Here is a 71,040-nt window from a genome sequence, read left to right on the forward strand (position 1 = left end):
TTTTGCATTGACACGATCCCAGTCCTCTTTCAGGTTCAACACACTCTTGAAGTGCAATCTTATCGATGCCAAAGTAGTTACCTCCCATAACTGATGCAAATAACCATTCCAAGAATATCCTGGATGCCTCCTTTGTTGGTGATGTAAGTATTAGCTAAATGATATGTACCGGTTTCTAAATATAGCTTGGGTTAAGGCCGATCGAGTCAGACACGACACATGTATATATTTTTTAAATCTTTATTTATGACAGACTTCAAGTACCAGCAAAGCAGCAATATGACGATAGGATTAAGAGGTCACCACACAACAGGGCACAGCGATTAACTCTGACCTGGAAACTACACCAACTGTGGCTTGCTTCCTTCTGTGGAGGGTTCACCGCTGCTCTCCATCGCAGTGCAGACCCTCTTTCCCTTATACCCTTTTTATCATCGCCATGTGACAGCTCGACTGAAACTCTCTTTTGTTTCTCAGCTTTCATGTGAACTTCATTGCACTTGTGTGAGAAGGTGGTGCCTCTTTGCTGCTGCTGTTTTTGCAAATCAGCCCTGGGAAACACCACCGACGTTCCACCCAGCATATTCTCTCCCTTTCTGACAGACATTCAGCTTTAGGAGTCGTCGAATGTCCAGATCCACAGGCCCCTTTGCGACCTCATCATTTCCCAAAAGTTCCAGACGTTGAGTGACTATTTTAAAGTATTATAGTTTAAAACTACATTATGTTTTTTAAATGAAAAGTTAAATTTTCACACAGCGACACTACGCTAAGAGGTCTTCGAAGAATCCGTCAGACCGGTTACAGTATTCCTGATGAACCCTTTTCATCCTGGTGCCTGACATTCATCTAACATTCTTATCCAACACATGGCAGTTCAAATTCTGCTTCAACTTTAGTACAATTTAGTTTGATTCATCATCAGAGAGTCTATGCCGAGATTATCCGGGGGATCAGTGGGCGTGATCAGTGGCGGGTCGGGTGGGAAAGTGGTCTTTTTCCCCTGCTGGTCGGTACCCCGCTGTGAACCCGTCACCACGAGCCTTTCCCCGATGTCGGGTCTGTAAACGCTGAGCACACCCGACACACAGCGGTGGGTTCACAGTGGGGTCCCAATTCAGGTCATTAGTGGCTTGTTTAGAGCCACTTAAGAATGAATTTGAGCTCACCTTTTGCATTTGATGACAGGCCCAAGGGGTCCACACTGATCATGGACCATGTCTGTCAAGCTGAGGTTGGAGTTCAGTGGCCACTGAATCAGCTGTTGAGTTGACAGCTTTAGATAAGAACATAAGAAATAGGAACAGGAGTAGGTCATACGGCCCCTCGAGCCTGCTCCGCCATTCAATAAGATTATGGCTGATCTGATCATGGACTCAGCTCCACCTCCCTGTCTGCTCCCCATAACCCCTTATCCCTTTATCGTTTAAGAAACTGTCTATTTCTCTCTTAAATTTATTCAATGTTCCAGCTTCCACAGTTCTCTGAGGCAGCGAATTCCACAGATTTCCAACCCTCTGAGAGAAGAAATTTCTCCTCATCTCAGTTTTAAATGGGCGGCCCCTTATTCTAAGACCATGCCCACTAGTTCTAGTCTTACCTATCAGTGGAAACATCCTCTCTGCATCCACCGTATCAAGCCCCCCCCATAATCTTATATGTTTCGATAAGATCACCTCTCATTCTTCTGAATTCCAATGAGTAGAGGCCCAACCTACTTAACCTATCCTCATAAGTCAACCCCCTCATCCCCAGAATCAACCCAGTGAGCCTTCTCTGAACTGCCTCCAAAGCAAGTATATCCTTGTAAATATGGAAACCAAAGCTGCACGCAGTATTCCAGGTGTGGCCTCACCAATACCCTGTATAGCTGTAGCAAGACTTCCCTGCTTTTATACTCCATCCCTTTTGCAATAAAAGCCAAGATTCCATTGGCCTTCCTGATCACCTGCTGTACCTGCATACTATCTTTTTGTGTTTCATGCACAAGTACCCCAGGTCCTGCTGTACTGCAGCACTTTGCAATCTTTCTCCATTTAACTAATAACTTGCTCTTTGATTTTTTGTGCCAAAGTACATGACCTTACACTTTCCATCTGCCAAATTTTTGCCCACTCACTTAACCTGTCTATGTCCTTTTGCAGATTTTTTGTGTCCTCATCACACATTGTTTTTCCTCCCATCTTTGTATCGTCAGCAAACTTGGCTACGTTACATGTGCAGTAAAAGTTTACAAAGATATCTTCCCTCAACCACAAGCTCTTCATCACTGCATTTCCACCACAGATTCACCATGCTGCAAGTCTTTACACAAGTCTCCATCCAGTCTGACCTCATTACCTCTCTCACCATTGACAGATCGCTTCTGTCATCTCTACTTCACCTGCCATCCATTCCATCAGCATGGGTGCCCTTTATACTCTCCCACCTTGGCCATCAGAATCTCACCACGACCAGCACCACCAGGCACACCAGCAGCACCGACAACAACACCATCAACCTTCTCTGCGATCATCTGATGCTGCACAGGACATAGGGCATCAGCACCCGACCACATTGCTGCCCAGGAGGCCAGGGTTGGCCTCACCATGGACAGATTTACTTCTCTTGATGGTGTACACCCTGGATGCCACATGATGTGCCAGGTTGGCACCACCCCACACCAACACCATAAAGCATCCCTACAATACCCAAACCATTCCTTTCACACTCACTACCATTGTGGGTGTACCATTATGTCTCAATAAGCCACATCCAAAAACGAAAAATGTTGAAAATAAAGGTTTCAATATTTGACACTACATTAACAGAAACTTTACATGAACTTTGCATAAAACACCCAAGTGCCTACCCTTGTTTGTTGTTAGTTGGTGTGATTGCTCAAGGGATGAGGTTGAGTGTGAGGGTGGCTAGTGAGATGGGGATGTGATAATATAGTAGAGAGGGATGGGTGGAGGTGCAAGGTAAGTTGGTGCGAAGGATGTGTAGGAGTAGGGTGGGGAAGGCAGAGTGATGAGGCTGTAATGAAAGGCACAGCAGGATGAGGTTGAGTGCGGCTTAGCACTAGGGTTTTGTGATCTACTGAGATCATTGAAACGTTTGCGATACTGCACCCAGTTCCTCCTGACGATATCCCTATTTGTGCCCTCCTGTGCATTGTGCAACCAGGCTGTGTTGATCACCTGGGGAGGTCTCTTCCTCCCTTCATGCTGTCATGGGAGAGCCTGGGTGCAGCCATGCACCTCTGTGCACTCATTGTCAGTGTTTACAGCACCTCAATGCTGTAGAATACTGACAGCAGAAATGTCAAATTAAAGTTGGCCCTTTAAGGAAACCGGCTGATGATGCGTCATCAAATGATGTCACCAGACCCACTTCCTCTAATTGGCCGGGAAATGCGTTGACAGGCTTTATAAGCCCAATCAAAGGAAATTCATTCTACACAACGGGATGGAGACGCCAGCGAGGCCGAGACCCGCCCCGACATCGCCCGCCATGGGCCCACCGAGGTCAGCAAAATCCAGGCCTGTGTCACAAAATTCCACTTCCTGCTCTTTGAACTTCAATTTATCTTTGTTCAGTTTGATAACTTTCTGTCAGTATTGCTGCAACTGGACGTCTAGTTTCTGATCATGGTCCTGGTCATTTGTATCAGAGACTAAACTATCAGTTGCCATGACAGTGTCCCCTTCCGTAGCCTCGTGTGGGCAGAGTTTCCGCTTTGGTCGCAATTGGTGATCCGGCAGTAAATTGCGCTCAGAATTGCGTCGTTTTCAGAAGTGATTTTATTTTTTGCTCAAGTTTCTGCTCAAATTCAGGTGCATATCACCGATGGTAAAATCTGCCCTGAACCAGCGCAATCGGGCAGCGGTTTACAATGCTATCTTGTCCTTTATTTTACTGCCTTAAAAACAATCCTCGACATATTTAACCTGGTGCAGTTTGATTAACACAGCTGCAAATGGGTTTATCTCAAAAAATAATCATTTTCAATCAGAGAGCACCACCTGTAAGTGCCCTGATTAAAATAACTGAAAATGTCTTTAAAAAACCCAGTGAGACCATTTGCTGGTTACATTGTAGTCAGTTCCTGAGTAATTTGAAAAGAAATGTAAACTTAAAAAAAAAGCCTATTAGTGCCAAAATAAAAGCGTAATTTGAGGAGCCTCCACGAAGGGCTGCAGGCGGGCACAATTAGCGAAAGCTCGCCATGGTGATTAATTGGATCTGGGGGTGTGGTCAGGTTTGTGGGAGGGGCCAGCATCCAGCGCAAAAGATTGCGCAAACTCTATTCACACTGCATGTAATTTGCGCTTGAAACTCCTCGATCTTCTGCGCTGGTTTGGCTGATTTCGGGCGGATTGCACTGAACAAACCAGTGTAACCCAGCGGAAATGCCAGGCCCGTGAAATCTTCTCCGAAATTCAGCTTCCAAATGATGCTGGAAAGGTAGTCACCAGCTCCAATTCTTCATTTAGTGTAACATGCCAAAACCCATTCTTTACATCCACGACTGTGAATAGATTTGTTTTTGTTGGTTCAGGCAGAAAACCATCCATCGTTCAAAGTGAGGAGTGATTATATTTAAGGGCTTCGTTCAGTGGCTTGGGATTGATGCCCGGGTGAATTTAATCACTCCCTTTAATTAGCAGCAGCATTGGAGACTCAGTCAGTCAGGACACTGAGCAGTGCAAGAACTCTCCGGCCAACAGGTTTATCAATCTGCTCCTTGCTGAGTTAGTTTGTAGCTGGAGGTGGCTTCCTGCCCGGCAACAGTATTGGTGGAACGTTGCCGGGCGACAGTGTCGGTGGGACATGCCGGGCGACAGTAGCGGTGGGACGTTGCCTGGCGACAGTATCGGTGGGACGTTGCCTGGCGACAGTATCGGTGGGACGTTGCCTGGCGACAGTATCGGTGGGACGTTGCCTGGCGACAGTATCGGTGGGACGTTGATTGGCGACAGTATCGGTGGGACGATGCCGGGCGACAGTATCGGTTGGACGTTGCCTGGCGACAGTATTGGTGGGATGTTGCCGGGCGACAGTGTCGTTGGGACATTGCCGGGTGACAGTATCGGTGGGACATTGCCTGCCGACAGTATCGGTGAGATGTTGCCGGAACACAGTGTCGGTGGGACGTTGCCTGGCGACAGTATCGGTGGGACATTGCCTGGCGACAGTGTCGGTGGGACGTTGCCGGGCGATAGTATTGGTGGGATGTTGCCGGGCGACAGTGTCGGTGGGACGTTGCCGGGTTACAGTGTCGATGGGACGTTGCTAAGCGACAGTATTGGTGAGACGTTGCCTGGCGACAGTATAGGTGGGCAGTTGCCAGGTAACAGTATCGGTGGGACGTTGCCTGGCGACAGTATCGGTGGGATGTTGCCTGGCGACAGTATCGGTGGGACGTTGCCTGGCGACAGTGTCGGTAGGACGTTGCCGGGCGATAGTATTGGTGGGATGTTGCCGGGCGACAGTGTCGGTGGGACGTTGCCGGGTTACAGTGTCGATGGGACGTTGCTAAGCGACAGTATTGGTGAGACGTTGCCTGGCGACAGTATAGGTGGGCAGTTGCCAGGTAACAGTATCGATGGGACGTTGCCTGGCGACAGTATCGGTGGGATGTTGCCTGGCGACAGTATCGGTGGGACGTTGCCTGGCGACAGTGTCGGTAGGACGTTGCCGGGCGATAGTATTGGTGGGATGTTGCCGGGCGACAGTGTCGGTGGGACGTTGCCGGGTTACAGTGTCGATGGGACGTTGCTAAGCGACAGTATTGGTGAGACGTTGCCTGGCGACAGTATAGGTGGGCAGTTGCCAGGTAACAGTATCGGTGGGACGTTGCCTGGCGACAGTATCGGTGGGATGTTGCCTGGCGACAGTATCGGTGGGACGTTGCCTGGCGACAGTGTCGGTAGGACGTTGCCGGGCGATAGTATTGGTGGGATGTTGCCGGGCGACAGTGTCGGTGGGACGTTGCCGGGTTACAGTGTCGATGGGACGTTGCTAAGCGACAGTATTGGTGAGACGTTGCCTGGCGACAGTATAGGTGGGCAGTTGCCAGGTAACAGTATCGGTGGGACGTTGCCTGGCGACAGTATCGGTGGGATGTTGCCTGGCGACAGTATCGGTGGGACGTTGCCTGGCGACAGTGTCGGTAGGACGTTGCCGGGCGATAGTATCGATGAGACTTTGCCGGGCGACTATCGGTGGGACGTTGCCGGGCAACATTATCGGTGGGACATTGCCGGGCGACAGTATCGATGGGACGTTGCCAGGCGACAATATCGGTGGGACGTTGCCGGGTGACAGTATCCGTGAGACGTTGCCTTGTGACAGTGTCGGAGGGACGTTGCTGGGCGACAGTATCAGTGGGACGTTGCCTGGCGACAGTGTCGGTGGGACGTTGCCGGGCGACAGTATCGGTGGGACATTGCCTGGCGACAGTATCGGTGCGACGTTGCCTGGCGACAGTATCGGTGGGACGCTGCCTGGCGACATTGTCGGTGGGACGTTGCCTGACGACAGTGTCAGTGGGACATTGCCGGGCGACAGTGTTAGCGGGACGTTGCCGGGCGACAGTATCGGTGGGACGTTGCCGGGCGACAGTATCCGTGAGACGTTGCCTGGCGACAGTATCGGTGGGACGTTGCCTGGCGACAGTGTCGGTAGGACGTTGCCGGGCGATAGTATTGGTGGGATGTTGCCGGGCGACAGTGTCGGTGGGACGTTGCCGGGTTACAGTGTCGATGGGACGTTGCTAAGCGACAGTATTGGTGAGACGTTGCCTGGCGACAGTATAGGTGGGCAGTTGCCAGGTAACAGTATCGATGGGACGTTGCCTGGCGACAGTATCGGTGGGACGTTGCCTGGCGACAGTGTCGGTGGGACGTTGCCGGGCGACAGTATCCGTGAGACGTTGCCTGGTGACAGTGTCGGAGGGACGTTGCTGGGCGACAGTATCGGTGGGACGTTGCCTGGCGACAGTGTCGGTGGGACGTTGCCGGGCGACAGTGTCGGTGGGACATTGCCTGGCGACAGTATCGGTGCGACGTTGCCTGGCGACAGTATCGGTGAGATGTTGCCTGGCGACATTGTCGGTGGGACGTTGCCTGGCGACAGTGTCAGTGGGACGTTGCCAGGCGACAGTATCGGTGGGACGTTGCCGGGTTACAGTATCGGTGTGACTTTGCCGGGCGACAATATCGGTGGGACGTTGCCGAGCGACAGTATTGTTGGGATTTTGACCCGTGACAGTATTGGTGAGTCGTTGCCTGGCGACAGTATCGCTGCGACGTTGCCTGGCGACAGTATCGGTGAGATGTTGCCTGGCGACAGTGTCAGTGGGACGTTGCCTGGCGACAGTGTCAGTGGGACATTGCCGGGCGACAGTATCGGTGGGACGTTGCCTGGCGACAGTATCGGTGAGATGTTGCCGGGCGACAGTGTCGGTGCGACGTTGCCTGGCGACAGTGTCGGTAGGACGTTGCCTGGCGACAGTATCGGTGGGACGTTGCCTGGCGACAGTATCGGCGGGACGATTCCGGGCGACAGTGTCGGTGGGACATGCCGGACGACCGTATTGGTGGGATGTTGCCTGGCGACAGTATCGGTGGGACGTTGCCTGGTGACAGTATCGGTGAGATGTTGCCGGGCGACAGTGTTGGTGGGACGTTGCCTAGCGACAGTATCGGTGAGATGTTGCCTGGCGACAGTATAGTTGGGCCGTTGCCTGGCGACAGTATCGGTGGATGTTGCCTGGCGACAGTATCGGTGGGACGTTGCATGGCGACAGTATCGGTGGGACGTTGCCTGGCGACAGTATCGGTGGGACCTTGTCTGGCGAAAGTATCGATGAGACTTTGCCGGGCGACAGTATCGGTGGGACGTTGCCTGGTGACAGTGTCGGAGGGACGTTGCTGGGCGACAGTATCGGTGGGACGTTGCCGGGTTACAGTATCGGTGTGACTTTGCCGGGCGACAATATCGGTGGGACGTTGCCGAGCGACAGTATTGTTGGGATTTTGACCCGTGACAGTATTGGTGAGTCGTTGCCTGGCGACAGTATCGCTGCGACGTTGCCTGGCGACAGTATCGGTGAGATGTTGCCTGGCGACAGTGTCAGTGGGACGTTGCCTGGCGACAGTGTCAGTGGGATGTTGCCGGGCGACAGTATCGGTGGGACGTTGCCTGGCGACAGTATCGGTGGGACGCTGCTGGGCGACAGTATCGGTGGGACGTTGCCTGGCGACAGTATCGGTGAGATTTTGCCGGGCGACAGTGTCGGTGCGACGTTGTCTGGCGACATTGTCGGTGGGACGTTGCCTGGCGACAGTATCGGTGGGACATTGCCTGGCGACAGTATCGGCGGGACGATGCCGGGTGACAGTGTCGGTGGGACATGCCGGACGACCATATTGGTGGGACGTTGCCTGGCGACAGTATCGGTGGGACGTTGCCTGGTGACAGTATCGGTGAGATGTTGCCGGGCGACAGTGTCTGTGGGACGTTGCCTGGCGACAGTATCGGTGAGATGTTGCCGAGCGATAGTATCGGTGGGATGTTGCCAGGCGACAGTGTCGGTGGGACGTTGCCTAGCGACAGTATCGGTGAGACGTTGCCGGGCGATATTATTGGTGGGAAGTTGCCGGGCGACAGTGTCGGTGGGACGTTGCCTGTCGACGGTATCGGTGGGATGTTGCCTGGCGACAGTATAGTTGGGCCGTTGCCTGGCGACAGTATCGGTGGATGTTGCCTGGCGACAGTATCGGTGGGACGTTGCATGGCGACAGTATCGGTGGGACGTTGCCTGGCGACAGTATCGGTGGGACCTTGTCTGTCGAAAGTATCGATGAGACTTTGCCGGGCGACAGTATCGGTGGGACGTTGCCTGGTGACAGTGTCGGAGGGACGTTGCTGGGCGACAGTATCGGTGGGACGTTGCCTGGCGACAGTGTCGGTGGGACGTTGCCTGACGACAGTGTCAGTGGGACATTGCCGGGCGACAGTATCGGTGGGATGTTGCCGGGTTACAGTATCGGTGTGACTTTGCCGGGCGACAGTATCGGTGGGACGTTGCCGAGCGACAGTATTGGTGTGATGTTGCCCCGTGACAGTATTGGTGAGACGTTGCCGGGCGACAGTATCGCTGCGATGTTGCCTGGCGACAGTATCGGTGAGATGTTGCCTGGCGAAAGTGTCAGTGGGACATTGCCTGGCGACAGTGTCAGTGGGACGTTGCCTGGCGACAGTGTCAGTGGGACGTTGCCGGGCGACAGTATCGGTGGGACGTTGCCTGGCGACAGTATCGGTGGGACGCTGCCGGGCGACACTATTGGTGGGACGTTGCCTGGCGACAGTATCGGTGAGATGTTGCCGGGCGACAGTGTCGGTGCGACGTTGCCTGGCGACAGTGTCGGTGGGACGTTGCCGGGTGACAGTATCGGTGGGACGTTGCCTGGCGACAGTATCGGTGTGACGTTGCCGGGCGACTAGTATCCGTGAGAAGTTGCCAGGCGACAGTGTCGATGGGACGTTGCCTGGCGACAGTGTCGGTGGGACGTTGCCTGGCGACAGTATCGGTGGGACGTTGCCTGGCGACAGTATCGGCGGGACGATGCCGGGCGACAGTGTCGGTGGGACATGCCGGACGACCGTATTGGTGGGACGTTGCCTGGCGACAGTATCGGTGGGACGTTGCCTGGTGACAGTATCGGTGAGATGTTGCCGGGCGACAGTGTCTGTGGGACGTTGCCTGGCGACAGTATCGGTGAGATGTTGCCGGGCGATAGTATTGGTGGGATGTTGCCAGGCGACAGTGTCGGTGGGACGTTGCCTAGCGACAGTATCGGTGAGACGTTGCCGGGCGATATTATTGGTGGGAAGTTGCCGGGCGACAGTGTCGGTGGGACGTTGCCTGTCGAAGGTATCGGTGGGATGTTGCCTGGCGACAGTATAGTTGGGCCGTTGCCTGACGACAGTATCGGTGGGACGTTGCCTGGTGACAGTGTCGGAGGGACGTTGCTGGGCGACAGTATCGGTGGGACGTTGCCTGGCGACAGTGTCGGTGGGATGTTGCCGGGCGACAGTATCCGTGAGACGTTGCCATGTGACAGTGTCGGAGGGACGTTGCTGGTCGACAGTATCGGTGGGACGTTGCCTGGCGACAGTGTCGGTGGGACGTTGCCGGGCGACAGTGTCGGTGGGACATTGCCTGGCGACAGTATCGGTGCGACGTTGCCTGGCGACAGTATCGGTGAGATGTTGCCTGGCGACATTGTCGGTGGTACGTTGCCTGGCGACAGTGTCAGTGGGACGTTGCCGGGCGACAGTATCGGTGGGACGTTGCCGGGTTACAGTATCGGTGTGACTTTGCCGGGCGACAATATCGGTGGGACGTTGCCGAGCGACAGTATTGTTGGGATTTTGACCCGTGACAGTATTGGTGAGTTGTTGCCTGGCGACAGTATCGCTGCGACGTTGCCTGGCGACAGTATCGGTGAGATGTTGCCTGGCGACAGTGTCAGTGGGACGTTGCCTGGCGACAGTGTCAGTGGGACGTTGCCGGGCGACAGTATCGGTGGGACGCTGCCGGGCGACAGTATCGGTGGGACGTTGCCTGGCGACAGTATCGGTGAGATGTTGCCGGGCGACCGTGTCGGTGCGACGTTGCCTGGCGACAGTGTCGGTGGGACGTTGCCTGGCGACAGTATCGGTGGGACGTTGCTTGGCGACAGTATCGGCGGGACGATGCCGGGCGACAATGTCGGTGGGACATGCCGGACGACCGTATTGGTGGGACGTTGCCTGGCGACAGTATCGGTGGGACGTTGCTTGGTGACAGTATCGGTGAGATGTTGCCGGGCGACAGTGTCTGTGGGACGTTGCCTGGCGACAGTATCGGTGAGATGTTGCCGGGCGATAGTATTGGTGGGATGTTGCCAGGCGACAGTGTCGGTGGGACGTTGCCTAGCGACAGTATCGGTGAGACGTTGCCGGGCGATATTATTGGTGGGAAGTTGCCGGGCGACAGTGTCGGTGGGACGTTGCCTGTCGAAGGTATCGGTGGGATGTTGCCTGCCGACAGTATAGTTGGGCCGTTGCCTGACGACAGTATCGGTGGGACGTTGCCTGGCGACAGTATCGGTGGGACGTTGCATGGCGACAGTATCGGTGGGACGTTGCCTGGCGACAGTATCGGTGGGACCTTGTCTGGCGAAAGTATCGATGAGACTTTGCCGGGCGACAGTATCGGTGGGACGTTGCCTGGTGACAGTGTCGGAGGGACGTTGCTGGGCGACAGTATCGGTGGGACGTTGCCTGGCGACAGTGTCGGTGGGATGTTGCCGTGCGACAGTATCCGTGAGACGTTGCCTGGTGACAGTGTCGGAGGGACGTTGCTGGTCGACAGTATCGGTGGGACGTTGCCTGGCGACAGTGTCGGTGGGACGTTGCCTGGCGACAGTGTCGGTGGGACATTGCCTGGCGACAGTATCGGTGCGACGTTGCCTGGCGACAGTATCGGTGAGATGTTGCCTGGCGACATTGTCGGTGGTACGTTGCCTGGCGACAGTGTCAGTGGGACGTTGCCGGGCGACAGTATCGGTGGGACGTTGCCGGGTTACAGTATCGGTGTGACTTTGCCGGGCGACAATATCGGTGGGACGTTGCCGAGCGACAGTATTGTTGGGATTCTGACCCGTGACAGTATTGCTGAGTTGTTGCCTGGCGACAGTATCGCTGCGACGTTGCCTGGCGACAGTATCGGTGAGATGTTGCCTGGCGACAGTGTCAGTGGGACGTTGCCTGGCGACAGTGTCAGTGGGACGTTGCCGGGCGACAGTATCGGTGGGACGTTGCCTGGCGACAGTATCGGTGGAACGCTGCCGGGCGACAGTATCGGTGGGACGTTGCCTGGCGACAGTATCGGTGAGATGTTGCCGGGCGACAGTGTCGGTGCGACGTTGCCTGGCGACAGTGTCGGTGGGACGTTGCCTGGCGACAGTATCGGTGCGACGTTGCCTGGCGACAGTATCGGTGAGATGTTGCCTGGCGACATTGTCGGTGGTACGTTGCCTGGCGACAGTGTCAGTGGGACGTTGCCGGGCGACAGTATCGGTGGGACGTTGCCGGGTTACAGTATCGGTGTGACTTTGCCGGGCGACAATATCGGTGGGACGTTGCCGAGCGACAGTATTGTTGGGATTTTGACCCGTGACAGTATTGGTGAGTTGTTGCCTGGCGACAGTATCGCTGCGACGTTGCCTGGCGACAGTATCGGTGAGATGTTGCCTGGCGACAGTGTCAGTGGGACGTTGCCTCGCGACAGTGTCAGTGGGACGTTGCCGGGCGACAGTATCGGTGGGACGCTGCCGGGCGACAGTATCGGTGGGACGTTGCCTGGCGACAGTATCGGTGAGATGTTGCCGGGCGACAGTGTCGGTGCGACGTTGCCTGGTGACAGTGTCGGTGGGACGTTGCCTGGCGACAGTATCGGTGGGACGTTGCTTGGCGACAGTATCGGCGGGACGATGCCGGGCGACAATGTCGGTGGGACATGCCGGACGACCGTATTGGTGGGACGTTGCCTGGCGACAGTATCGGTGGGACCTTGTCTGGCGAAAGTATCGATGAGACTTTGCCGGGCGACAGTATCGGTGGGACGTTGCCTGGTGACAGTGTCGGAGGGACGTTGCTGGGCGACAGTATCGGTGGGACGTTGCCTGGCGACAGTGTCGGTGGGATGTTGCCGTGCGACAGTATCCGTGAGACGTTGCCTGGTGACAGTGTCGGAGGGACGTTGCTGGTCAACAGTATCGGTGGGACGTTGCCTGGCGACAGTGTCGGTGGGACGTTGCCGGGCGACAGTGTCGGTGGGACATTGCCTGGCGACAGTATCGGTGCGACGTTGCCTGGCGACAGTATCGGTGAGATGTTGCCTGGCGACATTGTCGGTGGTACGTTGCCTGGCGACAGTGTCAGTGGGACGTTGCCGGGCGACAGTATCGGTGGGACGTTGCCGGGTTACAGTATCGGTGTGACTTTGCCGGGCGACAATATCGGTGGGACGTTGCCGAGCGACAGTATTGTTGGGATTCTGACCCGTGACAGTATTGCTGAGTTGTTGCCTGGCGACAGTATCGCTGCGACGTTGCCTGGCGACAGTATCGGTGAGATGTTGCCTGGCGACAGTGTCAGTGGGACGTTGCCTGGCGACAGTGTCAGTGGGACGTTGCCGGGCGACAGTATCGGTGGGACGTTGCCTGGCGACAGTATCGGTGGAACGCTGCCGGGCGACAGTATCGGTGGGACGTTGCCTGGCGACAGTATCGGTGAGATGTTGCCGGGCGACAGTGTCGGTGCGACGTTGCCTGGCGACAGTGTCGGTGGGACGTTGCCTGGTGACAGTATCGGTGGGACGTTGCTTGGCGACAGTATCGGCGGGACGATGCCGGGCGACAATGTCGGTGGGACATGCCGGACGACCGTATTGGTGGGACGTTGCCTGGCGACAGTATCGGTGGGACGTTGCCTGGTGACCGTATCGGTGAGATGTTGCCGGGCGACAGTGTCTGTGGGACGTTGCCTGGCGACAGTATCGGTGAGATGTTGCCGGGCGATAGTATTGGTGGGATGTTGCCAGGCGACAGTGTCGGTGGGACGTTGCCTAGCGACAGTATCGGTGAGACGTTGCCGGGCGATATTATTGGTGGGAAGTTGCCAGGCGACAGTGTCGGTGGGACGTTGCCTGTCGACGGTATCGGTGGGATGTTGCCTGGCGACAGTATAGTTGGGCTGTTGCCTGACGACAGTATCGGTGGGACGTTGCCTGGCGACAGTATCGGTGGGACGTTGCATGGCGACAGTATCGGTGGGACGTTGCCTGGCGACAGTATCGGTGGGACCTTGTCTGGCGAAAGTATCGATGAGACTTTGCCGGGCGACAGTATCGGTGGGACGTTGCCTGGTGACAGTGTCGGAGGGACGTTGCTGGGCGACAGTATCGGTGGGACGTTGCCTGGCGACAGTGTCGGTGGGACGTTGCCTGACGACAGTGTCAGTGGGACATTGCCGGGCGACAGTATCGGTGGGATGTTGCCGGGTTACAGTATCGGTGTGACTTTGCCGGGCGACATTATCGGTGGGACTTTGCCGGACGACAGTATCGGTGAGATGTTGCCTGGCGACAGTGTCAGTGGGACGTTGCCGGGTGACAGTATCGGTGGGACGTTGCCTGGCGACAGTATCGGTGTGACGTTGCCGGGCGTCAGTATCAGTGATACGTTGCCTGGTGACAGTGTCGATGGGACGTTGCCGGGCGACAATATCGGTGGGACGTTGCAGGGCGACAGTATTGGTGGGATGTTGCCTGGTGACAGTGTCGGAGGGACGTTGACGGGCGACAGTATCGGTGGGACGTTGCCGGGCGACAGTATTGGTGGGATGTTGCCGGGCGACAGTATCGGTGGGACGTTGTCTGGCGACAGTGTCGGTGGGACGTTGCCGGGCGACACTATCGGTGGGCATTGCCTGGCGACAGTGTCGGTGGGACGTTGCCGGATTACTGTGTCGGTGGGACTTTGCCGGGCGACAGTATTGGTGAGACGTTGCCTGGTGACAGTATCGGTGGGACGTTGCCGGGCGACAGTATCGGTGGGACATTGCCTGGCGACAGTATCGGTGGAACGTTGCCTGGCGACAGTATCGGTGAGATGTTGACGTGCGACAGTGTCGGTGGGACGTTGCCTGGTGACAGTATCGGTGGGACGTTGCCGGGCGACAGTATCGGTGGGACGTTGCTTGGCGACAGTATCGGTGGGACGTTGCCGGGCGACAGTATCGGTGGGACCTTGTCTGGCGAAAGTATCGATGAGACTTTGCCGGGCGACAGTATCGGTGGGACTTTGCCTGGTGACAGTGTCGGAGGGACGTTGCTGGGCGACAGTATCGGTGGGACGTTGCCTGGCGACAGTGTCGGTGGGACGTTGCCGGGCGACAGTATCCGTGAGACGTTGCCTGGTGACAGTGTCGGAGGGACGTTGCTGGGCGACAGTATCGGTGGGACGTTGCCTGGCGACAGTGTCGGTGGGACGTTGCCGGGCGACAGTGTCGGTGGGACATTGCCTGGCGACAGTATCGGTGCGACGTTGCCTGGCGACAGTATCGGTGAGATGTTGCCTGGCGACATTGTCGGTGGGACGTTGCCTGGCGACAGTGTCAGTGGGACGTTGCCAGGCGACAGTATCGGTGGGACCTTGCCGGGTTACAGTATCGGTGTGACTTTGCCGGGCGACAATATCGGTGGGACGTTACCGAGCGACAGTATTGTTGGGATTTTGACCCGTGACAGTATTGGTGAGTCGTTGCCTGGCGACAGTATCGCTGCGACGTTGCCTGGCGACAGTATCGGTGAGATGTTGCCTGGCGACAGTGTCAGTGGGACGTTGCCTGGCGACAGTGTCAGTGGGACATTGCCGGGCGACAGTATCGGTGGGACGTTGCCTGGCGACAGTATCGGTGAGATGTTGCCGGGCGACAGTGTCGGTGCGACGTTGCCTGGCGACAGTGTCGGTGGGACGTTGCCTGGCGACAGTATCGGTGGGACGTTGCCTGGCGACAGTATCGGCGGGACGATTCCGGGCGACAGTGTCGGTGGGACATGCCGGACGACCGTATTGGTGGGATGTTGCCTGGCGACAGTATCGGTGGGACGTTGCCTGGTGACAGTATCGGTGAGATGTTGCCGGGCGACAGTGTTGGTGGGACGTTGCCTAGCGACAGTATCGGTGAGATGTTGCCTGGCGACAGTATAGTTGGGCCGTTGCCTGGCGACAGTATCGGTGGATGTTGCCTGGCGACAGTATCGGTGGGACGTTGCATGGCGACAGTATCGGTGGGACGTTGCCTGGCGACAGTATCGGTGGGACCTTGTCTGGCGAAAGTATCGATGAGACTTTGCCGGGCGACAGTATCGGTGGGACGTTGCCTGGTGACAGTGTCGGAGGGACGTTGCTGGGCGACAGTATCGGTGGGACGTTGCCGGGTTACAGTATCGGTGTGACTTTGCCGGGCGACAATATCGGTGGGACGTTGCCGAGCGACAGTATTGTTGGGATTTTGACCCGTGACAGTATTGGTGAGTCGTTGCCTGGCGACAGTATCGCTGCGACGTTGCCTGGCGACAGTATCGGTGAGATGTTGCCTGGCGACAGTGTCAGTGGGACGTTGCCTGGCGACAGTGTCAGTGGGATGTTGCCGGGCGACAGTATCGGTGGGACGTTGCCTGGCGACAGTATCGGTGGGACGCTGCTGGGCGACAGTATCGGTGGGACGTTGCCTGGCGACAGTATCGGTGAGATTTTGCCGGGCGACAGTGTCGGTGCGACGTTGTCTGGCGACATTGTCGGTGGGACGTTGCCTGGCGACAGTATCGGTGGGACGTTGCCTGGCGACAGTATCGGCGGGACGATGCCGGGTGACAGTGTCGGTGGGACATGCCGGACGACCGTATTGGTGGGACGTTGCCTGGCGACAGTATCGGTGGGACGTTGCCTAGCGACAGTATCGGTGAGACGTTGCCGGGCGATATTATTGGTGGGAAGTTGCCAGGCGACAGTGTCGGTGGGACGTTGCCTGTCGACGGTATCGGTGGGATGTTGCCTGGCGACAGTATAGTTGGGCTGTTGCCTGACGACAGTATCGGTGGGACGTTGCCTGGCGACAGTATCGGTGGGACGTTGCATGGCGACAGTATCGGTGGGACGTTGCCTGGCGACAGTATCGGTGGGATGTTGCCTGGCGACAGTATAGTTGGGCCGTTGCCTGGCGACAGTATCGGTGGATGTTGCCTGGCGACAGTATCGGTGGGACGTTGCATGGCGACAGTATCGGTGGGACGTTGCCTGGCGACAGTATCGGTGGGACCTTGTCTGGCGAAAGTATCGATGAGACTTTGCCGGGCGACAGTATCGGTGGGACGTTGCCTGGTGACAGTGTCGGAGGGACGTTGCTGGGCGACAGTATCGGTGGGACGTTGCCTGGCGACAGTGTCGGTGGGACGTTGCCTGACGACAGTGTCAGTGGGACATTGCCGGGCGACAGTATCGGTGGGATGTTGCCGGGTTACAGTATCGGTGTGACTTTGCCGGGCGACAGTATCGGTGGGACGTTGCCGAGCGACAGTATTGGTGTGATGTTGCCCCGTGACAGTATTGGTGAGACGTTGCCGGGCGACAGTATCGCTGCGATGTTGCCTGGCGACAGTATCGGTGAGATGTTGCCTGGCGAAAGTGTCAGTGGGACATTGCCTGGCGACAGTGTCAGTGGGACGTTGCCTGGCGACAGTGTCAGTGGGACGTTGCCGGGCGACAGTATCGGTGGGACGTTGCCTGGCGACAGTATCGGTGGGACGCTGCCGGGCGACACTATTGGTGGGACGTTGCCTGGCGACAGTATCGGTGAGATGTTGCCGGGCGACAGTGTCGGTGCGACGTTGCCTGGCGACAGTGTCGGTGGGACGTTGCCGGGTGACAGTATCGGTGGGACGTTGCCTGGCGACAGTATCGGCGGGACGATGCCGGGCGACAGTGTCGGTGGGACATGCCGGACGACCGTATTGGTGGGACGTTGCCTGGCGACAGTATCGGTGGGACGTTGCCTGGTGACAGTATCGGTGAGATGTTGCCGGGCGACAGTGTCTGTGGGACGTTGCCTGGCGACAGTATCGGTGAGATGTTGCCGGGCGATAGTATTGGTGGGATGTTGCCAGGCGACAGTGTCGGTGGGACGTTGCCTAGCGACAGTATCGGTGAGACGTTGCCGGGCGATATTATTGGTGGGAAGTTGCCGGGCGACAGTGTCGGTGGGACGTTGCCTGTCGAAGGTATCGGTGGGATGTTGCCTGGCGACAGTATAGTTGGGCCGTTGCCTGACGACAGTATCGGTGGGACGTTGCCTGGCGACAGTGTCGGAGGGACGTTGCTGGGCGACAGTATCGGTGGGACGTTGCCTGGCGACAGTGTCAGTGGGACATTGCCGGGCGACAGTATCGGTGGGATGTTGCCGGGTTACAGTATCGGTGTGACTTTGCCGGGCGACAGTATCGGTGGGACGTTGCCGATCGACAGTATTGGTGGGATGTTGCCCCGTGACAGTATTGGTGAGACGTTGCCGGGCGACAGTATCGCTGCGACGTTGCCTGGCGACAGTATCGGTGAGATGTTGCCTGGCGACAGTGTCAGTGGGACGTTGCCTGGCGACAGTGTCAGTGGGACGTTGCCGGGCGACAGTATCGGTGGGACGTTGCCTGGCGACAGTATCGGTGGAACGCTGCCGGGCGACAGTATCGGTGGGACGTTGCCTGGCGACAGTATCGGTGAGATGTTGCCGGGCGACAGTGTCGGTGCGACGTTGCCTGGCGACAGTGTCGGTGGGACGTTGCCTGGTGACAGTATCGGTGGGACGTTGCTTGGCGACAGTATCGGCGGGACGATGCCGGGCGACAATGTCGGTGGGACATGCCGGACGACCGTATTGGTGGGACGTTGCCTGGCGACAGTATCGGTGGGACGTTGCCTGGTGACCGTATCGGTGAGATGTTGCCGGGCGACAGTGTCTGTGGGACGTTGCCTGGCGACAGTATCGGTGAGATGTTGCCGGGCGATAGTATTGGTGGGATGTTGCCAGGCGACAGTGTCGGTGGGACGTTGCCTAGCGACAGTATCGGTGAGACGTTGCCGGGCGATATTATTGGTGGGAAGTTGCCAGGCGACAGTGTCGGTGGGACGTTGCCTGTCGACGGTATCGGTGGGATGTTGCCTGGCGACAGTATAGTTGGGCTGTTGCCTGACGACAGTATCGGTGGGACGTTGCCTGGCGACAGTATCGGTGGGACGTTGCATGGCGACAGTATCGGTGGGACGTTGCCTGGCGACAGTATCGGTGGGACCTTGTCTGGCGAAAGTATCGATGAGACTTTGCCGGGCGACAGTATCGGTGGGACGTTGCCTGGTGACAGTGTCGGAGGGACGTTGCTGGGCGACAGTATCGGTGGGACGTTGCCTGGCGACAGTGTCGGTGGGACGTTGCCTGACGACAGTGTCAGTGGGACATTGCCGGGCGACAGTATCGGTGGGATGTTGCCGGGTTACAGTATCGGTGTGACTTTGCCGGGCGACATTATCGGTGGGACTTTGCCGGACGACAGTATCGGTGAGATGTTGCCTGGCGACAGTGTCAGTGGGACGTTGCCGGGTGACAGTATCGGTGGGACGTTGCCTGGCGACAGTATCGGTGTGACGTTGCCGGGCGTCAGTATCAGTGATACGTTGCCTGGTGACAGTGTCGATGGGACGTTGCCGGGCGACAATATCGGTGGGACGTTGCAGGGCGACAGTATTGGTGGGATGTTGCCTGGTGACAGTGTCGGAGGGACGTTGACGGGCGACAGTATCGGTGGGACGTTGCCGGGCGACAGTATTGGTGGGATGTTGCCGGGCGACAGTATCGGTGGGACGTTGTCTGGCGACAGTGTCGGTGGGACGTTGCCGGGCGACAGTATCGGTGGGCATTGCCTGGCGACAGTGTCGGTGGGACGTTGCCGGATTACTGTGTCGGTGGGACTTTGCCGGGCGACAGTATTGGTGAGACGTTGCCTGGTGACAGTATCGGTGGGACGTTGCCGGGCGACAGTATCGGTGGGACATTGCCTGGCGACAGTATCGGTGGAACGTTGCCTGGCGACAGTATCGGTGAGATGTTGACGTGCGACAGTGTCGGTGGGACGTTGCCTGGTGACAGTATCGGTGGGACGTTGCCGGGCGACAGTATCGGTGGGACGTTGCTTGGCGACAGTATCGGTGGGACGTTGCCGGGCGACAGTATCGGTGGGACCTTGTCTGGCGAAAGTATCGATGAGACTTTGCCGGGCGACAGTATCGGTGGGACTTTGCCTGGTGACAGTGTCGGAGGGACGTTGCTGGGCGACAGTATCGGTGGGACGTTGCCTGGCGACAGTGTCGGTGGGACGTTGCCGGGCGACAGTATCCGTGAGACGTTGCCTGGTGACAGTGTCGGAGGGACGTTGCTGGGCGACAGTATCGGTGGGACGTTGCCTGGCGACAGTGTCGGTGGGACGTTGCCGGGCGACAGTGTCGGTGGGACATTGCCTGGCGACAGTATCGGTGCGACGTTGCCTGGCGACAGTATCGGTGAGATGTTGCCTGGCGACATTGTCGGTGGGACGTTGCCTGGCGACAGTGTCAGTGGGACGTTGCCAGGCGACAGTATCGGTGGGACCTTGCCGGGTTACAGTATCGGTGTGACTTTGCCGGGCGACAATATCGGTGGGACGTTACCGAGCGACAGTATTGTTGGGTTTTTGACCCGTGACAGTATTGGTGAGTCGTTGCCTGGCGACAGTATCGCTGCGACGTTGCCTGGCGACAGTATCGGTGAGATGTTGCCTGGCGACAGTGTCAGTGGGACGTTGCCTGGCGACAGTGTCAGTGGGACATTGCCGGGCGACAGTATCGGTGGGACGTTGCCTGGCGACAGTATCGGTGAGATGTTGCCGGGCGACAGTGTCGGTGCGACGTTGCCTGGCGACAGTGTCGGTGGGACGTTGCCTGGCGACAGTATCGGTGGGACGTTGCCTGGCGACAGTATCGGCGGGACGATTCCGGGCGACAGTGTCGGTGGGACATGCCGGACGACCGTATTGGTGGGATGTTGCCTGGCGACAGTATCGGTGGGACGTTGCCTGGTGACAGTATCGGTGAGATGTTGCCGGGCGACAGTGTTGGTGGGACGTTGCCTAGCGACAGTATCGGTGAGATGTTGCCTGGCGACAGTATAGTTGGGCCGTTGCCTGGCGACAGTATCGGTGGATGTTGCCTGGCGACAGTATCGGTGGGACGTTGCATGGCGACAGTATCGGTGGGACGTTGCCTGGCGACAGTATCGGTGGGACCTTGTCTGGCGAAAGTATCGATGAGACTTTGCCGGGCGACAGTATCGGTGGGACGTTGCCTGGTGACAGTGTCGGAGGGACGTTGCTGGGCGACAGTATCGGTGGGACGTTGCCGGGTTACAGTATCGGTGTGACTTTGCCGGGCGACAATATCGGTGGGACGTTGCCGAGCGACAGTATTGTTGGGATTTTGACCCGTGACAGTATTGGTGAGTCGTTGCCTGGCGACAGTATCGCTGCGACGTTGCCTGGCGACAGTATCGGTGAGATGTTGCCTGGCGACAGTGTCAGTGGGACGTTGCCTGGCGACAGTGTCAGTGGGATGTTGCCGGGCGACAGTATCGGTGGGACGTTGCCTGGCGACAGTATCGGTGGGACGCTGCTGGGCGACAGTATCGGTGGGACGTTGCCTGGCGACAGTATCGGTGAGATTTTGCCGGGCGACAGTGTCGGTGCGACGTTGTCTGGCGACATTGTCGGTGGGACGTTGCCTGGCGACAGTATCGGTGGGACGTTGCCTGGCGACAGTATCGGCGGGACGATGCCGGGTGACAGTGTCGGTGGGACATGCCGGACGACCGTATTGGTGGGACGTTGCCTGGCGACAGTATCGGTGGGACGTTGCCTAGCGACAGTATCGGTGAGACGTTGCCGGGCGATATTATTGGTGGGAAGTTGCCAGGCGACAGTGTCGGTGGGACGTTGCCTGTCGACGGTATCGGTGGGATGTTGCCTGGCGACAGTATAGTTGGGCTGTTGCCTGACGACAGTATCGGTGGGACGTTGCCTGGCGACAGTATCGGTGGGACGTTGCATGGCGACAGTATCGGTGGGACGTTGCCTGGCGACAGTATCGGTGGGATGTTGCCTGGCGACAGTATAGTTGGGCCGTTGCCTGGCGACAGTATCGGTGGATGTTGCCTGGCGACAGTATCGGTGGGACGTTGCATGGCGACAGTATCGGTGGGACGTTGCCTGGCGACAGTATCGGTGGGACCTTGTCTGGCGAAAGTATCGATGAGACTTTGCCGGGCGACAGTATCGGTGGGACGTTGCCTGGTGACAGTGTCGGAGGGACGTTGCTGGGCGACAGTATCGGTGGGACGTTGCCTGGCGACAGTGTCGGTGGGACGTTGCCTGACGACAGTGTCAGTGGGACATTGCCGGGCGACAGTATCGGTGGGATGTTGCCGGGTTACAGTATCGGTGTGACTTTGCCGGGCGACAGTATCGGTGGGACGTTGCCGAGCGACAGTATTGGTGTGATGTTGCCCCGTGACAGTATTGGTGAGACGTTGCCGGGCGACAGTATCGCTGCGATGTTGCCTGGCGACAGTATCGGTGAGATGTTGCCTGGCGAAAGTGTCAGTGGGACATTGCCTGGCGACAGTGTCAGTGGGACGTTGCCTGGCGACAGTGTCAGTGGGACGTTGCCGGGCGACAGTATCGGTGGGACGTTGCCTGGCGACAGTATCGGTGGGACGCTGCCGGGCGACACTATTGGTGGGACGTTGCCTGGCGACAGTATCGGTGAGATGTTGCCGGGCGACAGTGTCGGTGCGACGTTGCCTGGCGACAGTGTCGGTGGGACGTTGCCGGGTGACAGTATCGGTGGGACGTTGCCTGGCGACAGTATCGGTGTGACGTTGCCGGGCGACTAGTATCCGTGAGAAGTTGCCAGGCGACAGTGTCGATGGGACGTTGCCTGGCGACAGTGTCGGTGGGACGTTGCCTGGCGACAGTATCGGTGGGACGTTGCCTGGCGACAGTATCGGCGGGACGATGCCGGGCGACAGTGTCGGTGGGACATGCCGGACGACCGTATTGGTGGGACGTTGCCTGGCGACAGTATCGGTGGGACGTTGCCTGGTGACAGTATCGGTGAGATGTTGCCGGGCGACAGTGTCTGTGGGACGTTGCCTGGCGACAGTATCGGTGAGATGTTGCCGGGCGATAGTATTGGTGGGATGTTGCCAGGCGACAGTGTCGGTGGGACGTTGCCTAGCGACAGTATCGGTGAGACGTTGCCGGGCGATATTATTGGTGGGAAGTTGCCGGGCGACAGTGTCGGTGGGACGTTGCCTGTCGAAGGTATCGGTGGGATGTTGCCTGGCGACAGTATAGTTGGGCCGTTGCCTGACGACAGTATCGGTGGGACGTTGCCTGGCGACAGTGTCGGAGGGACGTTGCATGGCGACAGTATCGGTGGGACGTTGCCTGGCGACAGTGTCGGTGGGATGTTGCCGGGCGACAGTATCCGTGAGACGTTGCCATGTGACAGTGTCGGAGGGACGTTGCTGGTCGACAGTATCGGTGGGACGTTGCCTGGCGACAGTGTCGGTGGGACGTTGCCGGGCGACAGTGTCGGTGGGACATTGCCTGGCGACAGTATCGGTGCGACGTTGCCTGGCGACAGTATCGGTGAGATGTTGCCTGGCGACATTGTCGGTGGTACGTTGCCTGGCGACAGTGTCAGTGGGACGTTGCCGGGCGACAGTATCGGTGGGACGTTGCCGGGTTACAGTATCGGTGTGACTTTGCCGGGCGACAATATCGGTGGGACGTTGCCGAGCGACAGTATTGTTGGGATTTTGACCCGTGACAGTATTGGTGAGTTGTTGCCTGGCGACAGTATCGCTGCGACGTTGCCTGGCGACAGTATCGGTGAGATGTTGCCTGGCGACAGTGTCAGTGGGACGTTGCCTGGTGACAGTGTCAGTGGGACGTTGCCGGGCGACAGTATCGGTGGGACGCTGCCGGGCGACAGTATCGGTGGGACGTTGCCTGGCGACAGTATCGGTGGGACGTTGCTTGGCGACAGTATCGGCGGGACGATGCCGGGCGACAATGTCGGTGGGACATGCCGGACGACCGTATTGGTGGGACGTTGCCTGGCGACAGTATCGGTGGGACGTTGCCTGGTGACAGTATCGGTGAGATGTTGCCGGGCGACAGTGTCTGTGGGACGTTGCCTGGCGACAGTATCGGTGAGATGTTGCCGGGCGATAGTATTGGTGGGATGTTGCAAGGCGACAGTGTCGGTGGGACGTTGCCTAGCGACAGTATCGGTGAGACGTTGCCGGGCGATATTATTGGTGGGAAGTTGCCGGGCGACAGTGTCGGTGGGACGTTGCCTGTCGAAGGTATCGGTGGGATGTTGCCTGGCGACAGTATAGTTGGGCCGTTGCCTGACGACAGTATCGGTGGGACGTTGCCTGGCGACAGTATCGGTGGGACGTTGCATGGCGACAGTATCGGTGGGACGTTGCCTGGCGACAGTATCGGTGGGACCTTGTCTGGCGAAAGTATCGATGAGACTTTGCCGGGCGACAGTATCGGTGGGACGTTGCCTGGTGACAGTGTCGGAGGGACGTTGCTGGGCGACAGTATCGGTGGGACGTTGCCTGGCGACAGTGTCGGTGGGATGTTGCCGTGCGACAGTATCCGTGAGACGTTGCCTGGTGACAGTGTCGGAGGGACGTTGCTGGTCGACAGTATCGGTGGGACGTTGCCTGGCGACAGTGTCGGTGGGACGTTGCCGGGCGACAGTGTCGGTGGGACATTGCCTGGCGACAGTATCGGTGCGACGTTGCATGGCGACAGTATCGGTGAGATGTTGCCTGGCGACATTGTCGGTGGTACGTTGCCTGGCGACAGTGTCAGTGGGACGTTGCCGGGCGACAGTATCGGTGGGACGTTGCCGGGTTACAGTATCGGTGTGACTTTGCCGGGCGACAATATCGGTGGGACGTTGCCGAGCGACAGTATTGTTGGGATTCTGACCCGTGACAGTATTGCTGAGTTGTTGCCTGGCGACAGTATCGCTGCGACGTTGCCTGGCGACAGTATCGGTGAGATGTTGCCTGGCGACAGTGTCAGTGGGACGTTGCCTGGCGACAGTGTCAGTGGGACGTTGCCGGGCGACAGTATCGGTGGGACGTTGCCTGGCGACAGTATCGGTGGAACGCTGCCGGGCGACAGTATCGGTGGGACGTTGCCTGGCGACAGTATCGGTGAGATGTTGCCGGGCGACAGTGTCGGTGCGACGTTGCCTGGCGACAGTGTCGGTGGGACGTTGCCTGGCGACAGTATCGGTGCGACGTTGCCTGGCGACAGTATCGGTGAGATGTTGCCTGGCGACATTGTCGGTGGTACGTTGCCTGGCGACAGTGTCAGTGGGACGTTGCCGGGCGACAGTATCGGTGGGACGTTGCCGGGTTACAGTATCGGTGTGACTTTGCCGGGCGACAATATCGGTGGGACGTTGCCGAGCGACAGTATTGTTGGGATTTTGACCCATGACAGTATTGGTGAGTTGTTGCCTGGCGACAGTATCGCTGCGACGTTGCCTGGCGACAGTATCGGTGAGATGTTGCCTGGCGACAGTGTCAGTGGGACGTTGCCTGGCGACAGTGTCAGTGGGACGTTGCCGGGCGACAGTATCGGTGGGACGCTGCCGGGCGACAGTATCGGTGGGACGTTGCCTGGCGACAGTATCGGTGAGATGTTGCCGGGCGACAGTGTCGGTGCGACGTTGCCTGGCGACAGTGTCGGTGGGACGTTGCCTGGCGACAGTATCGGTGGGACGTTGCTTGGCGACAGTATCGGCGGGACGATGCCGGGCGACAATGTCGGTGGGACATGCCGGACGACCGTATTGGTGGGACGTTGCCTGGCGACAGTATCGGTGGGACCTTGTCTGGCGAAAGTATCGATGAGACTTTGCCGGGCGACAGTATCGGTGGGACGTTGCCTGGTGACAGTGTCGGAGGGACGTTGCTGGGCGACAGTATCGGTGGGACGTTGCCTGGCGACAGTGTCGGTGGGATGTTGCCGTGCGACAGTATCCGTGAGACGTTGCCTGGTGACAGTGTCGGAGGGACGTTGCTGGTCGACAGTATCGGTGGGACGTTGCCTGGCGACAGTATCGGTGGGACGTTGCCTGGCGACAGTGTCGGTGGGACGTTGCCTGACGACAGTGTCAGTGGGACATTGCCGGGCGACAGTATCGGTGGGATGTTGCCGGGTTACAGTATCGGTGTGACTTTGCCGGGCGACAGTATCGGTGGGACGTTGCCGATCGACAGTATTGGTGGGATGTTGCCCCGTGACAGTATTGGTGAGACGTTGCCGGGCGACAGTATCGCTGCGACGTTGCCTGGCGACAGTATCGGTGAGATGTTGCCTGGCGACAGTGTCAGTGGGACGTTGCCTGGCGACAGTGTCAGTGGGACGTTGCCGGGCGACAGTATCGGTGGGACTTTGCCTGGCGACAGAATTGGTGGGACGCTGCCGGGCGACAGTATCGGTGGGACGTTGCCTGGCGACAGTATCGGTGAGATGTTGCCTGGCGACAGTGTCAGTGGGACGTTGCCGGGTGACAGTATCGGTGGGACGTTGCCTGGCGACAGTATCGGTGTGACGTTGCCGGGCGACAGTATCAGTGATACGTTGCCTGGCGACAGTGTCGATGGGACATTGCCGGGCGACAATATCGGTGGGACGTTGCAGGGCGACAGTATCAGTGGGACGTTGCCTGGTGACAGTGTCGGAGGGACGTTGACGGGCGACAGTATCGGTGGGACGTTGCCGGGCGACAGTATTGGTGGGATGTTGCCGGGCGACAGTATCGGTGGGACGTTGTCTGGCGACAGTGTCGGTGGGACGTTGCCGGGCGACAGTATTGGTGGGATGTTGCCAGGCGACAGTATCGGTGGGACGTTGTCTGGCGACAGTGTCGGTGGGACGTTGCCGGGCGACAGTATCGGTGGGCATTGCCTGGCGACAGTGTCGGTGGGACGTTGCCGGATTACTGTGTCGGTGGGACTTTGCCGGGCGACAGTATTGGTGAGACGTTGCCTGGTGACAGTATCGGTGGGACATTGCCGGGCGACAGTATCGGTGGGACATTGCCTGGCGACAGTATCGGTGGAACGTTGCCTGGCGACAGTATCGGTGAGATGTTGACGTGCGACAGTGTCGGTGGGACGTTGCCTGGCGACAGTATCGGTGGGACGTTGCCTGGCGACAGTATCGGCGGGACGATGCCGGGCGACAGTGTCGGTGGGACATGCCGGACGACCGTATTTGTGGGACGTTGCCTGGCGACAGTATCGGTGGGACGTTGCTTGGTGACAGTGTCGGAGGGACGTTGCTGGGCGACAGTATCGGTGGGACGTTGCCTGGCGACAGTGTCGGTGGGACGTTGCCTGACGACAGTGTCAGTGGGACATTGCCGGGCGACAGTATCGGTGGGATGTTGCCGGGTTACAGTATCGGTGTGACTTTGCCGGGCGACAGTATTGGTGGGACGTTGCCGAACGACAGTATTGGTGGGATGTTGCCCCGTGACATTATTGGTGAGACGTTGCCGGGCGACAGTATCGCTGCGACGTTGCCTGGTGACAGTATCGGTGAGATGTTGCCTGGCGACAGTGTCAGTGGGACGTTGCCAGGCGACAGTGTCAGTGGGACGTTGCCGGGCGACAGTATCGGTGGGACGTTGCCTGGCGACAGTATTGGTGGGAGGCTGCCTGGCGACAGTATCGGTGTGACGTTGCCGGGCGACAGTATCAGTGATACGTTGCCTGGCGACAGTGTCGATGGGACGTTGCCGGGCGACAATATCGGTGGGACGTTGCAGGGCGACAGTATCAGTGGGACGTTGCCTGGTGACAGTGTCGGAGGGACGTTGACGGGCGACAGTATCGGTGGGACGTTGCCGGGCGACAGTATTGGTGGGATGTTGCCGGGCGACAGTATCGGTGGGACGTTGTCTGGCGACAGTGTCGGTGGGACGTTGCCGGGCGACAGTATCGGTGGGCATTGCCTGGCGACAGTGTCGGTGGGACGTTGCCGGATTACTGTGTCGGTGGGACTTTGCCGGGCGACAGTATTGGTGAGACGTTGCCTGGTGACAGTATCGGTGGGACGTTGCCGGGCGACAGTATCGGTGGGACATTGCCTGGCGACAGTATCGGTGGAACGTTGCCTGGCGACAGTATCGGTGAGATGTTGACGTGCGACAGTGTCGGTGGGACGTTGCCTGGCGACAGAATCGGTGGGACGTTGCCGGGTGACAATATCGGTGGGACGTTGCCTGGCGACAGTATCGGTGGGATGCTGCCGGGCGACAGTATCGGTGGGACGTTGCCTGGCGACAGTATCGGTGAGATGTTGCCTGGCGACAGTGTCAGTGGGACGTTGCCGGGTGACAGTATCGGTGGGACGTTGCCTGGCGACAGTATCGGTGTGACGTTGCCGGGCGACAGTATCAGTGAGACGTTGCCTGGCGACAGTGTCGATGGGACGTTGCCGGGCGACAATATCGGTGGGACGTTGCAGGGCGACAGTATCAGTGGGACGTTGCCTGGTTACAGTGTCGGAGGGACGTTGACGGGCGACAGTATCGGTGGGACGTTGCCGGGCGACAGTATTGGTGGGATGTTGCCGGATTACAGTGTCGGTGGGACTTTGCCGGGCGACAGTATTGGTGAGACGTTGCCTGGTGACAGTATCGGTGGGATGTTGCCGGGCGACAGTATCGGTGGGACATTGCCTGGCGACAGTATCGGTGGAACGTTGCCTGGCGACAGTATCGGTGAGATGTTGACGTGCGACAGTGTCGGTGGGACGTTGCCTGGCGACAGTATCGGTGGGACGTTGCCGGGCGACAATATCGGTGGGACGTTGCCTGGCGACATTATCGATGGGACGTTGCCTGGCGACAGTATCGGTGGGACGTTGCCGGGCGACAGAATCGGTGGGACGTTGCCGGGTGACAGTATCGGTGGGACGTTGCCGGGCGACAGTATCGGTGAGACGTTGCCTGGCGACAGTATCGGTGAGATGTTGCCTGGCGACAGTGTCAGTGGGACGTTGCCTGGTGACAGTGTCAGTGGGACGTTGCCGGGCGACAGTATCGGTGGGACTTTGCCTGGCGACAGTATTGGTGGGACGCTGCCGGGCGACAGTACCGGTGGGACGTTGCCTGGCGACAGTATCGGTGAGATGTTGCTGGCGACAGTGTCAGTGGGACGTTGCCGGGTGACAGTATCGGTGGGACGTTGCCTGGCGACAGTATCGGTGTGACGTTGCCGGGCGACAGTATCAGTGATACGTTGCCTGGCGACAGTGTCGATGGGACGTTGCCGGGCGACAATATCGGTGGGACGTTGCAGGGTGACAGTATCAGTGGGACGTTGCCTGGTGACAGTGTCGGAGGGACGTTGACGGGCGACAGTATCGGTGGGACGTTGCCGGGCGACAGTATTGGTGGGATGTTGCCGGATTACAGTGTCGGTGGGACTTTGCCGGGCGACAGTATTGGTGAGACGTTGCCTGGTGACAGTATCGGTGGGATGTTGCCGGGCGACAGTATCGGTGGGACATTGCCTGGCGACAGTATCGGTGGAACGTTGCCTGGCGACAGTATCGGTGAGATGTTGACGTGCGACAGTGTCGGTGGGACGTTGCCTGGCGACAGTATCGGTGGGACGTTGCCGGGCGACAGAATCGGTGGGACGTTGCCGGGTGACAGTATCGGTGGGACGTTGCCGGGCGACAGTATCGGTGAGACGTTGCCTGGCGACAGTAACGGTGGGACGTTGCCGAGCGACAGTATTGTTGGGATTTTGACCCATGACAGTATTGGTGAGTCGTTGCCTGGCGACAGTATCGCTGCGACGTTGCCTGGCGACAGTATCGGTGAGATGTTGCCTGGCGACAGTGTCAGTGGGACATTGCCTGGCGACAGTGTCAGTGGGACGTTGCCGGGCGACAGTATCGGTGGGACGTTGCTTGGCGACAGTATCGGTGGGACGCTGCCGGGCGACAGTATCGGTGGGACGTTGCCTGGCGACAGTATCGGTGAGATGTTGCCGGGCGACAGTGTCGGTGCGACGTTGCCTGGCGACAGTGTCAGTGGGACGTTGCCGGGTGACAGTGTCGGTGGGACGTTGCCTGGCGACAGTGTCAGTGGGACGTTGCCGGGCGACAGTATCGGTGGGACGTTGCCTGGCGACAGTATCGGTGGGACGCTGCCGGGCGACAGTATCGGTGGGACGTTGCCTGGCGACAGTATCGGTGAGATGTTGCCGGGCGACAGTGTCGGTGCGACGTTGCCTGGCGACAGTGTCGGTGGGACGTTGCCTGGCGACAGTATCGGTGGGACGTTGCCTGGCGACAGTATCGGCGGGACGATGCCGGGCGACAGTGTCGGTGGGACATGCCGGACGACCGTATTTGTGGGACGTTGCCTGGCGACAGTATCGGTGGGACGTTGCTTGGTGACAGTATCGGTGAGATGTTGCCGGGCGACAGTGTCTGTGGGACGTTGCCTGGCGACAGTATCGGTGAGATGTTGCCGGGCGATAGTATTGGTGGGATGTTGCCAGGCGACAGTGTCGGTGGGACGTTGCCTAGCGACAGTATCGGTGAGACGTTGCCGGGCGATATTATTGGTGGGATGTTGCCAGGCGACAGTGTCGGTGGGACGTTGCCTAGCGACAGTATCGGTGAGACGTTGCCGGGCGATATTATTGGTGGGAAGTTGCCGGGCGCCAGTGTCGGTGGGACGTTGCCTGTCGACGGTATCGGTGGGATGTTGCCTGGCGACAGTATAGTTGGGCCGTTGCCTGGCGACAGTATCGGTGGATGTTGCCTGGCGACAGTATCAGTGGGACGTTGCATGGCGACAGTATCGGTGGGACATTGCCGGGCGACAGTATCGGTGGGATGTTGCCGGGTTACAGTATCGGTGTGACTTTGCCGGGCGACAGTATCGGTGGGACGTTGCCGATCGACAGTATTGGTGGGATGTTGCCCCGTGACAGTATCGGTGGGACGTTGCTTGGTGACAGTATCGGTGAGATGTTGCCGGGCGACAGTGTCTGTGGGACGTTGCCTGGCGACAGTATCGGTGAGATGTTGCCGGGCGATAGTATTGGTGGGATGTTGCCAGGCGACAGTGTCGGTGGGACGTTGCCTAGCGACAGTATCGGTGAGACGTTGCCGGGCGATATTATTGGTGGGAAGTTGCCGGGCGACAGTGTCGGTGGGACGTTGCCTGTCGAAGGTATCGGTGGGATGTTGCCTGCCGACAGTATAGTTGGGCCGTTGCCTGACGACAGTATCGGTGGGACGTTGCCTGGCGACAGTATCGGTGGGACGTTGCATGGCGACAGTATCGGTGGGACGTTGCCTGGCGACAGTATCGGTGGGACCTTGTCTGGCGAAAGTATCGATGAGACTTTGCCGGGCGACAGTATCGGTGGGACGTTGCCTGGTGACAGTGTCGGAGGGACGTTGCTGGGCGACAGTATCGGTGGGACGTTGCCTGGCGACAGTGTCGGTGGGATGTTGCCGTGCGACAGTATCCGTGAGACGTTGCCTGGTGACAGTGTCGGAGGGACGTTGCTGGTCGACAGTATCGGTGGGACGTTGCCTGGCGACAGTGTCGGTGGGACGTTGCCTGGCGACAGTGTCGGTGGGACATTGCCTGGCGACAGTATCGGTGCGACGTTGCCTGGCGACAGTATCGGTGAGATGTTGCCTGGCGACATTGTCGGTGGTACGTTGCCTGGCGACAGTGTCAGTGGGACGTTGCCGGGCGACAGTATCGGTGGGACGTTGCCGGGTTACAGTATCGGTGTGACTTTGCCGGGCGACAATATCGGTGGGACGTTGCCGAGCGACAGTATTGTTGGGATTCTGACCCGTGACAGTATTGCTGAGTTGTTGCCTGGCGACAGTATCGCTGCGACGTTGCCTGGCGACAGTATCGGTGAGATGTTGCCTGGCGACAGTGTCAGTGGGACGTTGCCTGGCGACAGTGTCAGTGGGACGTTGCCGGGCGACAGTATCGGTGGGACGTTGCCTGGCGACAGTATCGGTGGAACGCTGCCGGGCGACAGTATCGGTGGGACGTTGCCTGGCGACAGTATCGGTGAGATGTTGCCGGGCGACAGTGTCGGTGCGACGTTGCCTGGCGACAGTGTCGGTGGGACGTTGCCTGGCGACAGTATCGGTGCGACGTTGCCTGGCGACAGTATCGGTGAGATGTTGCCTGGCGACATTGTCGGTGGTACGTTGCCTGGCGACAGTGTCAGTGGGACGTTGCCGGGCGACAGTATCGGTGGGACGTTGCCGGGTTACAGTATCGGTGTGACTTTGCCGGGCGACAATATCGGTGGGACGTTGCCGAGCGACAGTATTGTTGGGATTTTGACCCGTGACAGTATTGGTGAGTTGTTGCCTGGCGACAGTATCGCTGCGACGTTGCCTGGCGACAGTATCGGTGAGATGTTGCCTGGCGACAGTGTCAGTGGGACGTTGCCTCGCGACAGTGTCAGTGGGACGTTGCCGGGCGACAGTATCGGTGGGACGCTGCCGGGCGACAGTATCGGTGGGACGTTGCCTGGCGACAGTATCGGTGAGATGTTGCCGGGCGACAGTGTCGGTGCGACGTTGCCTGGCGACAGTGTCGGTGGGACGTTGCCTGGCGACAGTATCGGTGGGACGTTGCTTGGCGACAGTATCGGCGGGACGATGCCGGGCGACAATGTCGGTGGGACATGCCGGACGACCGTATTGGTGGGACGTTGCCTGGCGACAGTATCGGTGGGACCTTGTCTGGCGAAAGTATCGATGAGACTTTGCCGGGCGACAGTATCGGTGGGACGTTGCCTGGTGACAGTGTCGGAGGGACGTTGCTGGGCGACAGTATCGGTGGGACGTTGCCTGGCGACAGTGTCGGTGGGATGTTGCCGTGCGACAGTATCCGTGAGACGTTGCCTGGTGACAGTGTCGGAGGGACGTTGCTGGTCGACAGTATCGGTGGGACGTTGCCTGGCGACAGTGTCGGTGGGACGTTGCCGGGCGACAGTGTCGGTGGGACATTGCCTGGCGACAGTATCGGTGCGACGTTGCCTGGCGACAGTATCGGTGAGATGTTGCCTGGCGACATTGTCGGTGGTACGTTGCCTGGCGACAGTGTCAGTGGGACGTTGCCGGGCGACAGTATCGGTGGGACGTTGCCGGGTTACAGTATCGGTGTGACTTTGCCGGGCGACAATATCGGTGGGACGTTGCCGAGCGACAGTATTGTTGGGATTCTGACCCGTGACAGTATTGCTGAGTTGTTGCCTGGCGACAGTATCGCTGCGACGTTGCCTGGCGACAGTATCGGTGAGATGTTGCCTGGCGACAGTGTCAGTGGGACGTTGCGTGGCGACAGTGTCAGTGGGACGTTGCCGGGCGACAGTATCGGTGGGACGTTGCCTGGCGACAGTATCGGTGGAACGCTGCCGGGCGACAGTATCGGTGGGACGTTGCCTGGCGACAGTATCGGTGAGATGTTGCCGGGCGACAGTGTCGGTGCGACGTTGCCTGGCGACAGTGTCGGTGGGACGTTGCCTGGTGACAGTATCGGTGGGACGTTGCTTGGCGACAGTATCGGCGGGACGATGCCGGGCGACAATGTCGGTGGGACATGCCGGACGACCGTATTGGTGGGACGTTGCCTGGCGACAGTATCGGTGGGACGTTGCCTGGTGACCGTATCGGTGAGATGTTGCCGGGCGACAGTGTCTGTGGGACGTTGCCTGGCGACAGTATCGGTGAGATGTTGCCGGGCGATAGTATTGGTGGGATGTTGCCAGGCGACAGTGTCGGTGGGACGTTGCCTAGCGACAGTATCGGTGAGACGTTGCCGGGCGATATTATTGGTGGGAAGTTGCCAGGCGACAGTGTCGGTGGGACGTTGCCTGTCGACGGTATCGGTGGGATGTTGCCTGGCGACAGTATAGTTGGGCTGTTGCCTGACGACAGTATCGGTGGGACGTTGCCTGGCGACAGTATCGGTGGGACGTTGCATGGCGACAGTATCGGTGGGACGTTGCCTGGCGACAGTATCGGTGGGACCTTGTCTGGCGAAAGTATCGATGAGACTTTGCCGGGCGACAGTATCGGTGGGACGTTGCCTGGTGACAGTGTCGGAGGGACGTTGCTGGGCGACAGTATCGGTGGGACGTTGCCTGGCGACAGTGTCGGTGGGACGTTGCCTGACGACAGTGTCAGTGGGACATTGCCGGGCGACAGTATCGGTGGGATGTTGCCGGGTTACAGTATCGGTGTGACTTTGCCGGGCGACATTATCGGTGGGACTTTGCCGGACGACAGTATCGGTGAGATGTTGCCTGGCGACAGTGTCAGTGGGACGTTGCCGGGTGACAGTATCGGTGGGACGTTGCCTGGCGACAGTATCGGTGTGACGTTGCCGGGCGTCAGTATCAGTGATACGTTGCCTGGTGACAGTGTCGATGGGACGTTGCCGGGCGACAATATCGGTGGGACGTTGCAGGGCGACAGTATTGGTGGGATGTTGCCTGGTGACAGTGTCGGAGGGACGTTGACGGGCGACAGTATCGGTGGGACGTTGCCGGGCGACAGTATTGGTGGGATGTTGCCGGGCGACAGTATCGGTGGGACGTTGTCTGGCGACAGTGTCGGTGGGACGTTGCCGGGCGACACTATCGGTGGGCATTGCCTGGCGACAGTGTCGGTGGGACGTTGCCGGATTACTGTGTCGGTGGGACTTTGCCGGGCGACAGTATTGGTGAGACGTTGCCTGGTGACAGTATCGGTGGGACGTTGCCGGGCGACAGTATCGGTGGGACATTGCCTGGCGACAGTATCGGTGGAACGTTGCCTGGCGACAGTATCGGTGAGATGTTGACGTGCGACAGTGTCGGTGGGACGTTGCCTGGTGACAGTATCGGTGGGACGTTGCCGGGCGACAGTATCGGTGGGACGTTGCTTGGCGACAGTATCGGTGGGACGTTGCCGGGCGACAGTATCGGTGGGACCTTGTCTGGCGAAAGTATCGATGAGACTTTGCCGGGCGACAGTATCGGTGGGACTTTGCCTGGTGACAGTGTCGGAGGGACGTTGCTGGGCGACAGTATCGGTGGGACGTTGCCTGGCGACAGTGTCGGTGGGACGTTGCCGGGCGACAGTATCCGTGAGACGTTGCCTGGTGACAGTGTCGGAGGGACGTTGCTGGGCGACAGTATCGGTGGGACGTTGCCTGGCGACAGTGTCGGTGGGACGTTGCCGGGCGACAGTGTCGGTGGGACATTGCCTGGCGACAGTATCGGTGCGACGTTGCCTGGCGACAGTATCGGTGAGATGTTGCCTGGCGACATTGTCGGTGGGACGTTGCCTGGCGACAGTGTCAGTGGGACGTTGCCAGGCGACAGTATCGGTGGGACCTTGCCGGGTTACAGTATCGCTGCGACGTTGCTTGGCGACAGTATCGGTGGGACGCTGCCGGGCGACAGTATCGGTGGGACGTTGCCTGGCGACAGTATCGGTGAGATGTTGCCGGGCGACAGTGTCGGTGCGACGTTGCCTGGCGACAGTGTCAGTGGGACGTTGCCGGGTGACAGTGTCGGTGGGACGTTGCCTGGCGACAGTGTCAGTGGGACGTTGCCGGGCGACAGTATCGGTGGGACGTTGCCTGGCGACAGTATCGGTGGGACGCTGCCGGGCGACAGTATCGGTGGGACGTTGCCTGGCGACAGTATCGGTGAGATGTTGCCGGGCGACAGTGTCGGTGCGACGTTGCCTGGCGACAGTGTCGGTGGGACGTTGCCTGGCGACAGTATCGGTGGGACGTTGCCTGGCGACAGTATCGGCGGGACGATGCCGGGCGACAGTGTCGGTGGGACATGCCGGACGACCGTATTTGTGGGACGTTGCCTGGCGACAGTATCGGTGGGACGTTGCTTGGTGACAGTATCGGTGAGATGTTGCCGGGCGACAGTGTCTGTGGGACGTTGCCTGGCGACAGTATCGGTGAGATGTTGCCGGGCGATAGTATTGGTGGGATGTTGCCAGGCGACAGTGTCGGTGGGACGTTGCCTAGCGACAGTATCGGTGAGACGTTGCCGGGCGATATTATTGGTGGGATGTTGCCAGGCGACAGTGTCGGTGGGACGTTGCCTAGCGACAGTATCGGTGAGACGTTGCCGGGCGATATTATTGGTGGGAAGTTGCCGGGCGCCAGTGTCGGTGGGACGTTGCCTGTCGACGGTATCGGTGGGATGTTGCCTGGCGACAGTATAGTTGGGCCGTTGCCTGGCGACAGTATCGGTGGATGTTGCCTGGCGACAGTATCAGTGGGACGTTGCATGGCGACAGTATCGGTGGGACATTGCCGGGCGACAGTATCGGTGGGATGTTGCCGGGTTACAGTATCGGTGTGACTTTGCCGGGCGACAGTATCGGTGGTACGTTGCCGATCGACAGTATTGGTGGGATGTTGCCCCGTGACAGTATCGGTGGGACGTTGCTTGGTGACAGTATCGGTGAGATGTTGCCGGGCGACAGTGTCTGTGGGACGTTGCCTGGCGACAGTATCGGTGAGATGTTGCCGGGCGATAGTATTGGTGGGATGTTGCCAGGCGACAGTGTCGGTGGGACGTTGCCTAGCGACAGTATCGGTGAGACGTTGCCGGGCGATATTATTGGTGGGAAGTTGCCGGGCGACAGTGTCGGTGGGACGTTGCCTGTCGAAGGTATCGGTGGGATGTTGCCTGCCGACAGTATAGTTGGGCCGTTGCCTGACGACAGTATCGGTGGGACGTTGCCTGGCGACAGTATCGGTGGGACGTTGCATGGCGACAGTATCGGTGGGACGTTGCCTGGCGACAGTATCGGTGGGACCTTGTCTGGCGAAAGTATCGATGAGACTTTGCCGGGCGACAGTATCGGTGGGACGTTGCCTGGTGACAGTGTCGGAGGGACGTTGCTGGGCGACAGTATCGGTGGGACGTTGCCTGGCGACAGTGTCGGTGGGATGTTGCCGTGCGACAGTATCCGTGAGACGTTGCCTGGTGACAGTGTCGGAGGGACGTTGCTGGTCGACAGTATCGGTGGGACGTTGCCTGGCGACAGTGTCGGTGGGACGTTGCCTGGCGACAGTGTCGGTGGGACATTGCCTGGCGACAGTATCGGTGCGACGTTGCCTGGCGACAGTATCGGTGAGATGTTGCCTGGCGACATTGTCGGTGGTACGTTGCCTGGCGACAGTGTCAGTGGGACGTTGCCGGGCGACAGTATCGGTGGGACGTTGCCGGGTTACAGTATCGGTGTGACTTTGCCGGGCGACAATATCGGTGGGACGTTGCCGAGCGACAGTATTGTTGGGATTCTGACCCGTGACAGTATTGCTGAGTTGTTGCCTGGCGACAGTATCGCTGCGACGTTGCCTGGCGACAGTATCGGTGAGATGTTGCCTGGCGACAGTGTCAGTGGGACGTTGCCTGGCGACAGTGTCAGTGGGACGTTGCCGGGCGACAGTATCGGTGGGACGTTGCCTGGCGACAGTATCGGTGGAACGCTGCCGGGCGACAGTATCGGTGGGACGTTGCCTGGCGACAGTATCGGTGAGATGTTGCCGGGCGACAGTGTTGGTGCGACGTTGCCTGGCGACAGTGTCGGTGGGACGTTGCCTGGCGACAGTATCGGTGCGACGTTGCCTGGCGACAGTATCGGTGAGATGTTGCCTGGCGACATTGTCGGTGGTACGTTGCCTGGCGACAGTGTCAGTGGGACGTTGCCGGGCGACAGTATCGGTGGGACGTTGCCGGGTTACAGTATCGGTGTGACTTTGCCGGGCGACAATATCGGTGGGACGTTGCCGAGCGACAGTATTGTTGGGATTTTGACCCGTGACAGTATTGGTGAGTTGTTGCCTGGCGACAGTATCGCTGCGACGTTGCCTGGCGACAGTATCGGTGAGATGTTGCCTGGCGACAGTGTCAGTGGGACGTTGCCTCGCGACAGTGTCAGTGGGACGTTGCCGGGCGACAGTATCGGTGGGACGCTGCCGGGCGACAGTATCGGTGGGACGTTGCCTGGCGACAGTATCGGTGAGATGTTGCCGGGCGACAGTGTCGGTGCGACGTTGCCTGGCGACAGTGTCGGTGGGACGTTGCCTGGCGACAGTATCGGTGGGACGTTGCTTGGCGACAGTATCGGCGGGACGATGCCGGGCGACAATGTCGGTGGGACATGCCGGACGACCGTATTGGTGGGACGTTGCCTGGCGACAGTATCGGTGGGACCTTGTCTGGCGAAAGTATCGATGAGACTTTGCCGGGCGACAGTATCGGTGGGACGTTGCCTGGTGACAGTGTCGGAGGGACGTTGCTGGGCGACAGTATCGGTGGGACGTTGCCTGGCGACAGTGTCGGTGGGATGTTGCCGTGCGACAGTATCCGTGAGACGTTGCCTGGTGACAGTGTCGGAGGGACGTTGCTGGTCGACAGTATCGGTGGGACGTTGCCTGGCGACAGTGTCGGTGGGACGTTGCCGGGCGACAGTGTCGGTGGGACATTGCCTGGCGACAGTATCGGTGCGACGTTGCCTGGCGACAGTATCGGTGAGATGTTGCCTGGCGACATTGTCGGTGGTACGTTGCCTGGCGACAGTGTCAGTGGGACGTTGCCGGGCGACAGTATCGGTGGGACGTTGCCGGGTTACAGTATCGGTGTGACTTTGCCGGGCGACAATATCGGTGGGACGTTGCCGAGCGACAGTATTGTTGGGATTCTGACCCGTGACAGTATTGCTGAGTTGTTGCCTGGCGACAGTATCGCTGCGACGTTGCCTGGCGACAGTATCGGTGAGATGTTGCCTGGCGACAGTGTCAGTGGGACGTTGCCTGGCGACAGTGTCAGTGGGACGTTGCCGGGCGACAGTATCGGTGGGACGTTGCCTGGCGACAGTATCGGTGGAACGCTGCCGGGCGACAGTATCGGTGGGACGTTGCCTGGCGACAGTATCGGTGAGATGTTGCCGGGCGACAGTGTCGGTGCGACGTTGCCTGGCGACAGTGTCGGTGGGACGTTGCCTGGTGACAGTATCGGTGGGACGTTGCTTGGCGACAGTATCGGCGGGACGATGCCGGGCGACAATGTCGGTGGGACATGCCGGACGACCGTATTGGTGGGACGTTGCCTGGCGACAGTATCGGTGGGACGTTGCCTGGTGACCGTATCGGTGAGATGTTGCCGGGCGACAGTGTCTGTGGGACGTTGCCTGGCGACAGTATCGGTGAGATGTTGCCGGGCGATAGTATTGGTGGGATGTTGCCAGGCGACAGTGTCGGTGGGACGTTGCCTAGCGACAGTATCGGTGAGACGTTGCCGGGCGATATTATTGGTGGGAAGTTGCCAGGCGACAGTGTCGGTGGGACGTTGCCTGTCGACGGTATCGGTGGGATGTTGCCTGGCGACAGTATAGTTGGGCTGTTGCCTGACGACAGTATCGGTGGGACGTTGCCTGGCGACAGTATCGGTGGGACGTTGCATGGCGACAGTATCGGTGGGACGTTGCCTGGCGACAGTATCGGTGGGACCTTGTCTGGCGAAAGTATCGATGAGACTTTGCCGGGCGACAGTATCGGTGGGACGTTGCCTGGTGACAGTGTCGGAGGGACGTTGCTGGGCGACAGTATCGGTGGGACGTTGCCTGGCGACAGTGTCGGTGGGACGTTGCCTGACGACAGTGTCAGTGGGACATTGCCGGGCGACAGTATCGGTGGGATGTTGCCGGGTTACAGTATCGGTGTGACTTTGCCGGGCGACATTATCGGTGGGACTTTGCCGGACGACAGTATCGGTGAGATGTTGCCTGGCGACAGTGTCAGTGGGACGTTGCCGGGTGACAGTATCGGTGGGACGTTGCCTGGCGACAGTATCGGTGTGACGTTGCCGGGCGTCAGTATCAGTGATACGTTGCCTGGTGACAGTGTCGATGGGACGTTGCCGGGCGACAATATCGGTGGGACGTTGCAGGGCGACAGTATTGGTGGGATGTTGCCTGGTGACAGTGTCGGAGGGACGTTGACGGGCGACAGTATCGGTGGGACGTTGCCGGGCGACAGTATTGGTGGGATGTTGCCGGGCGACAGTATCGGTGGGACGTTGTCTGGCGACAGTGTCGGTGGGACGTTGCCGGGCGACACTATCGGTGGGCATTGCCTGGCGACAGTGTCGGTGGGACGTTGCCGGATTACTGTGTCGGTGGGACTTTGCCGGGCGACAGTATTGGTGAGACGTTGCCTGGTGACAGTATCGGTGGGACGTTGCCGGGCGACAGTATCGGTGGGACATTGCCTGGCGACAGTATCGGTGGAACGTTGCCTGGCGACAGTATCGGTGAGATGTTGACGTGCGACAGTGTCGGTGGGACGTTGCCTGGTGACAGTATCGGTGGGACGTTGCCGGGCGACAGTATCGGTGGGACGTTGCTTGGCGACAGTATCGGTGGGACGTTGCCGGGCGACAGTATCGGTGGGACCTTGTCTGGCGAAAGTATCGATGAGACTTTGCCGGGCGACAGTATCGGTGGGACTTTGCCTGGTGACAGTGTCGGAGGGACGTTGCTGGGCGACAGTATCGGTGGGACGTTGCCTGGCGACAGTGTCGGTGGGACGTTGCCGGGCGACAGTATCCGTGAGACGTTGCCTGGTGACAGTGTCGGAGGGACGTTGCCTGGCGACAGTATCGGTGAGATGTTGCCTGGCGACATTGTCGGTGGGACGTTGCCTGGCGACAGTGTCAGTGGGACGTTGCCAGGCGACAGTATCGGTGGGACCTTGCCGGGTTACAGTATCGGTGTGACTTTGCCGGGCGACAATATCGGTGGGACGTTACCGAGCGACAGTATTGTTGGGATTTTGACCCGTGACAGTATTGGTGAGTCGTTGCCTGGCGACAGTATCGCTGCGACGTTGCCTGGCGACAGTATCGGTGAGATGTTGCCTGGCGACAGTGTCAGTGGGACGTTGCCTGGCGACAGTGTCAGTGGGACATTGCCGGGCGACAGTATCGGTGGGACGTTGCCTGGCGACAGTATCGGTGAGATGTTGCCGGGCGACAGTGTCGGTGCGACGTTGCCTGGCGACAGTGTCGGTGGGACGTTGCCTGGCGACAGTATCGGTGGGACGTTGCCTGGCGACAGTATCGGCGGGACGATTCCGGGCGACAGTGTCGGTGGGACATGCCGGACGACCGTATTGGTGGGATGTTGCCTGGCGACAGTATCGGTGGGACGTTGCCTGGTGACAGTATCGGTGAGATGTTGCCGGGCGACAGTGTTGGTGGGACGTTGCCTAGCGACAGTATCGGTGAGATGTTGCCTGGCGACAGTATAGTTGGGCCGTTGCCTGGCGACAGTATCGGTGGATGTTGCCTGGCGACAGTATCGGTGGGACGTTGCATGGCGACAGTATCGGTGGGACGTTGCCTGGCGACAGTATCGGTGGGACCTTGTCTGGCGAAAGTATCGATGAGACTTTGCCGGGCGACAGTATCGGTGGGACGTTGCCTGGTGACAGTGTCGGAGGGACGTTGCTGGGCGACAGTATCGGTGGGACGTTGCCGGGTTACAGTATCGGTGTGACTTTGCCGGGTGACAATATCGGTGGGACGTTGCCGAGCGACAGTATTGTTGGGATTTTGACCCGTGACAGTATTGGTGAGTCGTTGCCTGGCGACAGTATCGCTGCGACGTTGCCTGGCGACAGTATCGGTGAGATGTTGCCTGGCGACAGTGTCAGTGGGACGTTGCCTGGCGACAGTGTCAGTGGGATGTTGCCGGGCGACAGTATCGGTGGGACGTTGCCTGGCGACAGTATCGGTGGGACGCTGCTGGGCGACAGTATCGGTGGGACGTTGCCTGGCGACAGTATCGGTGAGATTTTGCCGGGCGACAGTGTCGGTGCGACGTTGTCTGGCGACATTGTCGGTGGGACGTTGCCTGGCGACAGTATCGGTGGGACGTTGCCTGGCGACAGTATCGGCGGGACGATGCCGGGTGACAGTGTCGGTGGGACATGCCGGACGACCGTATTGGTGGGACGTTGCCTGGCGACAGTATCGGTGGGACGTTGCCTAGCGACAGTATCGGTGAGACGTTGCCGGGCGATATTATTGGTGGGAAGTTGCCAGGCGACAGTGTCGGTGGGACGTTGCCTGTCGACGGTATCGGTGGGATGTTGCCTGGCGACAGTATAGTTGGGCTGTTGCCTGACGACAGTATCGGTGGGACGTTGCCTGGCGACAGTATCGGTGGGACGTTGCATGGCGACAGTATCGGTGGGACGTTGCCTGGCGACAGTATCGGTGGGATGTTGCCTGGCGACAGTATAGTTGGGCCGTTGCCTGGCGACAGTATCGGTGGATGTTGCCTGGCGACAGTATCGGTGGGACGTTGCATGGCGACAGTATCGGTGGGACGTTGCCTGGCGACAGTATCGGTGGGACCTTGTCTGGCGAAAGTATCGATGAGACTTTGCCGGGCGACAGTATCGGTGGGACGCTGCCTGGTGACAGTGTCGGAGGGACGTTGCTGGGCGACAGTATCGGTGGGACGTTGCCTGGCGACAGTGTCGGTGGGACGTTGCCTGACGACAGTGTCAGTGGGACATTGCCGGGCGACAGTATCTGTGGGATGTTGCCGGGTTACAGTATCGGTGTGACTTTGCCGGGCGACAGTATCGGTGGGACGTTGCCGAGCGACAGTATTGGTGTGATGTTGCCCCGTGACAGTATTGGTGAGACGTTGCCGGGCGACAGTATCGCTGCGATGTTGCCTGGCGACAGTATCGGTGAGATGTTGCCTGGCGAAAGTGTCAGTGGGACATTGCCTGGCGACAGTGTCAGTGGGACGTTGCCTGGCGACAGTGTCAGTGGGACGTTGCCGGGCGACAGTATCGGTGGGACGTTGCCTGGCGACAGTATCGGTGGGACGCTGCCGGGCGACACTATTGGTGGGACGTTGCCTGGCGACAGTATCGGTGAGATGTTGCCGGGCGACAGTGTCGGTGCGACGTTGCCTGGCGACAGTGTCGGTGGGACGTTGCCGGGTGACAGTATCGGTGGGACGTTGCCTGGCGACAGTATCGGTGTGACGTTGCCGGGCGACTAGTATCCGTGAGAAGTTGCCAGGCGACAGTGTCGATGGGACGTTGCCTGGCGACAGTGTCGGTGGGACGTTGCCTGGCGACAGTATCGGTGGGACGTTGCCTGGCGACAGTATCGGCGGGACGATGCCGGGCGACAGTGTCGGTGGGACATGCCGGACGACCGTATTGGTGGGACGTTGCCTGGCGACAGTATCGGTGGGACGTTGCCTGGTGACAGTATCGGTGAGATGTTGCCGGGCGACAGTGTCTGTGGGACGTTGCCTGGCGACAGTATCGGTGAGATGTTGCCGGGCGATAGTATTGGTGGGATGTTGCCAGGCGACAGTGTCGGTGGGACGTTGCCTAGCGACAGTATCGGTGAGACGTTGCCGGGCGATATTATTGGTGGGAAGTTGCCGGGCGACAGTGTCGGTGGGACGTTGCCTGTCGAAGGTATCGGTGGGATGTTGCCTGGCGACAGTATAGTTGGGCCGTTGCCTGACGACAGTATCGGTGGGACGTTGCCTGGCGACAGTGTCGGAGGGACGTTGCTGGGCGACAGTATCGGTGGGACGTTGCCTGGCGACAGTGTCAGTGGGACATTGCCGGGCGACAGTATCGGTGGGATGTTGCCGGGTTACAGTATCGGTGTGACTTTGCCGGGCGACAGTATCGGTGGGACGTTGCCGATCGACAGTATTGGTGGGATGTTGCCCCGTGACAGTATTGGTGAGACGTTGCCGGGCGACAGTATCGCTGCGACGTTGCCTGGCGACAGTATCGGTGAGATGTTGCCTGGCGACAGTGTCAGTGGGACGTTGCCTGGCGACAGTGTCAGTGGGACGTTGCCGGGCGACAGTATCGGTGGGACGTTGCCTGGCGACAGTATCGGTGGAACGCTGCCGGGCGACAGTATCGGTGGGACGTTGCCTGGCGACAGTATCGGTGAGATGTTGCCGGGCGACAGTGTCGGTGCGACGTTGCCTGGCGACAGTGTCGGTGGGACGTTGCCTGGTGACAGTATCGGTGGGACGTTGCTTGGCGACAGTATCGGCGGGACGATGCCGGGCGACAATGTCGGTGGGACATGCCGGACGACCGTATTGGTGGGACGTTGCCTGGCGACAGTATCGGTGGGACGTTGCCTGGTGACCGTATCGGTGAGATGTTGCCGGGCGACAGTGTCTGTGGGACGTTGCCTGGCGACAGTATCGGTGAGATGTTGCCGGGCGATAGTATTGGTGGGATGTTGCCAGGCGACAGTGTCGGTGGGACGTTGCCTAGCGACAGTATCGGTGAGACGTTGCCGGGCGATATTATTGGTGGGAAGTTGCCAGGCGACAGTGTCGGTGGGACGTTGCCTGTCGACGGTATCGGTGGGATGTTGCCTGGCGACAGTATAGTTGGGCTGTTGCCTGACGACAGTATCGGTGGGACGTTGCCTGGCGACAGTATCGGTGGGACGTTGCATGGCGACAGTATCGGTGGGACGTTGCCTGGCGACAGTATCGGTGGGACCTTGTCTGGCGAAAGTATCGATGAGACTTTGCCGGGCGACAGTATCGGTGGGACGTTGCCTGGTGACAGTGTCGGAGGGACGTTGCTGGGCGACAGTATCGGTGGGACGTTGCCTGGCGACAGTGTCGGTGGGACGTTGCCTGACGACAGTGTCAGTGGGACATTGCCGGGCGACAGTATCGGTGGGATGTTGCCGGGTTACAGTATCGGTGTGACTTTGCCGGGCGACATTATCGGTGGGACTTTGCCGGACGACAGTATCGGTGAGATGTTGCCTGGCGACAGTGTCAGTGGGACGTTGCCGGGTGACAGTATCGGTGGGACGTTGCCTGGCGACAGTATCGGTGTGACGTTGCCGGGCGTCAGTATCAGTGATACGTTGCCTGGTGACAGTGTCGATGGGACGTTGCCGGGCGACAATATCGGTGGGACGTTGCAGGGCGACAGTATTGGTGGGATGTTGCCTGGTGACAGTGTCGGAGGGACGTTGACGGGCGACAGTATCGGTGGGACGTTGCCGGGCGACAGTATTGGTGGGATGTTGCCGGGCGACAGTATCGGTGGGACGTTGTCTGGCGACAGTGTCGGTGGGACGTTGCCGGGCGACAGTATCGGTGGGCATTGCCTGGCGACAGTGTCGGTGGGACGTTGCCGGATTACTGTGTCGGTGGGACTTTGCCGGGCGACAGTATTGGTGAGACGTTGCCTGGTGACAGTATCGGTGGGACGTTGCCGGGCGACAGTATCGGTGGGACATTGCCTGGCGACAGTATCGGTGGAACGTTGCCTGGCGACAGTATCGGTGAGATGTTGACGTGCGACAGTGTCGGTGGGACGTTGCCTGGTGACAGTATCGGTGGGACGTTGCCGGGCGACAGTATCGGTGGGACGTTGCTTGGCGACAGTATCGGTGGGACGTTGCCGGGCGACAGTATCGGTGGGACCTTGTCTGGCGAAAGTATCGATGAGACTTTGCCGGGCGACAGTATCGGTGGGACTTTGCCTGGTGACAGTGTCGGAGGGACGTTGCTGGGCGACAGTATCGGTGGGACGTTGCCTGGCGACAGTGTCGGTGGGACGTTGCCGGGCGACAGTATCCGTGAGACGTTGCCTGGTGACAGTGTCGGAGGGACGTTGCTGGGCGACAGTATCGGTGGGACGTTGCCTGGCGACAGTGTCGGTGGGACGTTGCCGGGCGACAGTGTCGGTGGGACATTGCCTGGCGACAGTATCGGTGCGACGTTGCCTGGCGACAGTATCGGTGAGATGTTGCCTGGCGACATTGTCGGTGGGACGTTGCCTGGCGACAGTGTCAGTGGGACGTTGCCAGGCGACAGTATCGGTGGGACCTTGCCGGGTTACAGTATCGGTGTGACTTTGCCGGGCGACAATATCGGTGGGACGTTACCGAGCGACAGTATTGTTGGGATTTTGACCCGTGACAGTATTGGTGAGTCGTTGCCTGGCGACAGTATCGCTGCGACGTTGCCTGGCGACAGTATCGGTGAGATGTTGCCTGGCGACAGTGTCAGTGGGACGTTGCCTGGCGACAGTGTCAGTGGGACATTGCCGGGCGACAGTATCGGTGGGACGTTGCCTGGCGACAGTATCGGTGAGATGTTGCCGGGCGACAGTGTCGGTGCGACGTTGCCTGGCGACAGTGTCGGTGGGACGTTGCCTGGCGACAGTATCGGTGGGACGTTGCCTGGCGACAGTATCGGCGGGACGATTCCGGGCGACAGTGTCGGTGGGACATGCCGGACGACCGTATTGGTGGGATGTTGCCTGGCGACAGTATCGGTGGGACGTTGCCTGGTGACAGTATCGGTGAGATGTTGCCGGGCGACAGTGTTGGTGGGACGTTGCCTAGCGACAGTATCGGTGAGATGTTGCCTGGCGACAGTATAGTTGGGCCGTTGCCTGGCGACAGTATCGGTGGATGTTGCCTGGCGACAGTATCGGTGGGACGTTGCATGGCGACAGTATCGGTGGGACGTTGCCTGGCGACAGTATCGGTGGGACCTTGTCTGGCGAAAGTATCGATGAGACTTTGCCGGGCGACAGTATCGGTGGGACGTTGCCTGGTGACAGTGTCGGAGGGACGTTGCTGGGCGACAGTATCGGTGGGACGTTGCCGGGTTACAGTATCGGTGTGACTTTGCCGGGCGACAATATCGGTGGGACGTTGCCGAGCGACAGTATTGTTGGGATTTTGACCCGTGACAGTATTGGTGAGTCGTTGCCTGGCGACAGTATCGCTGCGACGTTGCCTGGCGACAGTATCGGTGAGATGTTGCCTGGCGACAGTGTCAGTGGGACGTTGCCTGGCGACAGTGTCAGTGGGATGTTGCCGGGCGACAGTATCGGTGGGACGTTGCCTGGCGACAGTATCGGTGGGACGCTGCTGGGCGACAGTATCGGTGGGACGTTGCCTGGCGACAGTATCGGTGAGATTTTGCCGGGCGACAGTGTCGGTGCGACGTTGTCTGGCGACATTGTCGGTGGGACGTTGCCTGGCGACAGTATCGGTGGGACGTTGCCTGTCGACAGTATCGGCGGGACGATGCCGGGTGACAGTGTCGGTGGGACATGCCGGACGACCGTATTGGTGGGACGTTGCCTGGCGACAGTATCGGTGGGACGTTGCCTGGTGACAGTATCGGTGAGATGTTGCCGGGCGACAGTGTCTGTGGGACGTTGCCTGGCGACAGTATCGGTGAGATGTTGCCGGGCGATAGTATCGGTGGGATGTTGCCAGGCGACAGTGTCGGTGGGACGTTGCCTAGCGACAGTATCGGTGAGACGTTGCCGGGCGATATTATTGGTGGGAAGTTGCCGGGCGACAGTGTCGGTGGGACGTTGCCTGTCGACGGTATCGGTGGGATGTTGCCTGGCGACAGTATAGTTGGGCCGTTGCCTGGCGACAGTATCGGTGGATGTTGCCTGGCGACAGTATCGGTGGGACGTTGCATGGCGACAGTATCGGTGGGACGTTGCCTGGCGACAGTATCGGTGGGACCTTGTCTGTCGAAAGTATCGATGAGACTTTGCCGGGCGACAGTATCGGTGGGACGTTGCCTGGTGACAGTGTCGGAGGGACGTTGCTGGGCGACAGTATCAGTGGGACGTTGCCTGGCGACAGTGTCGGTGGGACGTTGCCTGACGACAGTGTCAGTGGGACATTGCCGGGCGACAGTATCGGTGGGATGTTGCCGGGTTACAGTATCGGTGTGACTTTGCCGGGCGACAGTATCGGTGGGACGTTGCCGAGCGACAGTATTGGTGTGATGTTGCCCCGTGACAGTATTGGTGAGACGTTGCCGGGCGACAGTATCGCTGCGATGTTGCCTGGCGACAGTATCGGTGAGATGTTGCCTGGCGAAAGTGTCAGTGGGACATTGCCTGGCGACAGTGTCAGTGGGACGTTGCCTGGCGACAGTGTCAGTGGGACGTTGCCGGGCGACAGTATCGGTGGGACGTTGCCTGGCGACAGTATCGGTGGGACGCTGCCGGGCGACACTATTGGTGGGACGTTGCCTGGCGACAGTATCGGTGAGATGTTGCCGGGCGACAGTGTCGGTGCGACGTTGCCTGGCGACAGTGTCGGTGGGACGTTGCCGGGTGACAGTATCGGTGGGACGTTGCCTGGCGACAGTATCGGTGTGACGTTGCCGGGCGACTAGTATCCGTGAGAAGTTGCCAGGCGACAGTGTCGATGGGACGTTGCCTGGCGACAGTGTCGGTGGGACGTTGCCTGGCGACAGTATCGGTGGGACGTTGCCTGGCGACAGTATCGGCGGGACGATGCCGGGCGACAGTGTCGGTGGGACATGCCGGACGACCGTATTGGTGGGACGTTGCCTGGCGACAGTATCGGTGGGACGTTGCCTGGTGACAGTATCGGTGAGATGTTGCCGGGCGACAGTGTCTGTGGGACGTTGCCTGGCGACAGTATCGGTGAGATGTTGCCGGGCGATAGTATTGGTGGGATGTTGCCAGGCGACAGTGTCGGTGGGACGTTGCCTAGCGACAGTATCGGTGAGACGTTGCCGGGCGATATTATTGGTGGGAAGTTGCCGGGCGACAGTGTCGGTGGGACGTTGCCTGTCGAAGGTATCGGTGGGATGTTGCCTGGCGACAGTATAGTTGGGCCGTTGCCTGACGACAGTATCGGTGGGACGTTGCCTGGCGACAGTGTCGGAGGGACGTTGCATGGCGACAGTATCGGTGGGACGTTGCCTGGCGACAGTGTCGGTGGGATGTTGCCGGGCGACAGTATCCGTGAGACGTTGCCATGTGACAGTGTCGGAGGGACGTTGCTGGTCGACAGTATCGGTGGGACGTTGCCTGGCGACAGTGTCGGTGGGACGTTGCCGGGCGACAGTGTCGGTGGGACATTGCCTGGCGACAGTATCGGTGCGACGTTGCCTGGCGACAGTATCGGTGAGATGTTGCCTGGCGACATTGTCGGTGGTACGTTGCCTGGCGACAGTGTCAGTGGGACGTTGCCGGGCGACAGTATCGGTGGGACGTTGCCGGGTTACAGTATCGGTGTGACTTTGCCGGGCGACAATATCGGTGGGACGTTGCCGAGCGACAGTATTGTTGGGATTTTGACCCGTGACAGTATTGGTGAGTTGTTGCCTGGCGACAGTATCGCTGCGACGTTGCCTGGCGACAGTATCGGTGAGATGTTGCCTGGCGACAGTGTCAGTGGGACGTTGCCTGGTGACAGTGTCAGTGGGACGTTGCCGGGCGACAGTATCGGTGGGACGCTGCCGGGCGACAGTATCGGTGGGACGTTGCCTGGCGACAGTATCGGTGGGACGTTGCTTGGCGACAGTATCGGCGGGACGATGCCGGGCGACAATGTCGGTGGGACATGCCGGACGACCGTATTGGTGGGACGTTGCCTGGCGACAGTATCGGTGGGACGTTGCCTGGTGACAGTATCGGTGAGATGTTGCCGGGCGACAGTGTCTGTGGGACGTTGCCTGGCGACAGTATCGGTGAGATGTTGCCGGGCGATAGTATTGGTGGGATGTTGCAAGGCGACAGTGTCGGTGGGACGTTGCCTAGCGACAGTATCGGTGAGACGTTGCCGGGCGATATTATTGGTGGGAAGTTGCCGGGCGACAGTGTCGGTGGGACGTTGCCTGTCGAAGGTATCGGTGGGATGTTGCCTGGCGACAGTATAGTTGGGCCGTTGCCTGACGACAGTATCGGTGGGACGTTGCCTGGCGACAGTATCGGTGGGACGTTGCATGGCGACAGTATCGGTGGGACGTTGCCTGGCGACAGTATCGGTGGGACCTTGTCTGGCGAAAGTATCGATGAGACTTTGCCGGGCGACAGTATCGGTGGGACGTTGCCTGGTGACAGTGTCGGAGGGACGTTGCTGGGCGACAGTATCGGTGGGACGTTGCCTGGCGACAGTGTCGGTGGGATGTTGCCGTGCGACAGTATCCGTGAGACGTTGCCTGGTGACAGTGTCGGAGGGACGTTGCTGGTCGACAGTATCGGTGGGACGTTGCCTGGCGACAGTGTCGGTGGGACGTTGCCGGGCGACAGTGTCGGTGGGACATTGCCTGGCGACAGTATCGGTGCGACGTTGCATGGCGACAGTATCGGTGAGATGTTGCCTGGCGACATTGTCGGTGGTACGTTGCCTGGCGACAGTGTCAGTGGGACGTTGCCGGGCGACAGTATCGGTGGGACGTTGCCGGGTTACAGTATCGGTGTGACTTTGCCGGGCGACAATATCGGTGGGACGTTGCCGAGCGACAGTATTGTTGGGATTCTGACCCGTGACAGTATTGGTGAGTTGTTGCCTGGCGACAGTATCGCTGCGACGTTGCCTGGCGACAGTATCGGTGAGATGTTGCCTGGCGACAGTGTCAGTGGGACGTTGCCTGGCGACAGTGTCAGTGGGACGTTGCCGGGCGACAGTATCGGTGGGACGTTGCCTGGCGACAGTATCGGTGGAACGCTGCCGGGCGACAGTATCGGTGGGACGTTGCCTGGCGACAGTATCGGTGAGATGTTGCCGGGCGACAGTGTCGGTGCGACGTTGCCTGGCGACAGTGTCGGTGGGACGTTGCCTGGCGACAGTATCGGTGCGACGTTGCCTGGCGACAGTATCGGTGAGATGTTGCCTGGCGACATTGTCGGTGGTACGTTGCCTGGCGACAGTGTCAGTGGGACGTTGCCGGGCGACAGTATCGGTGGGACGTTGCCGGGTTACAGTATCGGTGTGACTTTGCCGGGCGACAATATCGGTGGGACGTTGCCGAGCGACAGTATTGTTGGGATTTTGACCCATGACAGTATTGGTGAGTTGTTGCCTGGCGACAGTATCGCTGCGACGTTGCCTGGCGACAGTATCGGTGAGATGTTGCCTGGCGACAGTGTCAGTGGGACGTTGCCTGGCGACAGTGTCAGTGGGACGTTGCCGGGCGACAGTATCGGTGGGACGCTGCCGGGCGACAGTATCGGTGGGACGTTGCCTGGCGACAGTATCGGTGAGATGTTGCCGGGCGACAGTGTCGGTGCGACGTTGCCTGGCGACAGTGTCGGTGGGACGTTGCCTGGCGACAGTATCGGTGGGACGTTGCTTGGCGACAGTATCGGCGGGACCTTGTCTGGCGAAAGTATCGATGAGACTTTGCCGGGCGACAGTATCGGTGGGACGTTGCCTGGTGACAGTGTCGGAGGGACGTTGCTGGGCGACAGTATCGGTGGGACGTTGCCTGGCGACAGTGTCGGTGGGATGTTGCCGTGCGACAGTATCCGTGAGACGTTGCCTGGTGACAGTGTCGGAGGGACGTTGCTGGTCGACAGTATCGGTGGGACGTTGCCTGGCGACAGTATCGGTGGGACGTTGCCTGGCGACAGTGTCGGTGGGACGTTGCCTGACGACAGTGTCAGTGGGACATTGCCGGGCGACAGTATCGGTGGGATGTTGCCGGGTTACAGTATCGGTGTGACTTTGCCGGGCGACAGTATCGGTGGGACGTTGCCGATCGACAGTATTGGTGGGATGTTGCCCCGTGACAGTATTGGTGAGACGTTGCCGGGCGACAGTATCGCTGCGACGTTGCCTGGCGACAGTATCGGTGAGATGTTGCCTGGCGACAGTGTCAGTGGGACGTTGCCTGGCGACAGTGTCAGTGGGACGTTGCCGGGCGACAGTATCGGTGGGACTTTGCCTGGCGACAGAATTGGTGGGACGCTGCCGGGCGACAGTATCGGTGGGACGTTGCCTGGCGACAGTATCGGTGAGATGTTGCCTGGCGACAGTGTCAGTGGGACGTTGCCGGGTGACAGTATCGGTGGGACGTTGCCTGGCGACAGTATCGGTGTGACGTTGCCGGGCGACAGTATCAGTGATACGTTGCCTGGCGACAGTGTCGATGGGACATTGCCGGGCGACAATATCGGTGGGACGTTGCAGGGCGACAGTATCAGTGGGACGTTGCCTGGTGACAGTGTCGGAGGGACGTTGACGGGCGACAGTATCGGTGGGACGTTGCCGGGCGACAGTATTGGTGGGACGTTGCCGGGCGACTAGTATCCGTGAGAAGTTGCCAGGCGACAGTGTCGATGGGACGTTGCCTGGCGACAGTGTCGGTGGGACGTTGCCTGGCGACAGTATCGGTGGGACGTTGCCTGGCGACAGTATCGGCGGGACGATGCCGGGCGACAGTGTCGGTGGGACATGCCGGACGACCGTATTGGTGGGACGTTGCCTGGCGACAGTATCGGTGGGACGTTGCCTGGTGACAGTATCGGTGAGATGTTGCCGGGCGACAGTGTCTGTGGGACGTTGCCTGGCGACAGTATCGGTGAGATGTTGCCGGGCGATAGTATTGGTGGGATGTTGCCAGGCGACAGTGTCGGTGGGACGTTGCCTAGCGACAGTATCGGTGAGACGTTGCCGGGCGATATTATTGGTGGGAAGTTGCCGGGCGACAGTGTCGGTGGGACGTTGCCTGTCGAAGGTATCGGTGGGATGTTGCCTGGCGACAGTATAGTTGGGCCGTTGCCTGACGACAGTATCGGTGGGACGTTGCCTGGCGACAGTGTCGGAGGGACGTTGCATGGCGACAGTATCGGTGGGACGTTGCCTGGCGACAGTGTCGGTGGGATGTTGCCGGGCGACAGTATCCGTGAGACGTTGCCATGTGACAGTGTCGGAGGGACGTTGCTGGTCGACAGTATCGGTGGGACGTTGCCTGGCGACAGTGTCGGTGGGACGTTGCCGGGCGACAGTGTCGGTGGGACATTGCCTGGCGACAGTATCGGTGCGACGTTGCCTGGCGACAGTATCGGTGAGATGTTGCCTGGCGACATTGTCGGTGGTACGTTGCCTGGCGACAGTGTCAGTGGGACGTTGCCGGGCGACAGTATCGGTGGGACGTTGCCGGGTTACAGTATCGGTGTGACTTTGCCGGGCGACAATATCGGTGGGACGTTGCCGAGCGACAGTATTGTTGGGATTTTGACCCGTGACAGTATTGGTGAGTTGTTGCCTGGCGACAGTATCGCTGCGACGTTGCCTGGCGACAGTATCGGTGAGATGTTGCCTGGCGACAGTGTCAGTGGGACGTTGCCTGGTGACAGTGTCAGTGGGACGTTGCCGGGCGACAGTATCGGTGGGACGCTGCCGGGCGACAGTATCGGTGGGACGTTGCCTGGCGACAGTATCGGTGGGACGTTGCTTGGCGACAGTATCGGCGGGACGATGCCGGGCGACAATGTCGGTGGGACATGCCGGACGACCGTATTGGTGGGACGTTGCCTGGCGACAGTATCGGTGGGACGTTGCCTGGTGACAGTATCGGTGAGATGTTGCCGGGCGACAGTGTCTGTGGGACGTTGCCTGGCGACAGTATCGGTGAGATGTTGCCGGGCGATAGTATTGGTGGGATGTTGCAAGGCGACAGTGTCGGTGGGACGTTGCCTAGCGACAGTATCGGTGAGACGTTGCCGGGCGATATTATTGGTGGGAAGTTGCCGGGCGACAGTGTCGGTGGGACGTTGCCTGTCGAAGGTATCGGTGGGATGTTGCCTGGCGACAGTATAGTTGGGCCGTTGCCTGACGACAGTATCGGTGGGACGTTGCCTGGCGACAGTATCGGTGGGACGTTGCATGGCGACAGTATCGGTGGGACGTTGCCTGGCGACAGTATCGGTGGGACCTTGTCTGGCGAAAGTATCGATGAGACTTTGCCGGGCGACAGTATCGGTGGGACGTTGCCTGGTGACAGTGTCGGAGGGACGTTGCTGGGCGACAGTATCGGTGGGACGTTGCCTGGCGACAGTGTCGGTGGGATGTTGCCGTGCGACAGTATCCGTGAGACGTTGCCTGGTGACAGTGTCGGAGGGACGTTGCTGGTCGACAGTATCGGTGGGACGTTGCCTGGCGACAGTGTCGGTGGGACGTTGCCGGGCGACAGTGTCGGTGGGACATTGCCTGGCGACAGTATCGGTGCGACGTTGCATGGCGACAGTATCGGTGAGATGTTGCCTGGCGACATTGTCGGTGGTACGTTGCCTGGCGACAGTGTCAGTGGGACGTTGCCGGGCGACAGTATCGGTGGGACGTTGCCGGGTTACAGTATCGGTGTGACTTTGCCGGGCGACAATATCGGTGGGACGTTGCCGAGCGACAGTATTGTTGGGATTCTGACCCGTGACAGTATTGCTGAGTTGTTGCCTGGCGACAGTATCGCTGCGACGTTGCCTGGCGACAGTATCGGTGAGATGTTGCCTGGCGACAGTGTCAGTGGGACGTTGCCTGGCGACAGTGTCAGTGGGACGTTGCCGGGCGACAGTATCGGTGGGACGTTGCCTGGCGACAGTATCGGTGGAACGCTGCCGGGCGACAGTATCGGTGGGACGTTGCCTGGCGACAGTATCGGTGAGATGTTGCCGGGCGACAGTGTCGGTGCGACGTTGCCTGGCGACAGTGTCGGTGGGACGTTGCCTGGCGACAGTATCGGTGCGACGTTGCCTGGCGACAGTATCGGTGAGATGTTGCCTGGCGACATTGTCGGTGGTACGTTGCCTGGCGACAGTGTCAGTGGGACGTTGCCGGGCGACAGTATCGGTGGGACGTTGCCGGGTTACAGTATCGGTGTGACTTTGCCGGGCGACAATATCGGTGGGACGTTGCCGAGCGACAGTATTGTTGGGATTTTGACCCATGACAGTATTGGTGAGTTGTTGCCTGGCGACAGTATCGCTGCGACGTTGCCTGGCGACAGTATCGGTGAGATGTTGCCTGGCGACAGTGTCAGTGGGACGTTGCCTGGCGACAGTGTCAGTGGGACGTTGCCGGGCGACAGTATCGGTGGGACGCTGCCGGGCGACAGTATCGGTGGGACGTTGCCTGGCGACAGTATCGGTGAGATGTTGCCGGGCGACAGTGTCGGTGCGACGTTGCCTGGCGACAGTGTCGGTGGGACGTTGCCTGGCGACAGTATCGGTGGGACGTTGCTTGGCGACAGTATCGGCGGGACCTTGTCTGGCGAAAGTATCGATGAGACTTTGCCGGGCGACAGTATCGGTGGGACGTTGCCTGGTGACAGTGTCGGAGGGACGTTGCTGGGCGACAGTATCGGTGGGACGTTGCCTGGCGACAGTGTCGGTGGGATGTTGCCGTGCGACAGTATCCGTGAGACGTTGCCTGGTGACAGTGTCGGAGGGACGTTGCTGGTCGACAGTATCGGTGGGACGTTGCCTGGCGACAGTATCGGTGGGACGTTGCCTGGCGACAGTGTCGGTGGGACGTTGCCTGACGACAGTGTCAGTGGGACATTGCCGGGCGACAGTATCGGTGGGATGTTGCCGGGTTACAGTATCGGTGTGACTTTGCCGGGCGACAGTATCGGTGGGACGTTGCCGATCGACAGTATTGGTGGGATGTTGCCCCGTGACAGTATTGGTGAGACGTTGCCGGGCGACAGTATCGCTGCGACGTTGCCTGGCGACAGTATCGGTGAGATGTTGCCTGGCGACAGTGTCAGTGGGACGTTGCCTGGCGACAGTGTCAGTGGGACGTTGCCGGGCGACAGTATCGGTGGGACTTTGCCTGGCGACAGAATTGGTGGGACGCTGCCGGGCGACAGTATCGGTGGGACGTTGCCTGGCGACAGTATCGGTGAGATGTTGCCTGGCGACAGTGTCAGTGGGACGTTGCCGGGTGACAGTATCGGTGGGACGTTGCCTGGCGACAGTATCGGTGTGACGTTGCCGGGCGACAGTATCAGTGATACGTTGCCTGGCGACAGTGTCGATGGGACATTGCCGGGCGACAATATCGGTGGGACGTTGCAGGGCGACAGTATCAGTGGGACGTTGCCTGGTGACAGTGTCGGAGGGACGTTGACGGGCGACAGTATCGGTGGGACGTTGCCGGGCGACAGTATTGGTGGGATGTTGCCGGGCGACAGTATCGGTGGGACGTTGTCTGGCGACAGTGTCGGTGGGACGTTGCCGGGCGACAGTATTGGTGGGATGTTGCCAGGCGACAGTATCGGTGGGACGTTGTCTGGCGACAGTGTCGGTGGGACGTTGCCGGGCGACAGTATCGGTGGGCATTGCCTGGCGACAGTGTCGGTGGGACGTTGCCGGATTACTGTGTCGGTGGGACTTTGCCGGGCGACAGTATTGGTGAGACGTTGCCTGGTGACAGTATCGGTGGGACATTGCCGGGCGACAGTATCGGTGGGACATTGCCTGGCGACAGTATCGGTGGAACGTTGCCTGGCGACAGTATCGGTGAGATGTTGACGTGCGACAGTGTCGGTGGGACGTTGCCTGGCGACAGTATCGGTGGGACGTTGCCTGGCGACAGTATCGGCGGGACGATGCCGGGCGACAGTGTCGGTGGGACATGCCGGACGACCGTATTTGTGGGACGTTGCCTGGCGACAGTATCGGTGGGACGTTGCTTGGTGACAGTGTCGGAGGGACGTTGCTGGGCGACAGTATCGGTGGGACGTTGCCTGGCGACAGTGTCGGTGGGACGTTGCCTGACGACAGTGTCAGTGGGACATTGCCGGGCGACAGTATCGGTGGGATGTTGCCGGGTTACAGTATCGGTGTGACTTTGCCGGGCGACAGTATTGGTGGGACGTTGCCGAACGACAGTATTGGTGGGATGTTGCCCCGTGACATTATTGGTGAGACGTTGCCGGGCGACAGTATCGCTGCGACGTTGCCTGGCGACAGTATCGGTGAGATGTTGCCTGGCGACAGTGTCAGTGGGACGTTGCCAGGCGACAGTGTCAGTGGGACGTTGCCGGGCGACAGTATCGGTGGGACGTTGCCTGGCGACAGTATTGGTGGGAGGCTGCCTGGCGACAGTATCGGTGTGACGTTGCCGGGCGACAGTATCAGTGATACGTTGCCTGGCGACAGTGTCGATGGGACGTTGCCGGGCGACAATATCGGTGGGACGTTGCAGGGCGACAGTATCAGTGGGACGTTGCCTGGTGACAGTGTCGGAGGGACGTTGACGGGCGACAGTATCGGTGGGACGTTGCCGGGCGACAGTATTGGTGGGATGTTGCCGGGCGACAGTATCGGTGGGACGTTGTCTGGCGACAGTGTCGGTGGGACGTTGCCGGGCGACAGTATCGGTGGGCATTGCCTGGCGACAGTGTCGGTGGGACGTTGCCGGATTACTGTGTCGGTGGGACTTTGCCGGGCGACAGTATTGGTGAGACGTTGCCTGGTGACAGTATCGGTGGGACGTTGCCGGGCGACAGTATCGGTGGGACATTGCCTGGCGACAGTATCGGTGGAACGTTGCCTGGCGACAGTATCGGTGAGATGTTGACGTGCGACAGTGTCGGTGGGACGTTGCCTGGCGACAGAATCGGTGGGACGTTGCCGGGTGACAATATCGGTGGGACGTTGCCTGGCGACAGTATCGGTGGGATGCTGCCGGGCGACAGTATCGGTGGGACGTTGCCATGTGACAGTGTCGGAGGGACGTTGCTGGTCGACAGTATCGGTGGGACGTTGCCTGGCGACAGTGTCGGTGGGACGTTGCCGGGCGACAGTGTCGGTGGGACATTGCCTGGCGACAGTATCGGTGCGACGTTGCCTGGCGACAGTATCGGTGAGATGTTGCCTGGCGACATTGTCGGTGGTACGTTGCCTGGCGACAGTGTCAGTGGGACGTTGCCGGGCGACAGTATCGGTGGGACGTTGCCGGGTTACAGTATCGGTGTGACTTTGCCGGGCGACAATATCGGTGGGACGTTGCCGAGCGACAGTATTGTTGGGATTTTGACCCGTGACAGTATTGGTGAGTTGTTGCCTGGCGACAGTATCGCTGCGACGTTGCCTGGCGACAGTATCGGTGAGATGTTGCCTGGCGACAGTGTCAGTGGGACGTTGCCTGGTGACAGTGTCAGTGGGACGTTGCCGGGCGACAGTATCGGTGGGACGCTGCCGGGCGACAGTATCGGTGGGACGTTGCCTGGCGACAGTATCGGTGGGACGTTGCTTGGCGACAGTATCGGCGGGACGATGCCGGGCGACAATGTCGGTGGGACATGCCGGACGACCGTATTGGTGGGACGTTGCCTGGCGACAGTATCGGTGGGACGTTGCCTGGTGACAGTATCGGTGAGATGTTGCCGGGCGACAGTGTCTGTGGGACGTTGCCTGGCGACAGTATCGGTGAGATGTTGCCGGGCGATAGTATTGGTGGGATGTTGCAAGGCGAAAGTGTCGGTGGGACGTTGCCTAGCGACAGTATCGGTGAGACGTTGCCGGGCGATATTATTGGTGGGAAGTTGCCGGGCGACAGTGTCGGTGTGACGTTGCCTGTCGAAGGTATCGGTGGGATGTTGCCTGGCGACAGTATAGTTGGGCCGTTGCCTGACGACAGTATCGGTGGGACGTTGCCTGGCGACAGTATCGGTGGGACGTTGCATGGCGACAGTATCGGTGGGACGTTGCCTGGCGACAGTATCGGTGGGACCTTGTCTGGCGAAAGTATCGATGAGACTTTGCCGGGCGACAGTATCGGTGGGACGTTGCCTGGTGACAGTGTCGGAGGGACGTTGCTGGGCGACAGTATCGGTGGGACGTTGCCTGGCGACAGTGTCGGTGGGATGTTGCCGTGCGACAGTATCCGTGAGACGTTGCCTGGTGACAGTGTCGGAGGGACGTTGCTGGTCGACAGTATCGGTGGGACGTTGCCTGGCGACAGTGTCGGTGGGACGTTGCCGGGCGACAGTGTCGGTGGGACATTGCCTGGCGACAGTATCGGTGCGACGTTGCATGGCGACAGTATCGGTGAGATGTTGCCTGGCGACATTGTCGGTGGTACGTTGCCTGGCGACAGTGTCAGTGGGACGTTGCCGGGCGACAGTATCGGTGGGACGTTGCCGGGTTACAGTATCGGTGTGACTTTGCCGGGCGACAATATCGGTGGGACGTTGCCGAGCGACAGTATTGTTGGGATTCTGACCCGTGACAGTATTGCTGAGTTGTTGCCTGGCGACAGTATCGCTGCGACGTTGCCTGGCGACAGTATCGGTGAGATGTTGCCTGGCGACAGTGTCAGTGGGACGTTGCCTGGCGACAGTGTCAGTGGGACGTTGCCGGGCGACAGTATCGGTGGGACGTTGCCTGGCGACAGTATCGGTGGAACGCTGCCGGGCGACAGTATCGGTGGGACGTTGCCTGGCGACAGTATCGGTGAGATGTTGCCGGGCGACAGTGTCGGTGCGACGTTGCCTGGCGACAGTGTCGGTGGGACGTTGCCTGGCGACAGTATCGGTGCGACGTTGCCTGGCGACAGTATCGGTGAGATGTTGCCTGGCGACATTGTCGGTGGTACGTTGCCTGGCGACAGTGTCAGTGGGACGTTGCCGGGCGACAGTATCGGTGGGACGTTGCCGGGTTACAGTATCGGTGTGACTTTGCCGGGCGACAATATCGGTGGGACGTTGCCGAGCGACAGTATTGTTGGGATTTTGACCCATGACAGTATTGGTGAGTTGTTGCCTGGCGACAGTATCGCTGCGACGTTGCCTGGCGACAGTATCGGTGAGATGTTGCCTGGCGACAGTGTCAGTGGGACGTTGCCTGGCGACAGTGTCAGTGGGACGTTGCCGGGCGACAGTATCGGTGGGACGCTGCCGGGCGACAGTATCGGTGGGACGTTGCCTGGCGACAGTATCGGTGAGATGTTGCCGGGCGACAGTGTCGGTGCGACGTTGCCTGGCGACAGTGTCGGTGGGACGTTGCCTGGCGACAGTATCGGTGGGACGTTGCTTGGCGACAGTATCGGCGGGACCTTGTCTGGCGAAAGTATCGATGAGACTTTGCCGGGCGACAGTATCGGTGGGACGTTGCCTGGTGACAGTGTCGGAGGGACGTTGCTGGGCGACAGTATCGGTGGGACGTTGCCTGGCGACAGTGTCGGTGGGATGTTGCCGTGCGACAGTATCCGTGAGACGTTGCCTGGTGACAGTGTCGGAGGGACGTTGCTGGTCGACAGTATCGGTGGGACGTTGCCTGGCGACAGTATCGGTGGGACGTTGCCTGGCGACAGTGTCGGTGGGACGTTGCCTGACGACAGTGTCAGTGGGACATTGCCGGGCGACAGTATCGGTGGGATGTTGCCGGGTTACAGTATCGGTGTGACTTTGCCGGGCGACAGTATCGGTGGGACGTTGCCGATCGACAGTATTGGTGGGATGTTGCCCCGTGACAGTATTGGTGAGACGTTGCCGGGCGACAGTATCGCTGCGACGTTGCCTGGCGACAGTATCGGTGAGATGTTGCCTGGCGACAGTGTCAGTGGGACGTTGCCTGGCGACAGTGTCAGTGGGACGTTGCCGGGCGACAGTATCGGTGGGACTTTGCCTGGCGACAGAATTGGTGGGACGCTGCCGGGCGACAGTATCGGTGGGACGTTGCCTGGCGACAGTATCGGTGAGATGTTGCCTGGCGACAGTGTCAGTGGGACGTTGCCGGGTGACAGTATCGGTGGGACGTTGCCTGGCGACAGTATCGGTGTGACGTTGCCGGGCGACAGTATCAGTGATACGTTGCCTGGCGACAGTGTCGATGGGACATTGCCGGGCGACAATATCGGTGGGACGTTGCAGGGCGACAGTATCAGTGGGACGTTGCCTGGTGACAGTGTCGGAGGGACGTTGACGGGCGACAGTATCGGTGGGACGTTGCCGGGCGACAGTATTGGTGGGATGTTGCCGGGCGACAGTATCGGTGGGACGTTGTCTGGCGACAGTGTCGGTGGGACGTTGCCGGGCGACAGTATTGGTGGGATGTTGCCAGGCGACAGTATCGGTGGGACGTTGTCTGGCGACAGTGTCGGTGGGACGTTGCCGGGCGACAGTATCGGTGGGCATTGCCTGGCGACAGTGTCGGTGGGACGTTGCCGGATTACTGTGTCGGTGGGACTTTGCCGGGCGACAGTATTGGTGAGACGTTGCCTGGTGACAGTATCGGTGGGACATTGCCGGGCGACAGTATCGGTGGGACATTGCCTGGCGACAGTATCGGTGGAACGTTGCCTGGCGACAGTATCGGTGAGATGTTGACGTGCGACAGTGTCGGTGGGACGTTGCCTGGCGACAGTATCGGTGGGACGTTGCCTGGCGACAGTATCGGCGGGACGATGCCGGGCGACAGTGTCGGTGGGACATGCCGGACGACCGTATTTGTGGGACGTTGCCTGGCGACAGTATCGGTGGGACGTTGCTTGGTGACAGTGTCGGAGGGACGTTGCTGGGCGACAGTATCGGTGGGACGTTGCCTGGCGACAGTGTCGGTGGGACGTTGCCTGACGACAGTGTCAGTGGGACATTGCCGGGCGACAGTATCGGTGGGATGTTGCCGGGTTACAGTATCGGTGTGACTTTGCCGGGCGACAGTATTGGTGGGACGTTGCCGAACGACAGTATTGGTGGGATGTTGCCCCGTGACATTATTGGTGAGACGTTGCCGGGCGACAGTATCGCTGCGACGTTGCCTGGCGACAGTATCGGTGAGATGTTGCCTGGCGACAGTGTCAGTGGGACGTTGCCAGGCGACAGTGTCAGTGGGACGTTGCCGGGCGACAGTATCGGTGGGACGTTGCCTGGCGACAGTATTGGTGGGAGGCTGCCTGGCGACAGTATCGGTGTGACGTTGCCGGGCGACAGTATCAGTGATACGTTGCCTGGCGACAGTGTCGATGGGACGTTGCCGGGCGACAATATCGGTGGGACGTTGCAGGGCGACAGTATCAGTGGGACGTTGCCTGGTGACAGTGTCGGAGGGACGTTGACGGGCGACAGTATCGGTGGGACGTTGCCGGGCGACAGTATTGGTGGGATGTTGCCGGGCGACAGTATCGGTGGGACGTTGTCTGGCGACAGTGTCGGTGGGACGTTGCCGGGCGACAGTATCGGTGGGCATTGCCTGGCGACAGTGTCGGTGGGACGTTGCCGGATTACTGTGTCGGTGGGACTTTGCCGGGCGACAGTATTGGTGAGACGTTGCCTGGTGACAGTATCGGTGGGACGTTGCCGGGCGACAGTATCGGTGGGACATTGCCTGGCGACAGTATCGGTGGAACGTTGCCTGGCGACAGTATCGGTGAGATGTTGACGTGCGACAGTGTCGGTGGGACGTTGCCTGGCGACAGAATCGGTGGGACGTTGCCGGGTGACAATATCGGTGGGACGTTGCCTGGCGACAGTATCGGTGGGATGCTGCCGGGCGACAGTATCGGTGGGACGTTGCCTGGCGACAGTATCGGTGAGATGTTGCCTGGCGACAGTGTCAGTGGGACGTTGCCGGGTGACAGTATCGGTGGGACGTTGCCTGGCGACAGTATCGGTGTGACGTTGCCGGGCGACAGTATCAGTGAGACGTTGCCTGGCGACAGTGTCGATGGGACGTTGCCGGGCGACAATATCGGTGGGACGTTGCAGGGCGACAGTATCAGTGGGACGTTGCCTGGTTACAGTGTCGGAGGGACGTTGACGGGCGACAGTATCGGTGGGACGTTGCCGGGCGACAGTATTGGTGGGATGTTGCCGGATTACAGTGTCGGTGGGACTTTGCCGGGCGACAGTATTGGTGAGACGTTGCCTGGTGACAGTATCGGTGGGATGTTGCCGGGCGACAGTATCGGTGGGACATTGCCTGGCGACAGTATCGGTGGAACGTTGCCTGGCGACAGTATCGGTGAGATGTTGACGTGCGACAGTGTCGGTGGGACGTTGCCTGGCGACAGTATCGGTGGGACGTTGCCGGGCGACAATATCGGTGGGACGTTGCCTGGCGACATTATCGATGGGACGTTGCCTGGCGACAGTATCGGTGGGACGTTGCCGGGCGACAGAATCGGTGGGACGTTGCCGGGTGACAGTATCGGTGGGACGTTGCCGGGCGACAGTATCGGTGAGACGTTGCCTGGCGACAGTATCGGTGAGATGTTGCCTGGCGACAGTGTCAGTGGGACGTTGCCTGGTGACAGTGTCAGTGGGACGTTGCCGGGCGACAGTATCGGTGGGACTTTGCCTGGCGACAGTATTGGTGGGACGCTGCCGGGCGACAGTACCGGTGGGACGTTGCCTGGCGACAGTATCGGTGAGATGTTGCTGGCGACAGTGTCAGTGGGACGTTGCCGGGTGACAGTATCGGTGGGACGTTGCCTGGCGACAGTATCGGTGTGACGTTGCCGGGCGACAGTATCAGTGATACGTTGCCTGGCGACAGTGTCGATGGGACGTTGCCGGGCGACAATATCGGTGGGACGTTGCAGGGTGACAGTATCAGTGGGACGTTGCCTGGTGACAGTGTCGGAGGGACGTTGACGGGCGACAGTATCGGTGGGACGTTGCCGGGCGACAGTATTGGTGGGATGTTGCCGGATTACAGTGTCGGTGGGACTTTGCCGGGCGACAGTATTGGTGAGACGTTGCCTGGTGACAGTATCGGTGGGATGTTGCCGGGCGACAGTATCGGTGGGACATTGCCTGGCGACAGTATCGGTGGAACGTTGCCTGGCGACAGTATCGGTGAGATGTTGACGTGCGACAGTGTCGGTGGGACGTTGCCTGGCGACAGTATCGGTGGGACGTTGCCGGGCGACAGAATCGGTGGGACGTTGCCGGGTGACAGTATCGGTGGGACGTTGCCGGGCGACAGTATCGGTGAGACGTTGCCTGGCGACAGTAACGGTGGGACGTTGCCGAGCGACAGTATTGTTGGGATTTTGACCCATGACAGTATTGGTGAGTCGTTGCCTGGCGACAGTATCGCTGCGACGTTGCCTGGCGACAGTATCGGTGAGATGTTGCCTGGCGACAGTGTCAGTGGGACATTGCCTGGCGACAGTGTCAGTGGGACGTTGCCGGGCGACAGTATCGGTGGGACGTTGCTTGGCGACAGTATCGGTGGGACGCTGCCGGGCGACAGTATCGGTGGGACGTTGCCTGGCGACAGTATCGGTGAGATGTTGCCGGGCGACAGTGTCGGTGCGACGTTGCCTGGCGACAGTGTCAGTGGGACGTTGCCGGGTGACAGTGTCGGTGGGACGTTGCCTGGCGACAGTGTCAGTGGGACGTTGCCGGGCGACAGTATCGGTGGGACGTTGCCTGGCGACAGTATCGGTGGGACGCTGCCGGGCGACAGTATCGGTGGGACGTTGCCTGGCGACAGTATCGGTGAGATGTTGCCGGGCGACAGTGTCGGTGCGACGTTGCCTGGCGACAGTGTCGGTGGGACGTTGCCTGGCGACAGTATCGGTGGGACGTTGCCTGGCGACAGTATCGGCGGGACGATGCCGGGCGACAGTGTCGGTGGGACATGCCGGACGACCGTATTTGTGGGACGTTGCCTGGCGACAGTATCGGTGGGACGTTGCTTGGTGACAGTATCGGTGAGATGTTGCCGGGCGACAGTGTCTGTGGGACGTTGCCTGGCGACAGTATCGGTGAGATGTTGCCGGGCGATAGTATTGGTGGGATGTTGCCAGGCGACAGTGTCGGTGGGACGTTGCCTAGCGACAGTATCGGTGAGACGTTGCCGGGCGATATTATTGGTGGGATGTTGCCAGGCGACAGTGTCGGTGGGACGTTGCCTAGCGACAGTATCGGTGAGACGTTGCCGGGCGATATTATTGGTGGGAAGTTGCCGGGCGCCAGTGTCGGTGGGACGTTGCCTGTCGACGGTATCGGTGGGATGTTGCCTGGCGACAGTATAGTTGGGCCGTTGCCTGGCGACAGTATCGGTGGATGTTGCCTGGCGACAGTATCAGTGGGACGTTGCATGGCGACAGTATCGGTGGGACATTGCCGGGCGACAGTATCGGTGGGATGTTGCCGGGTTACAGTATCGGTGTGACTTTGCCGGGCGACAGTATCGGTGGGACGTTGCCGATCGACAGTATTGGTGGGATGTTGCCCCGTGACAGTATTGGTGAGACGTTGCCGGGCGACAGTATCGCTGCGACGTTGCCTGGCGACAGTATCGGTGAGATGTTGCCTGGCGACAGTGTCAGTGGGACGTTGCCTGGCGACAGTGTCAGTGGGACGTTGCCGGGCGACAGTATCGGTGGGACTTTGCCTGGCGACAGAATTGGTGGGACGCTGCCGGGCGACAGTATCGGTGGGACGTTGCCTGGCGACAGTATCGGTGAGATGTTGCCTGGCGACAGTGTCAGTGGGACGTTGCCGGGTGACAGTATCGGTGGGACGTTGCCTGGCGACAGTATCGGTGTGACGTTGCCGGGCGACAGTATCAGTGATACGTTGCCTGGCGACAGTGTCGATGGGACATTGCCGGGCGACAATATCGGTGGGACGTTGCAGGGCGACAGTATCAGTGGGACGTTGCCTGGTGACAGTGTCGGAGGGACGTTGACGGGCGACAGTATCGGTGGGACGTTGCCGGGCGACAGTATTGGTGGGATGTTGCCGGGCGACAGTATCGGTGGGACGTTGTCTGGCGACAGTGTCGGTGGGACGTTGCCGGGCGACAGTATTGGTGGGATGTTGCCAGGCGACAGTATCGGTGGGACGTTGTCTGGCGACAGTGTCGGTGGGACGTTGCCGGGCGACAGTATCGGTGGGCATTGCCTGGCGACAGTGTCGGTGGGACGTTGCCGGATTACTGTGTCGGTGGGACTTTGCCGGGCGACAGTATTGGTGAGACGTTGCCTGGTGACAGTATCGGTGGGACATTGCCGGGCGACAGTATCGGTGGGACATTGCCTGGCGACAGTATCGGTGGAACGTTGCCTGGCGACAGTATCGGTGAGATGTTGACGTGCGACAGTGTCGGTGGGACGTTGCCTGGCGACAGTATCGGTGGGACGTTGCCTGGCGACAGTATCGGCGGGACGATGCCGGGCGACAGTGTCGGTGGGACATGCCGGACGACCGTATTTGTGGGACGTTGCCTGGCGACAGTATCGGTGGGACGTTGCTTGGTGACAGTGTCGGAGGGACGTTGCTGGGCGACAGTATCGGTGGGACGTTGCCTGGCGACAGTGTCGGTGGGACGTTGCCTGACGACAGTGTCAGTGGGACATTGCCGGGCGACAGTATCGGTGGGATGTTGCCGGGTTACAGTATCGGTGTGACTTTGCCGGGCGACAGTATTGGTGGGACGTTGCCGAACGACAGTATTGGTGGGATGTTGCCCCGTGACATTATTGGTGAGACGTTGCCGGGCGACAGTATCGCTGCGACGTTGCCTGGCGACAGTATCGGTGAGATGTTGCCTGGCGACAGTGTCAGTGGGACGTTGCCAGGCGACAGTGTCAGTGGGACGTTGCCGGGCGACAGTATCGGTGGGACGTTGCCTGGCGACAGTATTGGTGGGAGGCTGCCTGGCGACAGTATCGGTGTGACGTTGCCGGGCGACAGTATCAGTGATACGTTGCCTGGCGACAGTGTCGATGGGACGTTGCCGGGCGACAATATCGGTGGGACGTTGCAGGGCGACAGTATCAGTGGGACGTTGCCTGGTGACAGTGTCGGAGGGACGTTGACGGGCGACAGTATCGGTGGGACGTTGCCGGGCGACAGTATTGGTGGGATGTTGCCGGGCGACAGTATCGGTGGGACGTTGTCTGGCGACAGTGTCGGTGGGACGTTGCCGGGCGACAGTATCGGTGGGCATTGCCTGGCGACAGTGTCGGTGGGACGTTGCCGGATTACTGTGTCGGTGGGACTTTGCCGGGCGACAGTATTGGTGAGACGTTGCCTGGTGACAGTATCGGTGGGACGTTGCCGGGCGACAGTATCGGTGGGACATTGCCTGGCGACAGTATCGGTGGAACGTTGCCTGGCGACAGTATCGGTGAGATGTTGACGTGCGACAGTGTCGGTGGGACGTTGCCTGGCGACAGAATCGGTGGGACGTTGCCGGGTGACAATATCGGTGGGACGTTGCCTGGCGACAGTATCGGTGGGATGCTGCCGGGCGACAGTATCGGTGGGACGTTGCCTGGCGACAGTATCGGTGAGATGTTGCCTGGCGACAGTGTCAGTGGGACGTTGCCGGGTGACAGTATCGGTGGGACGTTGCCTGGCGACAGTATCGGTGTGACGTTGCCGGGCGACAGTATCAGTGAGACGTTGCCTGGCGACAGTGTCGATGGGACGTTGCCGGGCGACAATATCGGTGGGACGTTGCAGGGCGACAGTATCAGTGGGACGTTGCCTGGTTACAGTGTCGGAGGGACGTTGACGGGCGACAGTATCGGTGGGACGTTGCCGGGCGACAGTATTGGTGGGATGTTGCCGGATTACAGTGTCGGTGGGACTTTGCCGGGCGACAGTATTGGTGAGACGTTGCCTGGTGACAGTATCGGTGGGATGTTGCCGGGCGACAGTATCGGTGGGACATTGCCTGGCGACAGTATCGGTGGAACGTTGCCTGGCGACAGTATCGGTGAGATGTTGACGTGCGACAGTGTCGGTGGGACGTTGCCTGGCGACAGTATCGGTGGGACGTTGCCGGGCGACAATATCGGTGGGACGTTGCCTGGCGACATTATCGATGGGACGTTGCCTGGCGACAGTATCGGTGGGACGTTGCCGGGCGACAGAATCGGTGGGACGTTGCCGGGTGACAGTATCGGTGGGACGTTGCCGGGCGACAGTATCGGTGAGACGTTGCCTGGCGACAGTATCGGTGAGATGTTGCCTGGCGACAGTGTCAGTGGGACGTTGCCTGGTGACAGTGTCAGTGGGACGTTGCCGGGCGACAGTATCGGTGGGACTTTGCCTGGCGACAGTATTGGTGGGACGCTGCCGGGCGACAGTACCGGTGGGACGTTGCCTGGCGACAGTATCGGTGAGATGTTGCTGGCGACAGTGTCAGTGGGACGTTGCCGGGTGACAGTATCGGTGGGACGTTGCCTGGCGACAGTATCGGTGTGACGTTGCCGGGCGACAGTATCAGTGATACGTTGCCTGGCGACAGTGTCGATGGGACGTTGCCGGGCGACAATATCGGTGGGACGTTGCAGGGTGACAGTATCAGTGGGACGTTGCCTGGTGACAGTGTCGGAGGGACGTTGACGGGCGACAGTATCGGTGGGACGTTGCCGGGCGACAGTATTGGTGGGATGTTGCCGGATTACAGTGTCGGTGGGACTTTGCCGGGCGACAGTATTGGTGAGACGTTGCCTGGTGACAGTATCGGTGGGATGTTGCCGGGCGACAGTATCGGTGGGACATTGCCTGGCGACAGTATCGGTGGAACGTTGCCTGGCGACAGTATCGGTGAGATGTTGACGTGCGACAGTGTCGGTGGGACGTTGCCTGGCGACAGTATCGGTGGGACGTTGCCGGGCGACAGAATCGGTGGGACGTTGCCGGGTGACAGTATCGGTGGGACGTTGCCGGGCGACAGTATCGGTGAGACGTTGCCTGGCGACAGTAACGGTGGGACGTTGCCGAGCGACAGTATTGTTGGGATTTTGACCCATGACAGTATTGGTGAGTCGTTGCCTGGCGACAGTATCGCTGCGACGTTGCCTGGCGACAGTATCGGTGAGATGTTGCCTGGCGACAGTGTCAGTGGGACATTGCCTGGCGACAGTGTCAGTGGGACGTTGCCGGGCGACAGTATCGGTGGGACGTTGCTTGGCGACAGTATCGGTGGGACGCTGCCGGGCGACAGTATCGGTGGGACGTTGCCTGGCGACAGTATCGGTGAGATGTTGCCGGGCGACAGTGTCGGTGCGACGTTGCCTGGCGACAGTGTCAGTGGGACGTTGCCGGGTGACAGTGTCGGTGGGACGTTGCCTGGCGACAGTGTCAGTGGGACGTTGCCGGGCGACAGTATCGGTGGGACGTTGCCTGGCGACAGTATCGGTGGGACGCTGCCGGGCGACAGTATCGGTGGGACGTTGCCTGGCGACAGTATCGGTGAGATGTTGCCGGGCGACAGTGTCGGTGCGACGTTGCCTGGCGACAGTGTCGGTGGGACGTTGCCTGGCGACAGTATCGGTGGGACGTTGCCTGGCGACAGTATCGGCGGGACGATGCCGGGCGACAGTGTCGGTGGGACATGCCGGACGACCGTATTTGTGGGACGTTGCCTGGCGACAGTATCGGTGGGACGTTGCTTGGTGACAGTATCGGTGAGATGTTGCCGGGCGACAGTGTCTGTGGGACGTTGCCTGGCGACAGTATCGGTGAGATGTTGCCGGGCGATAGTATTGGTGGGATGTTGCCAGGCGACAGTGTCGGTGGGACGTTGCCTAGCGACAGTATCGGTGAGACGTTGCCGGGCGATATTATTGGTGGGATGTTGCCAGGCGACAGTGTCGGTGGGACGTTGCCTAGCGACAGTATCGGTGAGACGTTGCCGGGCGATATTATTGGTGGGAAGTTGCCGGGCGCCAGTGTCGGTGGGACGTTGCCTGTCGACGGTATCGGTGGGATGTTGCCTGGCGACAGTATAGTTGGGCCGTTGCCTGGCGACAGTATCGGTGGATGTTGCCTGGCGACAGTATCAGTGGGACGTTGCATGGCGACAGTATCGGTGGGACATTGCCGGGCGACAGTATCGGTGGGATGTTGCCGGGTTACAGTATCGGTGTGACTTTGCCGGGCGACAGTATCGGTGGGACGTTGCCGATCGACAGTATTGGTGGGATGTTGCCCCGTGACAGTATTGGTGAGACGTTGCCGGGCGACAGTATCGCTGCGACGTTGCCTGGCGACAGTATCGGTGAGATGTTGCCTGGCGACAGTGTCAGTGGGACGTTGCCTGGCGACAGTGTCAGTGGGACGTTGCCGGGCGACAGTATCGGTGGGACTTTGCCTGGCGACAGAATTGGTGGGACGCTGCCGGGCGACAGTATCGGTGGGACGTTGCCTGGCGACAGTATCGGTGAGATGTTGCCTGGCGACAGTGTCAGTGGGACGTTGCCGGGTGACAGTATCGGTGGGACGTTGCCTGGCGACAGTATCGGTGTGACGTTGCCGGGCGACAGTATCAGTGATACGTTGCCTGGCGACAGTGTCGATGGGACGTTGCCGGGCGACAATATCGGTGGGACGTTGCAGGGCGACAGTATCAGTGGGACGTTGCCTGGTGACAGTGTCGGAGGGACGTTGACGGGCGACAGTATCGGTGGGACGTTGCCGGGCGACAGTATTGGTGGGATGTTGCCGGGCGACAGTATCGGTGGGACGTTGTCTGGCGACAGTGTCGGTGGGACGTTGCCGGGCGACAGTATCGGTGGGCATTGCCTGGCGACAGTGTCGGTGGGACGTTGCCGGATTACTGTGTCGGTGGGACTTTGCCGGGCGACAGTATTGGTGAGACGTTGCCTGGTGACAGTATCGGTGGGACATTGCCGGGCGACAGTATCGGTGGGACATTGCCTGGCGACAGTATTGGTGGAACGTTGCCTGGCGACAGTATCGGTGAGATGTTGACGTGCGACAGTGTCGGTGGGACGTTGCCTGGCGACAGTATCGGTGGGACGTTGCCTGGCGACAGTATCGGCGGGACGTTGCCTGGCGACAGTATCGTTGAGATGTTGCCGGGCGACAGTGTCGGTGCGACGTTGCCTGGCGACAGTGTCGGTGGGACGTTGCCTGGTGACAGTATCGGTGGGACGTTGCCTGGCGACAGTATCGGCGGGACGATGCCGGGCGACAGTGTCGGTGGGACATGCCGGACGACCGTATTTGTGGGACGTTGCCTGGCGACAGTATCGGTGGGACGTTGCTTGGTGACAGTATCGGTGAGATGTTGCCGGGCGACAGTGTCTGCGGGACGTTGCCTGGCGACAGTATCGGTGAGATGTTGCCGGGCGATAGTATTGGTGGGATGTTGCCAGGCGACAGTGTCGGTGGGACGTTGCCTAGCGACAGTATCGGTGAGACGTTGCTGGGCGATATTATTGGTGGGAAGTTGCCGGGCGCCAGTGTCAGTGGGACGTTGCCTGTCGACGGTATCGGTGGGATGTTGCCTGGCGACAGTATAGTTGGGCCGTTGCCTGGCGACAATATCGGTGGATGTTGCCTGGCGACAGTATCAGTGGGACGTTGCATGG

General features: G+C 59.7%; 2 protein-coding genes across 2 annotated transcripts; one reads left to right on the forward strand and one right to left on the reverse strand.

The window, feature by feature from the left end:
* Nucleotides 1-17,121: 17,121 nt before the first annotated feature.
* LOC139275598 (uncharacterized protein DKFZp434B061-like) lies at nt 17,122-21,784 on the reverse strand. Its single transcript, XM_070892768.1, has 3 exons — nt 21,379-21,784; nt 19,149-19,329; nt 17,122-17,656 (listed from the first exon to the last, which is right to left on the reverse strand). Exons 1-3 carry the CDS (start codon nt 21,782-21,784, stop codon nt 17,122-17,124), a joined length of 1,122 nt encoding a protein of 373 aa, XP_070748869.1.
* Nucleotides 21,785-23,987: 2,203 nt separating this feature from the next.
* LOC139275599 (uncharacterized) lies at nt 23,988-42,967 on the forward strand. Its single transcript, XM_070892769.1, has 4 exons — nt 23,988-24,819; nt 30,930-31,400; nt 36,433-36,910; nt 42,508-42,967. Exons 1-4 carry the CDS (start codon nt 23,988-23,990, stop codon nt 42,965-42,967), a joined length of 2,241 nt encoding a protein of 746 aa, XP_070748870.1.
* Nucleotides 42,968-71,040: the final 28,073 nt, after the last annotated feature.

Source organism: Pristiophorus japonicus, chromosome 11, assembly GCF_044704955.1.
Source record: "Pristiophorus japonicus isolate sPriJap1 chromosome 11, sPriJap1.hap1, whole genome shotgun sequence".
Classification (NCBI taxonomy): Eukaryota; Metazoa; Chordata; class Chondrichthyes; family Pristiophoridae; genus Pristiophorus; species Pristiophorus japonicus.

What these genes read in the sequence shown, in the direction of transcription:
- LOC139275598 (XM_070892768.1), bottom strand. Translation starts at nt 21,784, where the DNA reads ATGCAACGTCCCACCGATACTGTCGCCAGGCAACGTCCCACCGATACT. An exon ending in CTCACCGATACTGTCGCCAG is followed by an intron (nt 19,330 to 21,378) that starts GCAACGTCCCAC and finishes CACTGTCACCAG; the next exon opens with GCAACGTATCACTGATACTG. An exon ending in GGCAAAGTCACACCGATACT is followed by an intron (nt 17,657 to 19,148) that starts GTAACCCGGCAA and finishes TACTGTCACCAG; the next exon opens with GCAACGTCCCACCGATACTG.
- LOC139275599 (XM_070892769.1), top strand. Translation starts at nt 23,988, where the DNA reads ATGTTGCAAGGCGACAGTGTCGGTGGGACGTTGCCTAGCGACAGTATC. An exon ending in GTTGCTGGTCGACAGTATCG is followed by an intron (nt 31,401 to 36,432) that starts GTGGGACGTTGC and finishes GGATGTTGCCAG; the next exon opens with GCGACAGTGTCGGTGGGACG. An exon ending in GTCGACAGTATCGGTGGGAC is followed by an intron (nt 36,911 to 42,507) that starts GTTGCCTGGCGA and finishes GCCGGGTTACAG; the next exon opens with TATCGGTGTGACTTTGCCGG.